The sequence below is a fragment of the Pan troglodytes genome, chromosome 6 (genome assembly GCF_028858775.2).
Source record: "Pan troglodytes isolate AG18354 chromosome 6, NHGRI_mPanTro3-v2.0_pri, whole genome shotgun sequence".
NCBI classification, from domain to species: domain Eukaryota; kingdom Metazoa; phylum Chordata; class Mammalia; order Primates; family Hominidae; genus Pan; species Pan troglodytes.
This window is the reverse complement of record NC_072404.2, coordinates 134,149,691-134,221,779: the sequence shown is the minus strand read 5'-3', so window position 1 is coordinate 134,221,779 and position 72,089 is coordinate 134,149,691.

Sequence of the window (72,089 nt, the reverse complement as noted above, 5' to 3'; positions counted from 1 at the left end):
GACCTTCTGGCTGACCCTCCATCTTCCAATTGCCTCATTTGACTGATAACTAATTAATATGCCAGGAACTAGTCTTACTGATTTTATAATCTTAGACATGGAAGGGATCTTAGCATGCATTAATTTCATGGTTTTCAACCTGGACTCTGAGGGGCTCTGAGAAGTCCTCTCTGAGGCTATTGGCCACTGGGGAGGATGGCTAAGCAGACAGTGCTCTGGGTCCCATTCCTAATTCATCAAGACTGCTCAGCTCTTGGGGTTCCATGGACTACTCTAGTTGAGCAAAGAAGTTCATACCTTGTATTCTAGTTCATGTCCCTAATTTTACATCGAGGCCTAGAAACTTAAAATAGTATTTTCCATCTGGCTTTATTACTAAGTGACAGAAGTAGAATTCATATTTTAAGAGTCCAAGAATAGCTTTCTTTCCAAGAACTGGTGATTTCTACATTTAATTCCCTATCTGACTCACCTGGGGAATCCATCGAAACTCAGATTTATGACTCTTACTTCAGACCTACTGAGTCAGGATTCTTGGGTGTCATTCCAAAGAGTCTGCACTTTAAAAAAATCTTTCTTGAAGATTCGGATTAATTGTAAGTTTGGCCACGCACGGTGGCTCACACCTGTAATCCCAGCACTTTGGGAGGCCAAGGTGGGCGGATCACAAGGTCAAGAGTTCGAGACCAGCCTGGCCAACATGGTGAAACCCCATCTCTACTAAGAATACAAAAATTAGCTGGGCGTGGTGGTGCGTGCCTGTAATCCCAGCTACTCAGGAGGCTGAGGCAGGAGAATTACTTGAACCCAGGAAGTGGAGATTGCAGTGAGCCGAGATCGCACCACTGCACTCCAGCCTGGGTGAAAGAGTAAGACTCCATCTCGGGAAAAAAACAAACAATTGTACATTTGTAAGTACTAGCTAAAATCCTGTTTTCAGCCAGGCATGGTGGCTCATGCCTGTAATTTTAGCAGTTTGGGATGCTGAGGCGGGAGGATTGTTTGAGCTCAAGAGATTGAGATCAGCTTGGGTAAAATAGTGAGATCCTGTCTCTAAATAATATTAATGAATAAAATAAAATCCTGGTTTTGTCTCACCTCCTTCTCTGCATGATATTTCTCTATTATCTATATTGTCAATTTTGTTTCATCAAATAATTTTCAGTTTCTTTACAACCTTATTCCTCTATATTGATTATTACAGTGTCTTATGAAGCCTGAAACATCTTAAATCAGCCATATCATCTCTGTGTTTGATAGGAAGTTTATACCCATTTTCAGGGATTCCTTAAATAAATAAATATGGGTGTTTGAGTTCCATCTAAATATGCTCGTTTCTTTCTAGTCCCCACCACTTCTGATATGTTTGCTTCCAAAGGGTCTTTGTACCTCCTACCTCAGGCATCTTTGAAATACAACCTGCAGCAGTCCCAGCATCTTACTGATTTCTGTGTTTCCAGCTGAAATTGTCTCAGGAAACTTTACTTTGTACTCTCTCTTTTATTTTTTTTTTGTCACTATACTTATGTATCACATTTGGTAGTATGCCATGTCATCCAAGAAATCAAGTTCAGTGGCCTCTGATGTGAATGTAAGATAGGCAGCCTCTCTAGTAAAGGGACTAACAGTGACATCTAAAGGGGCTAAGAGTGACATGTGAGGCATTTTGAACTAAAAAGGCCTGGATTCAAATCACTTGCTGTAAGCAACAAATCTCACTTCCTCCACTGAAGAAATGAAGGTCAATAATCTCCTAAATTGTGTCAAAACAACAACAGTTACTTAATCTACTTTTATCTAGTCACTAAGCTAAAATCAACCCTCTTCTTTCTATGCATGTTTTTCAACTTTTTATTTTTATTTTTAGCTAAAGGACTTTTTTATTGGCACAGTTCATTTCTACACTTTTTCTATTCTAGTATATCACATGTGTCAAATGCTCAAAAATTCTCAAGAGTTTTTGTGAGAAATCATTAAAAAGCAGCTAGCAGTGATCTAAATGTGGCCTTAAGTCAATATTATTAAGAGATTCTTTATAAGGACTATACAAGTGCACCAGCAATAAATATTAACGAAAGGACTTTCTCTTCGCTATGACCATCTCCACACGCCCACGTATACACGAATACTTTAGATAGATGTGGGAACTGCTCTCAAGCCTGGCTGATCACTTGCCACTGTGGAGCTTTTAAATACATAACTTGTTGAATACTCTATCCTAGAGATTCTGATTTAGTGGACTGGGACTAGGATCTAGGAATATCAGTGCTTTTAAAACTCTACATGTAATTCTGAAATTTGGTCAGGTTTTGTAATAGATGACAGTAACGACGCGCAGGACATGAATACATAGATTCTAAAAGTTACTATTCTACTGCTGATACAATTTTTTTGTTGGGAGGATTATCTGGAAAAGAAAATATTGTTATTGTTATATGACTATGACTATTATGACATTTTCTTTTGCTAGAGCAACCAAATTTGACAAGAAAGTTCAAGGCTTATTAAATATAAAACACAAAATAATTGACTCAGAGATTACTGTTGGGATCTATCACTCTTAGTAATTTTTAAAAGTAAATTTTTTATTCTTTCCCAATAGAGACATAAATTTAAATATAAAATTTTGTTTGCTTACACTTCACAATTGAATTTATGAGTAAAAGACTAAACATTCATAAAAAAATTAAATATATTGAATAGGTCATCATAATTCAAATTATTTTCTTTTGTATTCTTTGAATGTAAAATGAAATGGCACATTTAAATTAAAGGATTTTCAGAGAAAATAACTATACTATTATAAAACCCTTTACTATTTTAAAATACAAAATAAGAATATTTATTGAAAGGGTGACAGAAACATACATGATTTGTAAGTTGATTAAATAAAGCATTGCAAATTGAACAGCATTTGTAACTTCTCTCACTAACATAACAGCCAAATGAATCTGTATTAGTCTGTTCTCACACTGCTAATAAAAACATACCCAAGACTGGGTAATTTATAAAGAAAAAGAGGGTTAATGAACTCATAGTTTCACATGGGCATGGAGGCCTCATCATCGTGGCAGAAAGCTAAGGAGGAGCAAAGGCACATCTTACATGGTAGCAGGCAAAGAGAGAATGAGAAACAAGCAAAAAGGGTTTTCTAAAACTATCAGTTCTGCTGAGACTTATTCACTACCACAAGAACAATATGGGGGAAACCACCCCCATGATTCGGTTATCTCCCACCAGGTCCCTCCCACAACATGTGGGAATTATGGGAGCTACAGTTCAAGATGAGATTTGGGTGGAGACACAGCCAAAGCATACCAGAGTCCATACTCATATTCAGAAAATTCTAATTTTAAGGTAAATCCTTCATGAAATACATTTCCTTTATTTTAATCCATACTGAATAAGAAAAACAGGGCTGTAATGTATTCAATATAACTTTTTGAATTAGTGAAAACTGCTATTTAACTCTCTTGTTAAGGTAAACCATCAGATATTGGGCATAATCCTCTATAATGGATCACACTGATTTTGAGTACATTGTAGCATTACAAGGTAAACTACTAAACCAGGCATACTTCCCATCTCTCCTCTTTTAACCATGGAAAACATGAATAATTAAATATTAAACTTTCCTACTGAATCTGAACTCGACCTCAAAATCCTTCTAGAGGCAGCAGCACTCTGGCCACTGCCAATGATCAGTGATCATCCTGTTTTAAAACCTTTGTTTGTATGTGTTATTTAAATATCAGGGATAATATTCACACTTAAAAATTTTTTTTTGCAATGTGCAACGTGTAGCTCACATTTTCCAGATATATCCAAATTAGGATGTGTGCAGTTTGCACTAATAAGCAGAAACCAACAAGAGTACACAAATTTTTAAAATCCTAGTACAACTCTGTAATATATGGAACACTAATACTACAAGATTATAATACATCTCAAATTATTTGCTTTGTTGCTTCTGTTATTATGGCATTCACCTGTAGTATTTTAGGCATGTTCATGGAATTAATTAATACCCTTTTGTGTCATTCTTTCCACAGTATTTAAACATCTTTATTTTTATCTGTTTGGGGGCTTCCATCAGATCCCTATTTGTTCTTCCCTTAATTTTTCTACAATCTTCATATTCTTCAACTACTTTAGTTTTATTAAAATGTGTTTTTATTCATTCACTCTTCATTTAATATAGTTTTACCTCAGCTTTCCTTCTCTCATATATTTCAAATAGCATTTCTATCTCAGTGGGTTTTACACCCTTAATAAACTTGCTCCCCACACATCAGCTAGACCACAGGTACCCAGTTCAAGAAATCTACCCTGGCTCAGTTTCTTTCCTGCTGTTTTGATCTCTCTTCATTGGAATCTATGTCTTCTCAGACACACATTCTTGCCTCACATTAGAATTTAGTCTCTCTGCTTGGCTCCTTCCATACCAAAGTCTCAATGATACTTTGTGCCTGACCATTTTGCCTTTGACTCTCTTTTAGTCTATCCAGTACAACTCTGATAATAGTTTGGTTCCATCCATGTCGAACTGAAGCACTGATGAGTTCAGACTAAATTTAGTATCTGACATTCCCATTTGTTCAGAATGAGAAGTAAGAAAGTGAATGTTGATAGTTCTTATGTCAGCAAGATGATAAACTGATTTCCAACTTCATGTCCTACTCATCGGTATCTGATTTTCTAATTTTCCATTATCGTTATCTCAGTTCACTTAAAGTATGCATTACATAATTTTTCATAATATTAAAAAACTTGACTTTTGTCTAATATTTCTTGATATAACCACAAATATGCTGAAGCATTTTTTTCAAGATTTTGAAAATCTAGTAAGGACACATTATTCTAGTGGTCCTTAATATATTAAGGCAACCAAATATTTTCTGTTTTCAAGCTTAAGAAAACAAATTCTTCATCATATCACATAGTTAGCCTAGTTCTACTTTTTAAATAAAGCATCTCACATTAATGTTTATGCCACTAAAAGAGAGCATGCAGATGGTGTTAACATTTAGTTCTTTTGAAGAATGTGTGATAAATAGAAAAACAGAGCCAAAATCATTAAAAAATATATTAACATCTTAATTAGGCTGGTTTAACCTTGAAGTCTCCACAAATGAGCCAAGCTATATCGAGTTAGTTTTTGTGTTTTCATCATGACTCTTGATAAAAATTTAAGTGCAAAATCTGAGATCCAAAGGGATGGATGATTTAGGTGAGCTTGAACTTCTGAAGAAATTATGACCTCATTAATTATGAGAAAGTTATATAAATAATATAGGGAAATTTCTGTCTTGCTTCCTGGAGAAATTTGTGAACAGCTTTATTAAAGGTACTTTTCATTGCTGTATAACAAATTATCACAAACTTAGCAGCTTAAAACAACACATTTATTATCCATAGTTTCAGTGGGTCATAAATCTGGTCACGGCATAGTTGGGTGCTCTGTTTAGGGTCTCCTAAGGCTGCAATTAAAATGCCATCCAGAACTGGGTTCTCATCAGATGCTTGATTGGGAAATGATCCACATTTACACTCTCTTCGTTGTCAGCAGCTTCCAGTTCCTTGTGGCTATAGGATTCGTGGAACTGTGCTTCTTTCACTTAACACAGTATTTTGAAGTCAGTCTATGTTGTAATATGTATCCATATTACATTTCTTTATATTGTAAGATAGTATTAAATTGTATGAATACACTACCACATCTTGTTTAACAATTCGCATTGGCATTTGGGTTTATTCCCTGCTTTCTGGCTACTGCAAATAGTGTTTCTGTGAATATGCACATACAAGTCTCTGTGGACATGTTTTCATTTCTCTTGTGCAGATATTTTCTAGAGAAACTTAACACAGATTCGTTTGGACTTTTTTTTTTTTGGCTTAGTAGTTCTAACATTGCATGCTAGATACCTGATGTAACCAAAAGTTAAGCCCTCATTAGAGGAAACATTCACCATGGGACTATGCTGCTTTGCATTTGATTTCCATGGTTGATTTTCTCTGATTAAAAGTGAGTCATATGTCAAATTTGAATGGAAATGGGAACCTGTAGTGAGAGAGTAATTTTCAGAAAAATGTGAAAATTTCTCTTCTTTGAAAGTTACCGCTGTTCAGCAGCATCAGAAACATGCCGATTTATGGCAACTTCCACAAAGATGCTAGAAATGTTATGACATGCAAACTTAATCATATGATGTTAAGTGTTTCTGCGTCTGTGCTTACAAAAGAAATGAAAAATCACATTAAGAAGAAATATTAAAGTACATTCTATTTGGAATTGTGTTAAAATGACACCATACTTACATAAAGCATTTAAGAATTGCCTTATTTATTTTATTTATTTAAGAATTACCGATGAGGAAGCTTTCTCAATCTTTATGAATTAAGTAATAGAGATTAGAGCAAAATCTAATTAATTCAGACTTCAGTGATCAGAACTTATAACAATCTACGTAAAGGTTAGAATAAGAATTATACTTGTAATGCTTATAAAGAAAAGCTTTGAAATATAAATACATTTCTTAATAATGATTAAACTACTAGTTGTATACTGCATGTCTGTATCCCCCAGAAATTTATATAAAATTTATACCCCCAAATATGATGGTATTTGCAGGTAGAGGCTTTGGGAAATAGTTAGGTTTAGATGAGATCTTGAAGGTGGGGCTCCCATAAAAGGATTAGTGGCCTTTTAAGAAGCAGAAGAGAGATCAGAGCTCATTCTTTGTCCACCATGTTAGGCCATAGTGAGTAGATCACCTCCTGCAACCCAAAGGGAGAGCCCTTGCCTGACATGGACACTTCTGTCACTTTGATCTGAACTTCCTAGCCTCTGAAACTGTGAGAAACAAATGTCTGTTTAAACCACATAGTCTATGGTAATTTGCTATAGTAGACTTAGAAGAATAAAGCACCACCTCAGGAGGAAAATATTTTTAGTCTCCCCACGGATTTCAGAAACTTGCATTTAGTTAAAGGTAATCTCTTTGCTAATTATAGATTATTTTAGTTTATACATTGGAGAGAATCATTAATATAGTACATAGGTTATAATCTTATGATTTTAGGGGCCATTGGTAATATATTTTGATCAAGTGCATTTACATTATCATATTCTATAATGTCAACTCTCCATAATACTAACTTGTCATTCTCCAAATTCTTCTGAACAACTGAAGTTTGTTATAGTTGTTTCTTTCATTAAAATATAAGATGTTTTGTAGGGAAACAACTTTTTTCCTCTTGATAGATGAGATCAGCATATTTTTATATGCTCATGATAAGACACACTTTTTATAATCTTTCAGAATATCTTCTGATATGGTTTCCTTCCAAGTTGCTTTTGCAGTTATTTTATAAGTACTTCAGTGAGTGCAATTCTGTATCAAACAACTATATACAAACATTGTTTTTTATATACAATATTATACTCTTATTGATTCATAGTGACTTATCTTTGTACATTTCAATTTATTTAATACAAACCAAAACTTAATTAAACAAGGTTATGAGTAGGAAGATTGTATGGAATTGTATTTATTTTATAAAAGAGCAAGGGGGAATCACTTTTCTAGATTTATTCTTATGGTCCCATTTGTCATCAATTACATGTAATTACTTCCTAGGATAATTTCACACATTAGTTCTATGAATACAGGGTTCCAAGTTTGAAGACAAATAGTATTGTAAGCAGTGCATTGTAATAATTGAAATGAAATGTGTGTTTTATTAATCTACATCCAAAATTCTCAACTTTGATACTATTGACATTTTGAACTAGATAATTGCATTAGTTCGTTCTCACATTGCTATAAGGAATTACCTGAGGCAGACTAATTACTAAAGAAAAGAGGTTTAATTGCTTCACAGTTCTGCAGGGTGTACAGGTAAATGGCTAGGGAGGCCTCAGGAAACTTACAATTATAGCGAATGTCAGAGAGGAAGCAAGCACCATCCTCACATGGCAGAGCAGGAGAGAGAGAGAGCCAAGGGGAAGTGCTACACACTTTCAAAAAAACAGATCTCATTAGAACTCACTTACTATCAGAAGAACAGCAAGGGGGAAATCTGCCCCCATGATCCAGTCACCTCCCATCAAGTCCCTCCCCCTACATTTGTGATTACAATTCAACATGAGATTTGGCTGGGGACACAGAGTCAACCACGTCAATGATTCTTTGTTCTGGAGCCATTTTCTGTGGATTGGAGAAAGTTTAACAGTATCCTTGGCATCTATCTATAGAATAGATAACTGTATCATTCCTCCCACCTCCTGTGACAACCCAAAATAACTCCAGACATTGCCAAATGTCCCCTGGGGATGGGGTAAATCACCACTGGTTGAGAACCACTGATATAAATGGAATGTTTTCTATTTTTAATAGTTGAATAATAGATATTCAATTTTGTTCATATCTACCTTTACTTTGGGAGAAGTATGTTTACAATTTCCTAACTTTTATGAGGCTCAGTTTTCTTATTTGTAAAGCACATGTACAGTAATACATTGGATTATGTAGAATAATGAGATTAAATATATAAATCAGCTAGAGTAATAATTTATACATGCTAGAAACTTCATTTCTTTTATTCCTTCTTACCTGACTTTCATAAGGAAAATTTTGAAATTCAGGTGTTAGAGATCAGTTAGAGTTTTCTTAGTAGAGGTATTAAAAATTTCAACAAAGTTTATAAAACCCTGGAGTTGTATTAAAAGAAAATCAAACCTTAAAAAGTGAAGAATCTAAACCTCAGGTCAAAACAGATAACAAGGAATTGGATAAACTGCTAGCATAACTAAAGGCTTTTAGCCCTGGAAGTACATCAGTGAAGAACCAAGAGTTAAATTGGGTCTGGTTCCTGAGAGGTGAACTGTTGTACTGATATTTTATACCTTTGACTTAGGATCGTTGGCTCTGTTAGTCTTAGTAATCATGAAAACTGAAATGCTGCCTGGCTGAATCTTAGGGCAAATACTGACACCTGTACCTAGCGAGGAAATTACTAAACAGTTGACAGGGATATAAAATAGGAAAAATCTATCTGATTAAGAATTAGAATATAGAAGAGTGGTTAACATCAGAGTTAGAAGGCTGGTATTCCAAACTGCAGTCTTGATCCCATGACTTGACATAACTTTTCAGCTAGCATTGGAAACTTTACCAGTGACATTTTGATTCCAATTTAAGGAATGTGAATAATATATCAGATAGATGTTGGACTTCTTTAAATTCAAGCTACATTTGGCATATGTTTCATAAATTCTGGTTATGTTGTTAGCATAAGCACTCTCAGTGTTGCAAGTAAGTTGCATTTCAAATTCTTTCATTTTAGTTTAGGTGGACCGCTGCCCTCAAAGGAGAACCTTGTGGAGAAATTCAGTTGCTGAGAGGTTGTAGTCATCTAGCCACTGGCTACCAACTCCAGAAATGATATTCAAATGTGCTGGCCTTCCTTTTAAAGTTGACAGTTTCCAGGGGCAGTCTTTGCACTGTGTTGCTATGAAACTAAAAATATAAGCAAATTTTTACCACCTGAAGGCATTATTTGATCTATTCTCAAGTAGAGAATAATGTCTGTGGCTATCTTACATAAGAATCTAAGAGTAGAAGCATCACATACATGGTATTCAAAGTAAGTTTGCAAGCTAAACTCTCTAGGGTCTTTTGGTTAATAATAAACATAAAACCATGTATAGTAAGTGAGCCTGTATATCATGAATCTCTACATTAATCCTGCTTTAGCAGTTGGTACAGGAATCCTTTGCTTTTTCTCATCTAGCATTGAGTTCAGATATTAGTCACAATTTTCTTTCTTCTATTTGTATAACAACGTGCAGCAACCTTTCCATAGGCAACATACTGAAGTGTATATTATGGTCTAGGGAATTTCTATAAAACCATAGCTTAATATTGGCATGGCATTTAAAAATATGACAATATTATTCCAGTAAACTTTAGGTTTTGATGATTTTAATATAGATAGAAATGCTAAATAAAAGAGTGATGAATTTAAATTTGAGCACTCACTACAGCTTCATTATTTTTCTATTTTTCCTTTAAAAATAATTGAGGTATGTTTATGTGAAATACCTTTATACTTTTTACAAAATATTCTTTTTGGATGGGTTTGGATTGCATCATTGCTATAAAAACTTAGTTTTCTTGTATTTTTAAAATCTTACAACACAGGATTTATTCAACCAACTTTACTATTTGGCTTTTCTTGTATCCTTTTTCTTTTAATTCAGTAAAACGTTATAAAACCAAAACCAAATTAGCATTACAAATGGTAAAACGCTTTGTAAACTCTATCTTGTTTATTTCCCCAGCGGCTGTTGATAGGGCCCCTGCCCTGGAACAAGAAGACCAGGCCCATCATAAAATATTTTACATTATCTCCCAGAAACCTGAGCGTGTTTGACTTTTTAAATGCTGATATATGTTAAATATTCGGTATATCAGAAAGATATGACTTGCCTTCAGACATTTAGATGTTCTAGCTATCATTGCTGTGCGTCAGCTTACTCTCAACTCTGGGGACTAAAAAACACCTACCATATTGTTATACACTATCTTTTGGTGCATCAAGAAAGTGGTGATTTGTTACACTGTAATAGATATCTAATATGTCACTTAAAAATAGTTCTTCATTGAGCTATATAATATCATCTGCAAGGAGTCTTGTCAATGAAGTTTGAATCTAGAATATTGATCTTCATTTAGAGAATGCTTCTACTTTTATTTACTGTTTCGGATCTGTCTAGATTTCTGACATTATTAACCCCCAGAGATTAGAGCTATGTGTATGATTTCTGCAGAGTGCCACAAATGTGAGAAGATAGCCAAAACATATGATTTGGTATAAATGATACTTGAAAATGAATATAACATCTCAAATCACTTAAAGTTTGTACAAATTGAGTAAGTTTAAACATGCAAAATGTAATGACTATAAAAATATTGTGACAATGGAGTAATTCTTGAATAATGTGTTTGCATGAATTCCCAGAGTTATTTTAAACTAAATGCTAAATTTATATTATGACATATATTTACAAATTTGAAAGTGTTATTATTCATATGAAAACATTTTTTTTTACCCAAAGAATCCTCGGAAGCCAATAAGAAAACGTGACATCTTCACAAGACATAGAGTTCTCACTGACTTATATTTGTAAAAATTCATCTGTGAAATGCATATTTAATATGTGATCTTGCATCTGGCTTTCCAAATGAAAATTATAAAGTTTCTATTAGTTATTTTCAAATATATTAAACACACTAATGGCATCTTTCAGAAAATTATTTTACATTATTTCGAGAAAGGACTTGCCTGAATACTGACCAGGTTTAACTAGAAAATTGACGTGAAACAAACAGTAACATAAATTCCCTTCTACTATTTAAATGGAGTTAAAAAAAAAGATATACAAAGTTTTAAGTTTTACAATAGAAGTGCCATAAATGTTTAAACCATATAAATGAATGTCTAATTAATTTTGCCTCAGGAAGAGGTATATCTCAGTCTCATGAGGTACTTATGAGAGGAGATAAAATTGAGGTGAGTTTATAAGAGTCAGTAGAACTGCTTTGATAGAAAAAAAGGGAGACTAGGATGTTGTAGGTAATCAGACATGTGCATGATGTGAAAATTTATAACTTGTTAGGGGATATGAAGGAGAACTGTTCAAAGTCAAGAACTGATGTAGGAAAATAGTAGAAGATAAAGAGGGACAAGTTGGAGGATGACTTTTTAGATAATTCAGCTCAGTTCTACAAAAATGTATTACATCTAACTACGTTCCAGGTATTATAAATCTGGCAAGAGAAGAGGCTGTTACTGAAGTCCGGTAGGAAGATATTGAGGATGTGGATTGAGATGATAGTGTCTCAGTGCTCTTTACTTTTTATCTTAGTTTATTATCAATGTTATTGTAAGCTATGGATTGTGACAAGGAGCAAAAAGCTGAACAAACAAATGCTAATCTTTGGACTAACAATTTCTTAGATAGGAATTTTGTCAAAATGCAAGCCAATAGCATCTGTTAATGACTAGATATAGGCAGAGAAAATTGGGACATACTAGTCTCCCATGTTTCTAGTTTTTGAAAACAGAAAAATAATGGGATCGATTGGAAGAATGATACATCTATGGAATCAGAAAAAGGAAGTTAGAAGTTCCAGGTGTGGAATAAATAATGAGATCAGTTTGGGAGTTTTCTGAGTTCTAAGTAACAATAGGCTACATTACTGGATACATACAAATACATGGTTTTACCTTGATATTAAATCCAAACACAGACATTACAAGAAAAGAAAATTTTATGACAATAGCCCTCAGAGATGCAACTGTCTTTCACAAATATTAACAATCAAATCCAGCATTATATAAAAATAATATATGACATAGTCAATGTAGTTTATCTCAGAATACCAAGTGAGTTTAACATTTGAAAATCAATTAATGTACTATAACACATTAATAAAATATCAGGACAAAAAACATGATCTCCTGAATAGATGCAAACAAGGCATTTGATAAAATTCAATATCTTTCAAACAAACTTGGAATAGATAATAGTATGCACAATTTGATAAAAAGATACCCACAAGAAATCTGTGGCTAATGTCATTTTTAGTAGCGAAAGGCTGAATGCTTGCATCAAGCAGTATTATAACTTCTGGCAGCTGCACCGTTGGATTTTACCACTTGTTTGCCCCTGAGATTGCAACTGTCTTCTACAATGTCCTGGACATGAGGATTTACCCTACTCTACTCAAATCAAATCAGATCTCTCTGGCTGCAGAACAGCTACTAATTGCAGCTAACCCTGTCAGGGAGAACTACCAAACTAGAGAAATGTATACACATACAAATTCCAAAAGAGTAATATGAACCTCAAGAATCAAAGGATTATGTGGTAGCCAGGAATTGAGCTTTGAGTTCTGGACAGAGTTTACCTAAAGTCAATAGTATTTCTGCTAGCTCCAGAGCCCCTGTCAGGGACTTTCCTTGCCTAAAGAAACATTGGGAAATATAACATCTGGGACTTTCAATCAAGAATACAGTAACATAAAAATTGTCTATCATCATTTTTAAGAAGTTATCTAAAATTAACAAGAACACTACAAAACAGGTAATTCTGACTTTATAGAAACCAGGATATCACTATACCACCAAATTAACAAATAAATACTATAATGGTCTCCCAAATCTATGGAAAAAAAACAAGGATGGCTGTGAGAGAAAGCTGAGAGTTACCATGGTAACTAATATCAGGAAAAGACAAAGAAATAAATTTCTCTGAGATGATCGGCATAAGACATGAAACCTAAATTCATGTTCACAAAAGTAAGAATGGTCTGCATGTGCCACAGCCAGGATGTATCTTAGGCCGTATTAATATATGATAAGCAGGAAAAAGAGAATTTGACCAGGCGGCATATGCGATTTGATTTAACTCAGGTTACATGCAATTACATACTCACAAAAATTGTTTTTTTCCATGTCTTGGCTATTGATAATAATGCTACAAGAGACATGGAAGTGTAGATATCTCTTCTAGCTACCGATTGTATTTCCTTTAGACTACATACCTAGTAGTGGGATTACTGAATCAGGCGGTAGTTTTATTTTTAATGTTTTCAAGTACCTCCCATACTCTATTCTATGACGGCTGTACCAATTTACATTCCCACCAACAGTGTATAGGGTTTCCTTTCCTCCACATCTCACCAACACTTGTTGTTTTTCATCTTTAGTATTATAGCCATGCTAACAGGCTGGGGTGATATATCATTGAGGTTTAAATTTACATTTCTCTGATTATTAGTGATACAGATCACTTTTTCTTATACCCATTAGCCATGTGTATGTCTTCTTTGGAGAAATGTCTATTCAGATTGTTTACTAGTTTTTTAACTGAAGTATTTGTTTTTTGTTTTGTTTGTTGATTTTTGCTATTGAGTTGAATTAGTTCCTTATATATTTTGGATGTTAAATCTTTATGAGATACATGGTTTTAAAATGTTTTCTCCTGTTCTATAGATTATCTTTTCATTTTCTTGTTTTGTTTGCTGTACAGAAGCTTTTTAGTTTGATGCAGCCCCACTTATTTATTTTTGCTGTTGTTACTTGTGCTCTTGATGCTATGTTCAAAAAGAAAATTACTGTCAAGACCAAAGTCAAGGAGCATTTTCCTTATGTTTTCTTCTAGTTTTATGAATTCAGATCTTACATGTAAGTGTTTAATCCATTTTGAGTTAATTTTTGTGAGTGGCATAAGTAACCAATATCTTTTTATTTTTTTGCATGTAGATACTCAGTTTTCCCAACACCATTTATGAAGGAGATTGTCCTTTCCCCATTGTTTATTCTTGACAATTTTGTCAAATGTTGGCTGGCAGTAAACATATGCATTTATTTCTGTGCTTTCTATTATGTTTTGTAAATCTGTGTGTCTGTTTTATGCTAGTCCCATGTGTTTTGGTTATTATAGCTTATTATAGCTTTGTAGTATACTTTAAAGTCATGTAATGTGATGGCTTCAGCTTTGTTCTTTTTGCTCAAGACTGTTTTGGCTCTTTGGGGTCTTTTGTGGTCCCATTAGAAATTCAAATTTTTTTCTATTTTATGAAAAAATAATGAGTATTTTGATAGGGGTTACATTAAATCTGTAGATCACTTTGGGTAGCATGGACATTTTAACAAACACCAGCTGCCAGTCTTTTTGTTGTAAAAAAAAAAAAAAAAAAAAAGTCCAGATGAATGCAAACCCTTTTACTGGATTACTTTCATCAATGCTTTGTCCCTGAAATCAGGAAGCACCTTGTCTGTAAGAGACTGCCTTTTAAAGTTCTTTTGATATTGGACCAGGCCCCTGACCACCAGAACACCATGAGTTTCACACTGAAGGTGTTAAAGTGGTCTGCTTGCCCCCAAACAGAGAGTTTCTAATTCAACGTCTAGATAATTGTGTCATATGGACCTTTAGGTTCATTACACACAGAACTATACAGAAAAGATTGTCAACACTATGAAACAGAGCCCTGATAAAATATTATTAAACTCTGGAAGGTTTACACCATTGAAAATGCCATTGTTGTTACAGAAAAAGCCACCAAGCCCCAAACAGTAAATTCCTGCCAGAGAAGTTCAAAATATAGATCTTAATGGAATTCAGGAGATTACTTAATAGAGGTGAGTGCTTCTGAACCAGTGCTCGATGATGAAGAAGAAGATGTAGAATAAGCAGTGCCAGGAAACAAATTGACATTAAACAATCTGGGAAAAGGGTTCAGATTATTAGAGACTTCTTCTGACTTCTTTTACAACATGATCCCTTCTATGATACAAGCACTAAAACTAAAGCAAACAGTGGAAGAAGCATCGGTACTGTATAGAAACATTTTGTGAGAAAAAAAATGTCAGATGGAAACTATATTTCCATAAAATTATCCCGAGTGTGCCTGCCTCTCCTCTCTCCCCTTCCACCTCCTCCGTCTCTTTAGTCTCTGCCACCAGAGACAGCAAGACCAATCTCTCCTCTTCCTCCTCGGCCTACTCAATGTGAAGATGACTAGGATGAAGACCTTTGTGATGATCCACTTCCACTTAATGAATAGTAAATGTATTTTCTCCTTCTTATAATTTTCCTAAGAACACTTCTTTTCTCTGGCTTACTTTATTGGAAAAAATATAGTATATAATACATATAACACACAAAATATGTGTTAATCGACTGTTCATGTTATCAGCAGGGGTTCCAGTCAACATTAAGTTATTAGTAGTTTATGGGAGATCTAAAGTTATATGTGGATTTTTGATTGCACAGTGGGTCAGCGCCCCTAACTTCACAATTGTTCAAGGGTCAAATATATAAATAAATAAATATATATATATTTATATATGTAATATAAATAAATAAATATATATATTTATATATGTAATATAAATAAATAAATAAATATATATTTATATATGTAATATAAATAACACACAGAGATAAATGTGGTGTGTTATTCATATACATTTATTTATAAGTCCACATGTAAGTTTATAACATTTATATATGGACTTAATGTAGAAAACATGAAACAAGAAATTACTGATAGTATTTAAAGTGTTATTCAGCCTCAGGTTTTTATTTATCTTCTGTATTTTATTTGTATTGTTAATGATGATAAATTCATAAACATCAAAAATGAGAAGATATAAATGTTTAAAGTTTTCTAGATGAAATAGAAGTAGCTGATGTTTTGTTTGCATGTCGGGATGCACATAATTGCATTTCTTTGACGTTCACAATTCTTATTTATCTTTTCTCCTTTTGGTGTCTGGGATTTATCAGGCAAGAGTAATGTATCAGTTTTCCTATTACCAAATGAGACATTTTAAAAAGTCACAGACACTTCAATATATGTATCAATTATGTACTCCAAGTTTCAAAAAAGGCACTTACATTTCACTTTACATGATAAATTCACTTTCAATTTATATATTTTGGCTTTAAGCAAGGTGGTATTGTGATTCTGTTTTGAAAATCAAATTTATTCAACTTATTAAAAACATCTGTAGCTTATTCTAGTTGTCGCAGCTATGATATATTTAAGAAATATTTTGCTATTGAAATGTTTAAATAAAAAAATAATTTATTTATTTTGAAAAACACCAGCACCCTGCTTCTGCAAGTTTAACCTCTTAACTTTCCTATGAAAAAAATAAATTCTTGAATTCATTGCAAGTAAACAATAATTCTGAAATATCTGCAAAAAAATGGCCTTAAGCCCGACATAGCCACAAATATATAGAGAATTATATTCATTTGTCTTAAAATATACTGCAATGTTTTAATCAATTTGTGTTCCTTCACATAACAATTATTTGAACATAATTTAGCAAAACCCTTTATAATATCTACTAATCCTGCAATTTTCCTCATCATTGTATTTTGACCATTGCTAAAGAAATCACTACATTTTCCCCAAATCTTGTACTAGTATGTTAAAATTAATCTAAACTCTTAATTTACTCTATTTGGTTCCCAGAATTTACTTGAAAAAAAATATTTTTTCTTATCTTTTCATGATGAGATCTAAACTGCCCCTGCTTTTGCCCAGTCAATTTTTAAACATTTAATATAATTTTAGCTTTCAAATACAAAACAAATTGTCAAATATTCTTGAAAGATATATATACATAACTTTACATATAAAATGATAATATATAAAGATATATATACATCTTTAGATATATAAAATAATAATCCTTATTTTTTCATGATCTTGTCCATATTTCATACTCATTTCTGTGTCTATAGTAGAAGATATATGACTTGTTTTCCTCCAATAACAAATGCCTCTCTCAAGTTCATTATAGCTTTTTCTCTTAATATTACTTTAAACATATAACCTACATCAACAAATCAATCATAAGTAGTCATTTGTTTCCCTTAAAGTTTATCCAGCCTCTAGCTCCTTTCTTCTGCATTCTCAATTAAGAAATAGGAATATTTGACTCTCAAATTTTTAGATCCAGTTACCTACTCACACCTAAACTCCAGACTTTTATGAAACTGTTTACTGAAGATCTTCACTTAAATGTCAAATGAACCATTCAACTTAATCTGTTCTGAACCACATCATTCCCCTATTCCTAAAACACCTTTTTTTTTTTTTTTTTGAGACGGAGTCTCACTCTGCTGCCCAGGCTGGTGTGCAGTGGCGTGATCTCGGCTCACTGCAAGATCTGCCTCCCAGGTTCAGGCCATTCTCCTGCCTCAGCCTCCCAAGTAGCTGTGACTGCAGGCGCCCCCCCACCCACCACACCTGGCTAATTTTTTGTGTTTTTAGTAGAGATGGGGTTTCACAGTGTTAGCCAGGATGGTCTCGATCTCCTGACCTCGTGATCCGCCCGCCTCAGCCTCCCGAAGTGCTGGGATTACAGGCGTGAGCCACCATGCCCGGCCCATAACATCATTTTTTGTGTTCATTTCAAAGTTACACTTCTAGTCATCAAGGTTGTTCAACCCCCAAACCAGAACTCCATCTTTGACTCTCTCCTATGACATGCCACATCCAAAACCTCCAGCCAATACTTCCTATTTTAGTTTCCGTAAAATCCCAGATGTGAGCATGCCTTACAACACCCACTGCTAATACCGTTTTCTCCTTACAATAACTACTCTCTGATGTCCTTCCTGCCTCCCATCTCCAACAGTATCTTATCATAGAGCAGACCTTCCTCAAACCAATTAAATTGTTCCCTACCGCATTCCAATGAAAGGCAATGTTTACTTACTGACTTCGGCAATCTACATGATCTGTTCCATTTAATTTTCTATCACTGTTACTCATTGAGCTCAAGCCATGTGACGCTTATCAAACACTTTAGGGATTTTTTGCATCTGACCCCATCTATTAGCTATTCCTGGTTTCTGAAATACCATTCCTTGTGTTGCAGACAGTGTTTTGGAATGCCATATTCCCACATTACATTCAGATCTCAGCTTAAATGTCACCTCCTCAGAGAAGGCTTCCTGCAATTCTTTTTCTAAGGTACAAATGTTATTCCATATTTTCTTTCCCTGCTTCTCCTTCCTTAATATATATATGTTTAACTGATCTTTTATATAGGGTTATTTCTTTATCATTTATTGTTGTCTCCTACACTGGAAGGAAGCCCCAGAATAGCAGGATGTCTGTTTTGTTTCTTGATTTTCTGCAAACACCTAGAACAGTGCCTGGCATAGAGAAAGTGCTCCAAATAAATTTGTGGCATAATGAATGTATGAGAGAGACAAATTGATTAACCAAACTCTTATTTTCCCCACAGCTGGACCAGTGCTCTTTCTCTGCTTATGCATATTTCGTTTCTCAAGTAGCCAACATTCTCTCAGAATTGATTTCAGTTTATTGTGCATGCCTGAAAAGATAGTAACAACATTTATCACAAATCATTTATCATTTAGATTGTTTCACTAATTTGCCTTGACATTGTGCCCTGCATTGTCTGAAACCACTCTGGTTATAGATTTCTCCCTGTTTCTTTTCTTAAAATAAAACAAATGGTAAGCTGACATCCTGCAAAATAAAATCTAAGAAATAGGTGACCTTAAAATGTATTTTTATTGTATTCACAACCAGATTCTACCAGGTGTAAAAAGAAGAGCTGGTAACAATCTTATGAAAACTATCCCAAATAATCAAGGAAGTGGGATTCCTGCCTAATTCCTTCTACTAAACCAGCATCATCTTGATATCAAAATCTCATCAGGATACAACAATAAAAAAAGAAAAGTACAGGTCAATATCCCTAATGAAAATAGATGCAAAAATCCTCAACAAATTTCTAGCAAACCAAATCCAACAGCACATCAGGAAGATAATTCATTATAATCAAATGGGTTTTATTCCAGGGATACAAGAATGGTTCAACATTTGCAAGTCAATAAATGTGATTCACTGTATAAGCAGAACTAAAACAAAAACCATATGATCATCTCACTAGATGCAGAAAAATAATTAATCAAAATCTAACATCCCTTCATGATAAAACCCCTCCATAAACTAGCCATCAAAGAACATACCTCAAAATAATAGGAGCCATATATGACAAACCCACTTCCAATATCATACTGAATGAAGAAATGTTGAAAGCATTCCTCTGAGAATTGGAATATATCAAGGATGGCCACTTTTATCATTCTTATCCAACATATTTCTGGAAGTCTTAGCCAGAGCAATCAGGTAAGAGAAAGAAATAAAAGCCATCCAAACTGGAAAAGAGAGAGCCATCAAACTATCTCTGTTCACTGATGACATGATTTTTTTTTTTTTTTTTGAGATGGAGTTTTGCTCTTGTTGCCCAGGCTGGAGTGCAATGCCATGATCTTGGCTCACTGCAACCTCCCGGCTCCAGGTTCAAGTGATTCTCCTGCCTCAGCCTACTGAGTAGCTGGGATTACAGGCATGGACCATCATGCCCAGCTAATTTTGTATTTTTTAGTAGAGACGGGATTTGTCCATGTTGGTCAGGCTGGTCTTGAACTCCTGATCTCAGGTGATCCACCTGCATCGGCCTGTCAAAGTGCTGTGTTTACAGGCATCAGCCACCACACCCGGCCTGACATAATCTTACACCTAGAAAATCCAACAGACTCCTCCAAAAAATGACTCCTAGATTTGATAAATGACTTTAATAGTTTCAGGATACAAAATCAATGTACACAAATCAGCAGCATTTCTACATAAAATAACATTCAAGTTGAGAACCAAATCAATTACTCAATCCCATTCACAATAGCCACACACACACAAACACAAACACACACACACACACAAAGGCTAAAAATACGTTTAACCAAGAAATAAAAGATCTCCACAAGGAGAACTACAAAACACTGATGAAAGAAATCATAGATAACACAAACAAATGGAAAAACATCCCATGCTCATGTATTAGAAGGATCAATGTCACTAAAATGACGATACTGCCCAAAGCAATCTACAGATTCAACACAATTTTTATCAAACTACTAACATTTTTCACAGAATTAGCAAGATATAATTCTAACATTCTTATGAAGAACGAACAAAGAGCCCAAATAGCCAAAGCAATGCTAAGTAAAAAAGACAAAGCCAGAGGCATCACATTATTGACTTCAAATTATACTACAAGGCTACGGTAAGTAAAACAGCATTTTACTGAAACAAAAATACCTCATAGATGAATGGAATAGATTAGATAACCCAGAAATAAAGCCATACATCTATAACCAAATGTTATTCAACAAATTTTTTAAAAATGGGAGAAGGATACCCTATTTAATAAATGGTGCTGGGAAAATTGGCTAGCCACAGGTAGAAAAAAAAAAACTGGACACCTATCTCTCATCATATACAATTTTCTAGATTTTTTTATTTGAGACAGAGTTTCACTTTGTCACTCAGGCTGGAGTGAAGTGGTGCAATCTCAGCTCACTGCAACCTCCGCCTTCTGGGCTCAAGTGATTCTCATTCCTCAGCTTCCCAAGTAGTTGGAATTATAGGCATGGGCCATCACTTCTGGCTATTTTTTTTTTTTTTGCATTTTTTAGTAGAGACAAGGTTTAACCATGTTTCCCAAGCTTGTCTTGAACTCCTGGCCTCAAGTGATCCTCTGGCCTTATAATCCCAAAGTGCTGGGATTACTGGTGTGAGTCACCGTGCCTGGTAAAATTTTTATTTTTTTAATATTTTTATTTATTTATTTATTTTTGAGCCAAGGTCTTGTTGTGTCACCTAGGCTGTGGTGCAATGGTATGAACATGGCTCACTACAGCCTTGACCCACTGGACTCAAGGGATTCTCCTGCCTGAGCATTCTGTGTAGCAGGGATTACAGGTGCACATCACTGCCAAGCGAATTTTTTTATTGTTTTAGAGATGGGTTCTCACTTTGTTGCCCAAGCTGGTCTCAAACTCCTGGACTCAAGCAATCCTCCCACCTTGGTCTTCCAAAGAGTTGGGACTTTAGTTGTGAGCTACCTACCACACCCAACCTCTTATACAAAAATTAACTCAAGATGAATTAAAGACATAAATGTAAGACCTGAAAGTATAAAAGTCCTAGAAAAAAAAAAAAAAAACTAGGAAAACCTCTTCTGGGCACTGGCCTACAAAAAGAATTTACAACTTAGACCCCCTAAAACAAACAAAGCAAAAGCAAAGTATACAAATGGGACTTGAACTAAAAAGCTTCTGCACAGCAAAAGAAATAATCAACAGAGTAAACAGACAACATAAAGAATGAGAGAACATATTTGCAAATTATGCCTCCAGCAGAGGACTAATATCCAGAATCTACCAGGAATTGAAAGAATCCAACAACAACAAAAAAATTAAACCCATTGAAAAGTGGACAAAGGACAGATATTTCTCAAAAGATGACATACAAGCAGCCAAAAAATACATGAAAAAATCTTCAACATTGCTAATCATCAGATAAATGAAAATTAAAACCACAATGAGATATCATCTTATACCTCTAAGAGTGGTAATTATTAAAAAGTCAGAAAATAACAGATGTTGGCATGGATATGGAGAAAAGGGTACACTTATACATTGTTGGTGGGAATGTGAATTAGTACAACCTCTATGGAAAACAATGTGAAGATTTCTCAAATAACTAAAAATAGAACTACCATTTGACCCAATAATCCGGCTACCATCTACCCAAAAGAAAATAAATAATCATATAATGAAGACATCTGCATTAATATGTTGATCACAGCACTATTCACAATAGCAAAGTCATGGCATCAACCTAAGTGTCCATCAACAGTTGATGGGATAAAGAAAATGTGGTATGTGTATGCTGCAGAATACTATACAGCCATAAAAAAGAGCAAAATCATGTCCCTTGTAGCAACATAGATGAAGCTGGAGGCCATTATCCTAAGTAAACTAACTCAAACAAAAAATCAAATACTGCAGGTCCTTAACTTATAAGTGGGGGCTAAACAATGAGTTCACACGGACATAAAGATGGAAACAATAGATATGGGGACTCTAAAAGGGGGCAGCTTGGGATGGTGGTGAGGGTTTAAAAATTGCCTATTGGGTACAGTAGTCACTATTTGGGTGAGGGGTACACTAGGAGCCCAAACCCCACGATTATGAAATACATTCATATAACAAACCTGCACATGTATCTCCTGAATCTAAAATTTAGAATTTTAAAAAAAGATTTAAAACTTTATAAGAAGTAAAAAAATATATATTTTTATTTTTTGGTTAACTATCCCATTATGAAGTGATAATAGAAAATTATTTACACATAAAAATAATTAGATCATTAGATTCTAATATTGTAAAATACAAATAATAAAATGAAAGAACATTTTACTTAAATGTGAGGCACTAAAATAAAAGAATGTATTTGGTCCACATGGGTACTTGAGGAAATGTGGTAAACACTAGTTAGAAAGTGAGCTCTCTGAAATCAGAAGTCAGGCCTCATTTTCCTTATATTCCCAGCATAATGTTGCGCTTGGCACTAAGAACAAACTCAGAAAATGGAAGAATGTTGAAATTATACAAGATAATGTATTTATAATGCTAAAATAATAGTAATGACATTTTCACAAATTTAATGCTGAGTGTTATTGTCTTTATCCAATTGCTTTGTAAAGTCTTTCTAAAAGACTATTTGTTTTGTTTTGTTTTTCTTTTTTTTCCCCCTGTAGGTCTTCCTAATTTCTGGTTTCCAAACATTTGGAATCAAATTAAAAATTGTTAGGCAGAGGCCAGGCGCGGTGGCTCACGCCTGTAATCCCAGCACTTTGGGAGGCTGAGGTGGGTGGATTACGAGGTCAAGAGATCGAGACCATCTTGGCCAACACGGTGAAACCGCACCTCTACTAAAAATACAAAAAAAAAAAAAATTAGCTGGGCGTTGTGGCATGCACCTGTAGTCGCAGCTACTCGGGAGGCTGAGGCAGGAGAATAACTTGAACCTGGGAGACGGAGGTTGCAGTGAGCAGAGATCGTGCCACTGCACTCCAGCCTGGTGACAGACCGAGACTCCGTTAAAAAAAAAAAAAGAAATTACTAGGCAGAAAAATAACACGTAAAAGTAGAAGTATAAAATTCCAAAATGTCAAATATGTTAGTTTCTTACCTTTTTGTGTCTCCTACCAATGGCATTTTTAGTTTTTATAATACACTTTCAATCCTTTTATGACACCCACAATACTCAGGACTGGTATGTCATCTAGTGCTGTATGAAAGCTTCACCCAGTAATTTCTTAAGAGGGGGCCACAGGGCTTTAGTTACATCAAAATGTCTCCCCCATCAACCTGTTAAGAACTAAGTTTTTCTGTTCATTACAAACTAATTTATTTGGTTTTATTATATTTTCTTTTAACTGTATCACAAATGCCACTCACTTTCCTTCAAATGGCACCCTGGCTAATGTGTTTAATATAAAGAAATACCCAGGAAAATGTATGTATCCTTAAAATATTAGATATGGAGTTATGTATGATAATTTAATTCACATAAATTGCATTATGTCATTGATCATGCTGTATAATTACAGATATACAGAATTAGCTAAAGTTATATTTAAAATGTTCTCTTCTTTGTATATTTGTTATTTGGGTCTTATTTTATACACTATTTTTATCAAAGTTATGCCAGCCAGATTATCTTAGATGGACAGATATTCCTCACTCTTTTTTTTTGTTCTTTTTTTTCCTTCATATAAACTCATGTAAGAATGATTGTTTACTTGACCATAACAGCATCTTAATCTGGGTACATTAAGATTACCATTTAAATTCTTTCAATATTTATTTTTTTTCTCATTTCAATTCATTCGCGTGCCAGTTTTGGTATTCTCTATTTTTTTGTTAATTAGCTCTTCTGTATGTTTATGCAGTTGTTGCTATTTTTATTTTATTTGTTAAATGCTTGCTTCTATTTTTCACATTTTCATTTTTTATATTGTTCATTTGTATCTTCTTTCTTTTTTCTCATTATAAGTCTTGCCAGAGATTTGTTGACCTTTGTTTTCTTTAGTGGCTCTGTTCTTAATTTCAACTTGTATTCTGCCTTTAACTTTATTGTTTCGTTCATTGTTGCTTGTGTTTTTCTTTGTTGCTTCTCTATTGCCTTTGCTTTCTATGCCTTTGCTGTTTTGTATTTCTTATTTCTGGGGAGCATTAAATGATGTTGCAAAATATACTCAAGATTAGATCTTTAGGGCTTTTGAGAATTATTTCTACTCTAGGCTAAAAAAATGTCTTTTGAAAGTATCAGTTTTATATTAGACAATATTTTTAGCCTGCAGAAAGGCTAGTCTTTTAAACTGAAAGACAACTGGTTTCTTATAATGGACTAAATATATGTTATTCAATATTAGAGAATGGAAACATTAACTGAGTTCTTTTAGAACTTAGCACAGTAGTGTTAATCTACAGATCCTGATGAGTTAACATGCTTTTCTCTAGAGCAGGTACTCCTTAGGAGTAATTAAACTAATACCATATTCTCTTCTATCAGTTTGTTTCAATGTATAAGCTTGAGAATTTTCTATCATGAAATGCAATGTCTCAATGGAAAATCATTAAATTATTACTATAAACTGTATAATTTTATGTGAGCCTAAATATGCAAACAAACAATGGACAGACCATATATGACAACAGAATTTGGCAGTAGCCAGCCCAGGAAGCCAAACCAAAACTCTGCAGCAATTGGCCCAAAACAATTAGGGCTTGACCAATAACTACCAGGTTCCTCCGTCACTTCATCCTCTCCTCCTCCTCTTCCTCCTCTCCCTTTTTTCTCCTTCCCCTTCTCCTTCTCCTCCTTCTTCTTCTTTCTTCTTCTTCTTCTTTTTCTTCTTCATCATTATTATTAGCCCTGATTCTAACTCAGGACCAAAGAAAGTAAATATCTCTCCTAAACCAATCATACAATATGCTCTATTTTTAGTTAACCCACTTGCAGCTTCCCCATGCTTACAACATCCCTTCAGAGAATACGTCAAGCTTTTGCATTTTTCATTTTCCATTATGAAGCTTTTCCACTGCTCTGTCTGCATTTAAAACTCTATCAGCCTTTAAAACTCTGTCAAATATGAATTATGGTGGCTAATTGTCCTGATATAGCAAATTCTGAATAAATAGCCTGTGTTCTCATTTAATAGTATGTGTTCATTTTCACATTTGCATGAGTCACTTCAAGTTAAAAGAATACATTTCAGTTAATTCATTTTTGTACATTTATAAAGTGATTTTAGATCATTTGTTTTGCAGTCCTCACATGTATGGAATTGATTACAGAGTAGTTTTACTAACAGAAATTGTAACATGATTGCCCCATAATACAGTTTCCCAATGAACCGATGGGTTATTCATGAACTTCATATTCAAAGTACATTAGAAATGCTGATTACAAATGACTTATAAACTTTACTTCATTGCAAAAATATGGGTTCACTAGTGTTTCATTATCACTAACCATTGTTTATTTGAATATCAGGCTGCCACATGTGCTGAGACACGACAATTGTGTGAGATAAACACAGAGTTCTACCTCCTGCAGACATGCAGTAGGTGAATAGAAAATCGAATTCTTGCCTCTGGGCATGTTCATATGGGTCTTTAAGATAGCCAAAAATCAATACTGATCTGAAAGAAGAAAAGAAGATTCTTTCTCCGTTAGAGCTGAATATACTTGAAAAAATATCCAAGCTTCTTTGTCAGACAGTCAGATAGTGGAACACAGATTAGTGAATCCACTTTTTCTAGTACAGAAAGTATCATAATGAAATTTTCAGGTGGCTCTTTATATTCTGCTGCAGGGAACTGCCACAAATCTATTCATAAAAAGATATTTGAGAAAGACAGAGTATTGCTTTCAATAAAGAGAAAAATTTCAGTAACTTGTGAAAATGTTGAATTTTACCTGAGCCCTAGGATCCTAGAAAACAAGGAAGGACAGTGATAAGAAACCCACCCCCTCTTTTTTGTTTCAAGAAAAGACAGCAAAGAAGCAGCCTTCCCCACATGCTTACATAAGACTTCTGGATAACCACTTGGTTTATCTATGGCAAATCCAGACACAAACGTGGACCCTCCAAATTCCCATGCTATGCCTCAAAAATAATTAGCTGAATTGTTTCTCTCCACTAACCAAATACCTCTGTTAAAAGAAAAACCTTAGACAAATTAAATTAAACAGAGTTTAATTGAGTAAAGAATGACAGGCAAATTGGGCAGCCCCCAAACCAGAATAGGTTTGCAGATTCTCTAGCACTAATACATGGTCAAAGAAGATTTATGATCAGAAAAAGGAAAGTGACATACAGAAAAATGGAAATGAGGTACAGAAACAGCTGGGTTGGTTACAGTTGGGAACTTACCTTATTTGAACAGGGTGTGAATGGTTGGCCATCTTTGATTGACTGAAACTCAGTGATTGGCATAAGAGTAGGTTACTATCTGTTTACACAACCAGCTAGGTTATATGGCTCACTACATAAATAGAACTAAAGACAAAAACCATATGATCATCTCAATATATACAGAAAGGCTTCTGATAAAATTCAACATCCCTTCATGTTAAAAACTCAATAAACTAGGTATTGAAGGAATGTAACTCAAAATAATAAAAGCCCTCTATGACAAACCCAATGCCAACATCATATTGATCGGGAAAAATCTGGAAACATTATCCTTGAAAACCCAAACAAGACAAGAATACCCTCTCTCACCACTCCTATTCAACATAGTATTGGAAGTTTAGCCAAGAGAAAGAAATTAAGGTCCCAAATAGGAAGAGAGGAAGTCAAACTATCCCTGTTTGTAGATGACATGATTCTATATCGAGAACTCTATAGAGTGTCATCCCAAAACTCCTTCAGCTGATAAACTTCAGCAGTTTCAGGGTATAAAATAAACATACAAAAATCACTAGCATTCCTATATACCAACAACAGCCAAGCCAAGAGCCAAATCAGGAAGGCAATTGCATTCACAATTGCCACACGTAAAAGAAGGAAATACCTATGAATATGCAATACACCTAGGAATACAGCATATCAGAGAGGTGAAAGATCTCTACACCAAGGATTACTAAACACTTCTCAAAGAAATCAGATGACACAAACAAATGGAAGAATCAATATCATTAAAATGGGTATACTACCCAAAGTAATTTTCAGATTAAATACTATTCCTATCAAATCACCAATGACATTCTTCACAGAACTGGAAAAAAGAAAATTTTAAAATTCATATGGAACCAAAAGCGAGCCCAAATAGCCAGGGCAATCCTAAGCAAAAGAAACAAAGCTGAAGACATCATGTTACCCAACTTCAAACTATATTACAGGGCTATAGTAACCAAAACAGCATAATGCTAGTACAAAAACAAACACATAGAACAAAGGAACAGAATTGAGAGCCCAGAAATAAGGCCACAGACCTATGACCATCTGATCTTCAACAAAGCTGACAAAAAAGCAACAGGGAAAGGATTCTGTATTTAGTAAATTGTGCTGAGATAACTGACTAGCCATATGCAGATTGAAATTGGACCCCTTCCTTACACGATATACAAAAATCAGCTCAAGATGGATGAAAGATGGTTTAAAATGTAAAACCCAGAGCTATAAAAAGCCTGGAAGATAACCTATGCACTAATATTCTGGTCATAGGAACTGGTAAAGATTTTATGACAAAGATGCCAAAAGTAATCACACCAAAAACCAAATTTTAAATAAGCTTCTCTTCTCCCAGGCCCCTGAGCTTTGGCCCCTGCTCACCCTGAGCTAGCACACAGCCACTCCTCATTGTCTTCTGAGAATAGGATGACCTCAGGGCAAATAATTAAATGATCAACTGTCTAATCACACCACCCACTCCACACTTATTTTTTTCTAGACTTATTTATTCCATAAGAGTTCTTTTCTGCCTGACTTTTGATATACTTACAGTTCTTATGATTAAAGATTTCTCCCTTTTGCAATAGTCTCCCTCCAGCTATTGCAAATAGTTCCTTCCCTGTGCTGCAATAATCCTTTGAATAAAGTTTTTTTCTTAGCTATGTCCAGATGTAGTTTTATTTGATAGTTAAATTTTTGAATTATTTCTCTAACCTGAACCAGCACAGTATGATTTATTTGCTCAATAATACATCATTAAATCTCTAGAATTGTTTCTTGGTTCTTTACAAAAGGAATACCACGATGTTGCATGGTATGTGGAGCAGAGTAGTTTACCTAATCTTTGTTCAGCATATGAGGGTACCCCTATGTGGGCTTGCTGCATCAAAGCTTACTTGATTTGTAGCCATGATAATTTTTTAAAATTAGCTTATTTATAATAGTTCAACTCAAGAATGATTCAAATATGCTTAAAGGATATTTTCCTTTAACAGAATATATTTATAATTGGCCATAATTAGAAATTTTCAACATGTTCCAAATAATTTTATTCATTCTCCCTATGAGTGACACATCCTTCCGTGTTGCAGATTATTTTTTTTCACAATTAAGCCTAATGGATGGTTTGGGGCTTGAGGTAATCACCAGTAAGTGTTGGTTGCAGCAGGCTTGAACTCAGAAATAGAAGGGCCAGGAGGTATAGGATCACATTTTCTGGGCTGGGATTCAACTGGAAGCACCCTAGAGCATGGTCCAGTGGAAGGACTTTGACTCCTGAGTCTCTCCCTTTCTATATATTAAAATATTGTTATTATAACCAGAGGAATTATTCTATTTCTTTCTAAAATTCTATGATATTTTAATAGAATAAAGCATATGTATGCAAAATAAGTAATTGATTTCCAAGAAATTCTATTTCCATCTTTCTTTAGTCAGATTCAGATACTGTTTTATATGGCAAGTATAATAATGGTGAAATGAACATTTGTTTTGAGGTCCCAATTAGTTTCAAATTTGGTGCAACATGTTTCAGAGTGCTGAAAGATACAGCTGCCCAAAGCTTTCAGCCCCTAGTTTCATGGGAAAATGACATTGGATATAGCTCCCCTTGCTGGAGAGAGGAAAAAGCACTGACCTAGTCTAACTTCTAGGAGAGTTGTAAGCCTTCAAAACTTGTTATCCATGCTCCTTCTTGTTCATGACCTTCATCCTGAACTCTTCTGCCTCATCATTCTTAATAAATCTCAATTGCCCTACCAGTAACTGCCAAATCACACAAAAAATTCTTAGCATTCCAAGAAGTATTTTTGATGAAATAGTTTTGAAACTGTCAGAACGTGGGCTGATTCCTGTTAAAGTTCTATGAAATTTCTCCCCTTCTTTCCCAAGAAATGACTGAGGTGTTTTGAATAAAGGCTTATGCTGAAGCTTCTTTTTGCTTGATTTCCTTTTACAATATTCCCCAAATGCACACCCAAGTAATGGAATGCCATTGCCTTTTGTTTATAATTCCAGAGCCCAGTAAAAATGGGTGATATGGTTTGAATCTCTGTCCCTGCCCAAATCTCATGTGAAATTGTAACCCCCAATGTTGGAGGTGAAGCCTGATGGGAGGTGGTGTGATCATGGAGTTAGATCCTTCATAAATGGTTTAGCACTATCCCTGTGGTGCTGTTCTCATGAGATCTGTTTATTTAAAGGTGTGTGGCACAACCCCCTTCCTCCTGCTCCAGCAATGTAAGACATGCTTGCTCCGCCTTTGCCTTCTGCCATGATTGTAAGTTCCCTGAGGACTCCCCAAAAGCTGTTATCAGCATGCTTCCTGTACAGCCTGCAGAACCATGAGCCAATTAGACCTATTTTCTTTGTAAATTACCCAGTCTCTTGTATTGCTTTACAGCAGTGCAAGAATGAACTAATACAGAAAATTGGTACCAAGGAGTGAGGCATTGCTCTAAAGATACATGAAAATTAGGAAGTTACTTTGGAACTGGGTCATAGGCACATGTTGAAACAGTTTAGAGGGCTTAAAAGAAGATAGGAAGAGGAAGAAAAGTTTGGAACTTCCTAAACACTTGTTAAATGGTTATGCCTCAAATGAGGCATATAGACAATGAAGTCGAGGCTGATGAGGTCTCAGATAAAAATGAGGAACTTCTTGGGAACTGGAGTAAAGGTCACTTTTATTATGTGTTAACAAAGGAGTTGGCTATATTTTGCCCCTGCCCTAAGATCTATGGAACTTTGAACTTGAGAATGAAGTTGGCTGCATTTTGCCCTTGCCCTAGAGATCTATGGAATTTTGAACTTGAGAATGATGATTTAGGGTATCTTGCAGAAGAAATTTCTAAGCAGCAAAGCATTCAAGATGTAATCTGACTGCTTCTAACAACCTATGCTTATATAAGTGAGCAAAGAAATAACTTAAACTGGAACTTATATTAAAATGGGAAACACAGCATAAAAGTTAGGGAATTTTTTTTTTTTTTTTTGAGACAGAGTCTCGTTCTTTCGCCCAGGCTGGAGTGCAGTAGCACGATCTTGGCTCACTGCAAGCTCCGCCTCCCAGGTTCACACCATTCTCCTGCCTCGGCCTCCCAAGTAGCTGGGACCACAGGCACCCACCACCACGCCTGGCTAATTTTTTGTATTTTTAGTACAGACGGGGTTTCATCATGTTAGCCAGGATGTTCTCGATCTCCTGACCTTGTGATCCATCCACCTCGGCCTTCTAAAGTGTTGGGATCACAGGCATGAGCCACTGCGCCCGGCCAAGTTTGGGAAATTTGAAGCCTGACCATGTGGTAGAAAAGAAAAGCCCATTTTCTGGGGAGGAATCCAAACAGGCTGCATAAATTGCATAACTAAAAGGAAGATAAATGCTAATATCCAAGACAATAGGGAGAAAGCCTCAAAGACATTTTAAAGACCTTCCCTGTAACCCCTCCCATCACAGGCCCAGAGGTTTAGGAAAATTAAACGGTTTCCTGGGCCAGGCCCAGGGCCCAGCTGCCATGCCTTGGGACACTGCTTCCCATATCCCAGTCACTCCAGCTACAGCTGGGACTCAAAGGAGCCCCAGTACAGCTTAGGCTGCTGCTTCAGAGGGTGTAAACCATAAGCCTTGGTGGCTTTCATCTGGTGTTACGCCTGCTGGTGCACAGAATGAAAGAGTTGAGGCTTGAAAACCTCCACCTAGGTTTCAGAGGATGCATGGAATAGCCTGGATGCCCAGACAGAAACTTGCTGCTTTTCATGGAGATCCTTTACTACAGTGCAGAGAGAAAATGTGAGGTTAGAACCCCCACACAGAGTCCCCACTGGGGCACTACCTAGTGGAGCTTCAGATGAGTACCATCATCCTCCAGACCCCAGATTGGTAGATCCACCAATAGCTTGCACCCTCAGTCTAGAAGAGCCATAGACACACAACACCAGACCTTGAGAGCAACTCTGGAGCCTGAAACCTGCAAAGCCACAGGGGTGGAGCTGCCCAAGGCCTTGGGAGCCTACCTTTTGCACCAGTATGCCCTGGATGTGAGAAATGGAGTCAAAGGAGGTAATTTTTTGGAGCTTTAAGATTTAATGACTGCACTGCTGGGTTTTGGACTTGCATGGGGCCCTTAGCCCCTATTTTTGGCCAATTTCTCCCTTTTGGAATGGGAGTATTTACCTAATGCCTATAGCCCCATTGTCTCTTGGAAGTAAATAGACTGTTTTTGATTTTACAGGCTCACAGGCAGAAGGGACTAGCCTTTTATCAGATGAGATTTGGACTTTTGAGTTAATGCTAGAATAAGTTAAGAATTTGGGGGACTCTTGAGAAGTCATGATTTTATTTTTAAGTATGATAAGAACATGAGATTTTGGAGGGGGCAGGGGAGGAATGATATGGTTTGAATTTGTGTCCCCAACCAAATCTCATGTTGAAATGTCATCCCCAATGTTGGAAGTGGGGCGTGCTGGAAGATGATTTGATCATGGGGGTAGATCCTTTATAAATGGTTTAGCACCATCACCTTGGTGCCATTCTCATGACAGAGTTCTCAGGAGATCTGGCTTTTTAAGAGTATGTGGAACCTCTCCCCTCTCTCTTCCTCCTACTCTGGCCAGGTAAGACATGCCTGCTCCTGCTTTGCCTTCCACCATGATTATAAGTTCCCTGAGGCCTCCCTGTAAGCTGATGTCACCGTGCTTCCTATGTAGCCTGCAAAACTGTGAGCTAATTAAACCTCTATTTTTTAAAATAAATTACCCAGTCTCAGGTATTTCTTTATAGCAGTGCAAGAATGTACTAATACAGTGGGGAAAATTAAAATCAATCAGGGTTGATGTATTAGTAGGCTCACTTGTATTTACTTTAAGAACCAAGTAGTAACGCATGCTCTATCAATTGCTTTGGGTCAGAGAGTAGAGCCTATTTGGTGCTGATAAACCATGAAGTTAATATTATGACTCTTACAGTTGTATCTGGTTTGTTAAATGCTGTTAGTCATCATTTTAAATAATTGTTAAGTGAACCCAATGTCTATCTGCATGGACTTAATAATCATATTTTCTAAGATCTTTTTTGGACTCAATATGTCACACTCTCCCTATTTTGTACTTTAGAAATATTTATTGACACTATATTGTTTAGTTGCTTCTGTCCTTCCCTTTCAGACTATGATCATTTTAAAGGAAGAGATCTGTTTTGTTTATCTTTGTAAACCAATACCTAATAAGGCACCATCACAGATAAACGACTAAACTAATGAATAAATGAATTAGGCTAGATAAACCAAACACAAGAGAAAGGTAGGAAATTCACATAAAAGTGGACATAAGAGTAATAGGACTTTATGAAGCCTCCTGTAGGAATAATTGTAATGAATGGTGGAGTGGGAGTGATAAGAAAATAAAGAATAAACATTAGGGATTATTTTTCTATGTTGAACTCTTGCAGAAAGGATGTGATTTTTCTTTTTGCCCTATTCTATTCTGAAGATATTTTAAAAAATCATTTAACAGCAGCCTACTGATTGCTCATTAACATATCTGGTTTCTAAATGTGTAATTCTCCATCCAATGATAAAACAAAGTTGTTTAAGTGTTGGGAAATAATGGCTAAAAGGAAGACAAAAGTGCCATTTTCTACCTTCAACTGCATCATTAACTCACCTTGTGAGTTGCACACATTATTTAATTCTCTTGCCTCAGTCAGCTCAGGTGTAAAACTGGGTGAAAACTATCACTGATGGTCCACATGAGTGGTTTGATTAAAGATGTCCAAGCAAATTAAGTGAGATTAAATTTAAAGTGCCTTCTGAGACTGAAATGAACTCAAACTAAACACTTCATAAAGTTGTTGAAGTCTATCTATAGTTATCAGAAAATTACTCTATTTCTTTTGAAAGTTCCATGATACTTTAATAGGATAAAGCAAATTTATAGCAGGTAATTTGTTTACAAAAAGATGCTCTGCCTCCATTTTTCTCTAGGAAAATTTAGATCCTATGGACTTAAATATCATTGCAAATCTATTCAGACTTGCAAGCCCTTATTGGGTTCCCCTGTGATCTGAGTTTCTTCCTATCCTCCTCCTCCTCCTACCCCTCTTCCTCCTCCTATTCCTCTCCCTCCTCCACCTCTTTCTTCTTCTTCTCCTTATCCTCTTATCCTTCTCTTTCTTCCTCTCCTTCTTCTTCTCCTCCTTCACCTTCTTCTGCTCCTCCTTCACCTTCGTCTGCTCCTCCTCCTTCACTTCCTTCTACACCTCACTCTCCTACTCCATTTGCTACCACTGTATTTTTAACTGGAATGTTTTAATGGATATAGGTTGCCCATAAAAAGTTTCATTTGAATACTCTTATTTTACTGATGTGGACATTGAGGCAAAACTGAGTGAAAATTATTAGAATATTACTGTGAATTAGTAGGTAGAAGAGAGAACAAATTAAACAGTGTAAGTTTTGTATTACTTCTAAAAACTTAAAAAGAAAATGGTCGTCTAGATTTTTAAGAAGGAGGAATTATAAAACTAGAATTTTTGTATGAAGCATATTGTCTGCAATATAACTTACATTAAAGGGATAACATGAATACAAATTCTGGGTATCAAAGTGATTTAAAAGCACAAAATAACATAAAATTAGATAAATGACCCAGAAGACAGATTTAAAAAGCTCATTTCATAAGTTTAAAAAGTAGAGACTAATTTAATGTCACATATGTCTATTTTATTGAAAAACTAAGAATGGGTTTAAATTCAGCAAGTATATGTTTAGATAAACTTTCACACTTAGACACATCTTTTGAGGTAGAAATATGAATCTATTTTCATTTCATCAGTTACTAGAAACAAATACCACTAGAGAGTTGTAGTTATAAACAACTTTCCTATATTGACTAAAGTGAGTTCAAAAAAATGATTGTATGTTTAGATTTAACTTTCGACATCTTAGTATTTGAAGAGCTTACTTGAACTTTACTGGGTCTTTCTGCTGAACACAGTGAAGCACACAAGCTATTAAAATAACAATTTTAAATGAGATTTTTTTAATTGACATTTTTTATCATGCAGGCTAATTTTTTTTTTTTTTTGCTTGTATTTCTACGCCTCATGCATCATTGTGTTTTCTGACACTGATTGATAGCCAACTTTGCAAATTTAATCTCACATACAAGTTTCAATGAAGTTTCATGTCTGGACTGATATAAATGCATTGGAAGTACAGCATATGTTGTGGCCCCAGGCCCCACAGATGCATCATGCAAGTCTTTTGTCCTTTAAAAATACTCTAATAAGTGTAATTTATGAAATATCAATCAGTACCATGATGGCTTCTGGAATGCCTGACACACCAGAAGTATGACTCTAGGCTCTACTCTCAGACTTAGAACAAATGTAGTCAAAATTAATAATAAGATATGAAGCAAAAAGTCAGCTTAGGGAAAATGTTCGGTTTATTTTATAACTTTACACTTGACTAACAAACATTTTACATCTTTTACATATGCTTGTTTATTTTTATTAGAAAATATTTTAGAAATTTATTTTTTTCTAACGTCTAAGTGAATCTTAGTACATCACTTAGTAACCCTTCTGATTCTCAGCAGCTGTCTGCAGATTCTGTGTTTGTCTTATAAACACTCATAGCAGTCTACACAGCTGACCATACCTTCCATTTTGCAGCCCTCCCTATCTCCCCGCCAACAGCTTTTAGCTTAAGGTGAAAATACACTGAGAGTTTTTTTTTTCCCCCTGTTTCTTTAATCAATTATTCTTATTCTCCTTTCTCAGATATTCCCCTTCTAACCTCCCTTTAATTACGGGTATTTGCAAAGTCTTTTGTCCTCTCCCATCTCCCTGTTTGTGACTATCAGTACTATGGTTCTTACCTGAAATATATATTCAAATGTATATTTTAAATCCAGCTGTTCCCTTACCATTTCAAATTTCCTGCTTGCTTTTCACTGTTGCATAGCCTACAAACATCCCAATCTTTTGATTTTTCTCTCTTTCTGAGGACAGCCAAATTCAGAGAGCTCTGGAGACTCATTTTCTCTCCTGTTTTAGGAGTTTAGCAAGTTTTGTTCAGCATATCTGAGCTATCACAAAGGAAGTCCAGACAACTGAGCTCCAGAGGTACCCATTATGAAGCCTTTTTCTTTATCAGCGAACTTACACTATTCAGTGGTCAAGAAAATATTTCTTCAACCTCAATTACCTACGAATATGTAAAACAATGGGTAAGAGGGCCCCTTTGTTGGAAAATGCTGTTTAGTGAAGCAAGCTATACCTGATCCAAGCATGCAACTTAGAGGATAGTGAGAAGACAGGGACCCATGAAGTGTGTTTCTACTCTACTAGTAAATTTCTCCAGAAAACCTTATCTTACCCTTATATTACGGGTCCCCTGAACATGTAATCCTTCTTCTCAAATAAGCTTATTTGTTAGTAAATGGCACCCATTAATTACTAAATGTTTTAAGCTGTGGGTAAGGAGTCTCTCTTTTTTTTTTTTAATTATACTTTAAGTTTTAGGGTACATGTGCACAACATGCAGGTTTCTTACATATGTATACATGTGCCATGTTGGTGTGCTGCACCCATTAACTCGTCATTTACATTAGGTATATCTCCTAATGCTATCCCTCCCCCCTCTTTATTTCTTCTTCTCCTTCACTTCCACATTCTATCAATTATCTTGTTTAATTAGCTTCCAAAATATATTTTAAATTTGTCCCCACATCTCCATCTCCAATGACCTTCCTCTAGCCACATTCACTATCAACTCTACTTTAATTGCTGCAAGAGTCTCCTAACTGGTTGTTTGGGACTTGCACTTACCACTCCAATCTATTCCCCAAAAGCAGCAAGCAGCAAAAGTGGTCAGTCCAAACATAAACTGGATTATTTCACTTCCCAGCTTAAAACCAGTGGCTTCCAGTGACTTAAGCTAGCATTCAGATTTCTTACCGAGGCATGTTGGACTTCAATACGGATCCTACTTTTCTCTTTAACCTCATTTCACATCCTTCTGGCCACCATTGAGCTTCAGTAACTTCTAGCTTTATTCTTTTCTTAGATCAGGTGATAGTCGTTTCTGCTCCACTACCTTTATGCATGCCATCTCCAATAATGGAGACTGCTTGCAAAAAGCACCTGCTCCTGGCCACCTTCCTGCCACTTATCTACTTCACACGCAAAATTATTTTTAATATTGTAGGTTTCAGAATAGATATTTCTTTCTCCAAAAAGCCATTTTAAATAACGCTATGTAAATTAGCACCCCTACTACTTTATTTCAACAGTTTTATAGTTTTGTTATTTTTTGTCATGTTGGTACTTAACATTAATTTAGAATATTCATGTTTAACATTTATGGGAGTAATATGGTTATATAATCTGAGTAGTATAGTGTACTTTATATGTATTGTATAGAGACAGTTAATCAATTCTCAAATTAACCTATCATTTCTTGATTTAAACAAAAATCCAGACATACTTGTTTGCAGATATCTGGGTTTTGTGGATTGTTGTTGAGATTTGGTGTCCATAATTAATAAAGCATAAGTCTAATCTTGTATTAACTGTTACCTTACCCAAACTGATTTCATTTTGATAACATGTATCTTACATGAAGCCATGTACAAGGGGATGGTTATCTTAATCACCTTTAGGAGAAAATATATCTTATAGTATGTTTTGATATGAACTAAAATTGAAAACAATATTAAAATGTGAGGTTTTGAATAAAAGTTTATTTCAAGTTATAGTTAAGTTCTTCTGGACTTTATTTTATTAGTCTTTATATTTCCTCCAAAAGCTGTCTTTGAATCAGAAATGTTTGAATACTAGAGTTTCTTTTGCTTTAAGAAAATTTCATGGCTTCTTTCATTATTTTTACTGAAGTAGACATCAGAAGACCTTATAGTTTGAATTTTTAAAGCCATCTTTGGCTTTTTGAGATTTCTTGGTAAAGAACAGAGCTTATTCTGTGCTGTGAAAATAGGCCGTGAAATGTTCTCATCTCTACTAAAAGTGTTCCTTTTGGAGAATGCCTCAGGAGTGATTCTGATGTTAATTCTGTACCCATCATCTCTCCACATAGGCTGCAGCTTCTGTAAGGGGAGCTATACAGGTTTAAACTCGAGAAAACTCTGAACTCAGGGAACCTGAGGGGGAGTGTGTCTTGGATGCTCTGGAGAACAGTGTAAGCAGAGACACAGCTGAGCACTGTTGTCGCAGTCTGAAAACTAAGGGAAAGCAGGTACAGGAGGAAAGGTGCTCATAGGAGCAATCTAATAAATTTGACTGGTTATTGACTTTGATTGGGTTCATTTTAAAAGGACTTTTTGTGATATTTGCTTTACAGTGTTTTAAAGACATTTAATATACTTGTTTTCTGTTGAATAGCATCATCTCTGGCATAGCTACCACATCTGAATGATTTAAAAATAAATTCTGAGGGCTCATATTCACAAAGAATATAGTTAGTAATATATTCCCTAGGGAACCTAGAAAACAGAAGTGGTTTATTAACCTGCATCTGTTGTGTGGGTGAGTGTATATACAAAAACACACAGAGTGAATATAAAGTACGTATAGAATACATTTTAATACCAATGGCAGACATGACGAACTTGAACATACACTACAATTATTGTTCACATAGGGATACATACATATATGAGAGACACAGACATATATTTATATATGTATGTATATATACATATATGAGAGATACATGTCTATGCATATACATGTGTATATACATACATATATGCATGTGTCTCGATGTGTATTTATATACGTGTATATATGTATCATATATGTAATATATGTATAGCTATAATATATACATATTAAGCTTATATATCTGTGTATAATATGTATACACATATGTGCATAATATATATGTGTATCTATATAAACTTAACCTGAGAGAAGCTACTCGAGGGAAGAAAAAGTGAGTTATCTTTGTATGCCAAAAACCTGAATCTCTTTTTTATGATTAAAAATGAAACAAACAACTCTTCACTATAGCTATATTTAAATATTCTCTTACACTGAAGAGAATATAGCTTTAGCTATATTTAAATATTTTCTTACACCGAAGATGTCTCCAGTGATTCAAGGAGGCATAACAGCTACTTCATGTGTCCATAAGGTATAAAGTCCAATTCATTTTGAGATGCTTAAATTTCTACAGCAAACTTATGTTTTTCATTTGAAGTTCATATTGTCATTACGCTATAGTCTCTAGTACTGATTATAGTGGCCTTTTAATGTTCTTTTTATTATTTCTTATTCTCTGTCTCCAAAAAATGACACTCTATTGCTATTTTTTTGCCATCTCATTTTTCCTTAACCAGATCATTTCAACCAGCCTGTTCTAAAAAGGCTTGTTAATAGAAGAAATTTTAAAAAACACATTAGTAAACAAAACCACAAGGAGAAAACCCCTCACACTCATTAGAATGGCTACTATATCAAAACAAATTATTCACAATGGTCAAATGATGGGAGAAACTCAAGTTTCCATGGGTGTGGATGAATTAACAAACAACATGTGTTGTATACATACAATGGAATATTATTCATCCCTAAAATGAAAGAAAATTCTGACATACTACAACACGGATGAACCTGCAGGACATCAAGCTAAAAGACATAAGTCAACCACAAAGGTACTCTATTTGTATGTGGTATTTAGGATAATCAAATTCATGGAGATAGAAAATAGAATGATGGTTACCAGGAGCCAGGGGTAGAATGTGGAGTTGTTTTTTAGTGGGTGTAGAGTTTCAGTTTTGCAAGATGCAAAGAGTTCAGGATATTGGTTTCACAACAATGTGAGTGTCCTTAGCATTACTGGACTATACACTTAAGAATGGTTAAAATGGTAAATTTTGTGTTTTGTGTATTTCACCATAATTGAAAATCTAAAAAGAAATGAACATTAGTGAAATCAAGCAATGGACTTAATTCAGAAGCTCTTGCATACATTCTATCAGGATGCTAAATTTTGTTTGCTTTTTCTTATGTAATTGTTTTCACTGTGACTAGCACTATGCTTTTATATTAGTATTTGGTGACTAGTTTGCAATAAGCTAAGTTAAAAGTTTCATTTGAAAATGTTTTTCATATCTTAGTATTATAATTATTTATTCCATGTAGAGGATAGACATTTTATACATTTGTTTTGTCATTTATGTCTAAATAAAATACATATAAATGCAAACTCTTTGTATTTAGTAGCATATAACATGGTGGTTGCAACTGGACTTTAAAGACTGGTAATAAGGAACATATGGATAGGCATGCATATATAGTTTATTGTCAGAATATTTTTGGAAAGACAAGGATTTACCAATGTAAATTTACTGGCTAATTATGATTTCACAAATAGGGCCTTTGTATACAATTTTTCAGTCATATCCTTTGTGTAATGTCTATACACTGCAGTGTAGTGTCTACAAGGGGCGTGCATGATGTTCTCTTTATGAGTTTTTCAAGAATCAGGAGTAGAAAGCAGAATCCCAAATTCTGAAATAAATTATTTAAACCTCAAAGGAAATTATGCTGACCAAGTATATAGCCATTCAGAGGCACTAAGGAGGGTTGAGTTCTCTGAAAATTGAGCTTTATTATTGAATAAAGCTTATTGAAACAGAGAAATCATTTTAGATAGTACACTTGCCAGGGGTATTTTGAAGAAAATGACTTTGTTCATATGAAGCAATACTTTTCAGGGGTCGTTTGATAAATACTATTCTTAACTCATTTTCTCCTCTCTGCCTTATTCTGAACCACATTATTCTTCAGAGACATATATATGTCTACTAACACAATACAGCATATTACAAAGGAAGAAGAAAAGATTTATCCTTTAAAAGGTATAAATTTTTCTATAAACATTAGCATTTAATTAATAATAAATATGTGGTCACACTGGGTTGTAGTATTATTTACAAATAAAGGCCTCATTCTATACCAATTCTTTCAAAAGGCTTAACCAGAATAAGTTAAATATATCTTACCCCTACTGTGAAAAGGATTTCACTTTTTTTATTTAAAACATCAGCAATGAAAAAGGCTGTAATTTTCAAAGCTAATTGTGAAAAATATGTGTGGTTATTGGAACTTGATTGTGGAAAATAAAAATCTTAGCTAAAGAATTACACTGACTTACGCTGACTGTATTTCCAACTAATATCTGTAGAGTCAGAGTTGCTCCCTATAAAGAAGTGAACAAAATGCTGACTTTTTTTTTTTCTGGAAAATGATCTAATTGGCATAGGTGTCAATAATTAATCTAGTACTTTTGTTATATTACAGAAAAAAAGAACTTCCAAGGATAAAATGTTGATAAAACTAGAGAGGCCTTACTCCCTACTTCCTAACTGCACTTTCATTCTTCTTTTAGCAAATGGTTACTGAGTGTTCCTGGTGTGTTATGCACTGCTTTAAGTTCTGGGAATATAAACGTGAGTAAGAAAAACAGACTGAATGCAGTGAGAAGAACTATGTGTCAAGTGACTGGAGATAGGATGTGAGGGGCTACTTGAACAGACTTACGTCAAATAAGTGAGTTAGTGAGCCATTTGGACACTTGTAGGAGGTGCTCTAGACAGAAAGAATAACTTGTGCAAAAACTCTGAGTGAAAGCGTGTGTGTCATATTTGAGAAATAGCAATGGGACCAGTAGGACTGGAGCAGGATGGACAATTAACAGATTATACATATGGCGGTGACCATGGAAAAGTCTTTGGAATTTACCCTGAGAGGGGAAATCTGAAATGTTTTGAGAAGAGCAGTGAAATAATAATCTTAATTACGTTTTAACAAGGTTATTCTGGTTTGTGTCTTAATAGCAGACTGCTAAGGACAGAATAAGAGAAACAAGGTAGGAGATTATTGTAATAGTTTCCTGTGTGCCATAGTGACTTAGATCAGTCTGTTAGCAGTGAAGGGGGTGAGAAGGGTGGAGTTAAAGAGTTTACGGAAGGTAAAATCAACAGGGTTTACAGATAGATTAGCATGATAATAAGAGAAGAGACAAGGATGACAGCAAAATTTTGGCCTGAGCAAATGGAAATATTGAGTTCCCAAATATTAAGAAGAGAAAGATGAGAGAAAAGCAGATTTGGGAGGAAAATCAGGAAATTGGCTGTTGGCATAATGTATTTGTGATATAGTGTTAGGTCTACCAATCAAGATGTCAAGTAGGCAGTGGCTGATACAATTCTAGATTTCAGGGAAAATAGTGGTCCAACTGGGAGATATGCAGTGTAGCTATCAATAGATGCATAGTATTTAAGTTAGGAGTCTGGATGAGAACATACATAGTATTTAAGTTAGGAGACTGGATGAGAACATTTAGTGAATTAGTCTTAATAGAAAAGAGTAAAAGTCCTAAACTTGAGCCCGGGGATCATTTTGACACTTAGAGGTTAAGAAAGCAAGATGGCAGCAGGCAGTAAGGAAGAAGGAGAACTAAGAGAGACTGTTGTCTTTGGGGCTGCCTGGCACATTAGGCAGGTCAAATCTAATAAAAGCATGCCTGCTTAGGGGGCAAGTGGAGGCTGAATTCTAACAAGTGTCCTACCAACCAAGTCATAAGTTTTTACTCAGAGCTACATCTGCCTGAGGGAAGTGTATCTTTTACTAATTTAAACAGTTGTCTTATAAGCTAGCTGCCACTAAAGCAAAGTGAAGAGAGTATTTCAAGACAGATTCAGCATCACCATCAGATGTTGTATATTGCCAACAAGGTAATGTTTATCAACTGACCATTGCTCCACAACTTATGATGGGGTTCCATGCCAATAAAGCCATCATACGTCATAAATATTATAAGACGAAAATGCATTTAATACTGACAACACAGCAGATAGACCCAAGTTATGATTGTCTGACTTAGGATTTATTGATTTGTATTTGGATACATGTAGGCCAATTGTGGCAGCCTGATTTGGTAAAATCAAAAGAAAAATTGCTTTTAATTTTAAAAAGGAGATAGTGGAAAGACAAATACATGAAAATATTTGGGAAAAATTTTGCTTTAAAAGGAAGCAAAGAAAATGATGGGATGCCTGGAGGCAGATATAGGGGTTAATGAAGAACAGAAATAATTTTGTTTATTAATGGGCAAGAAAAACATGATATAAAGTAGGGGACAATTACTATTCATCACTGCTCAACAGGTGATAGGTCTTGTACAATATTGGAGCGGTTGACTTCAGAAACAAAGATGAACATATCATCAAGAATAACATGAGCAAGATTAAATAAAGTATGGCTGCAACTGTAGGAGGATAATGGATGTAGTTTGGGGAGCCTATGAAAAATATCTTTTGAATACTTTTATTTCTCAGAGAACTAGAAATCCAAAGCTTAATAATCTAAATAAGAAGGATTATGCATTTATGGAGGTTTTCTTAGAGATGAAATGTAAAAATATGTTCCTAGGAAAGTGGAAAGTAAATACAGTAGGTATATTTATGGGAGAAAGAAATTACTGGCTGTAGATTTAAAATGATTCCCCTATTGGCTTGGTTCTTCTCTAAAGACATATTCATCTGATTTGGTCCAGACAAAGTAGGTAGATCAGATTTAGCCAGGGAAATATAACAAAGGATATTTGTAATGGAATGAGTGTAAGAATGGGTTGTTGAATCTAAACAGCTATGTGAAGGGAGAAGTGGATGTGCAATGGAGGAGGCACAACGAGAAGACTGAAGGTCTCAATGAGGTCAAAGACTTTTGGGAGTTAAAGAATTAGAATGAGTGACACTTAAAATTTAGGGGGTAGTGGACAGAGACCTGGATGCTGGGAACTGAGGTTACCTTGGGAGTAGAGTTCTTGGTAGTTTTAGTTCTGGGCTCATTCGATTTACACTGGCCATGGAATGCACCTGTGGAGACAGAAAAGCAATCCGGAAGCAATCTGGAAGCAATCCGGAAAAAGATAGGAATCATCAGTATTTAAATGGGCAATGGATTTATACAGATAAATGAGATCGGGATTGTATTAGGGAACACAACTCCAAAGAATATCCTTATTTTGAGATTGCCTTGGAGGAGAATACTGATCAGACCTAGAAGGTATATTTACTATTTAAGAAAGCAGTACAGAGTATAGAAACCAAATTTTGTAAAACGCTTTTACATGAAAAATCAGGGCACACGGTTGTCTATTAGATTAAGGTATGAGGAGGATTTGAAGAATCAGCGAAGTAGTTGGGGCAAAATTAGTTTTTTAGCAGTTGGGGGAGTGGAAGAGAGGTAGGGAAGAAGAGGTCATGAATGCAACAACTGAATGCAAAACACTCGAGAAGTTTGGCTGTGAAGGGGTGAAGACATAGAACAAGGGAGTTGGCATGAGTTGTAGTTGGGAGAAGCATTTCTTTCCAGATTAATAAACTCGAACAGTTAATGAAATAATGTAATTAGCAAGAAAAGATTACAAAAAAAGAATGCAACTAGTAAGAAAAGTCCCAAGGAAAAAGAAGAGCCGCACACGTATCACAGTGGTTGACTTGCAATTTGTGTGCTCTCGAGTCTAACTCCTGAGTCTGTGCTCTCAACCACATACCATAAAATCTAAACTGGAAATAAATACCATTAAACTATTAGAATGCAAAGAAATCACGTTACTTTAAAAATACCCCTTAAGTAGATGTGAATTCAGAATCAAGTTTCTCTGAGAAACTTTCCAAGAAACTACAGAAAACCAAACCAAAACAACAAAACATACACACAAATTGTTTTGTGGTTGTTATATTAATTTACAAAATGCATACCAACAAATATTAACAGACATTGCTCAAGGCAATATACTTGTGTCTTATGTCTCCAACTAGCAATAATTTGTATTACTTCATTAAGGGAAAATCATAAATCATATATGCTGGAGCTTTTGTTAGAATGATATATGCATTATCCCTGTCTTCCTAAATATTACACAAGTCTTATTCTAGCATGCACAGCTGCTAAATCATTATTCTCTGCATGAGTAATTGTTGCAGATGTTCATAGTGATTAATAGGGAACAGCTATATTTATGGTGATTTTAGCTTTGTGACTACACAATTATGATTGTTCTTAGCACAAAGTGCAACCAGATTGTGATGTTAGGATATGGGCTCCTGGTTGACTACCATTGTTCACTGCTTTAGACCTGCAGTGTTCTTCTCCAATCCTTATCTCTCCCAACCACTGACATGATCTTACCCTATCTATACACTTTAAGAGATATTTTATAGCAGAGATATTTTTGAATTACCTTTAAGCATACCAAATGTCATAAATTTTGCTCCCTCTTATTTTGAATGCAAATACAGCACCCAAAAAGAAGATCACCAAATGATTCTTTGGGGGTGTATTTCTTTATGTTTTCATTTGATAACTTTCATGTTTAGTTGTTGTATTTATGTTTTTTTAAGTGATTACTAGAAAATAAACCTTTAGTGAAAGATTGACCAGGTAAATAAACTGGGTCAAAGAGGCAGCATAAAATGCGCAACAGAGCAGACCTTTTTTTTTGTATTTTGTCTGCCAGTTTTTAAATTTGATTCCTCTTCTGACTTTACCAGTTACAAGATGATTAACTTCCCAGCTTATCTGGAATAAAGGACTTTAAGATTTAAAACTGGGGCATTCCTGGGCATACAGGACAAGCTGATCACCCTATAGCTGGGTGAATTTGCCTTGTTGCTTAACCTTTTATGCTTCATACATTTTCTCACGTGTAAAATGAATTAACTTGGCAAATCACTGATTACAATAATGGTCAAATGGCACATGCGTATGTGATAGTTCCTTCTCTATTCCTCTTGTCGATTTCAAACTACCTTTAACAATAAAGAGTGCAGAGCAGGTATTTTTCTTTTTGAATCATTCTTCATTGTACACAGCATGCTGACACATAGGCCAGAATAATACTTGGCACCCAGACACTTAGTGGGTGCTTGACAAACACCTGCTGAATGAATGAAATCCTATGATTGATTTGGAGATATCTAACAATCAAAGCATTGTTATATTATTATTAGAAAAGGAAGAACTAAAGAACCCCTCTTCACTGTTTATTTTTTCACCAATATTGTAGCTTCCTCTAGGTCAGGGTTCAATGTTTTCATTGTCACACATCTAAGGAGAAAAATTAAATTAAATAAAATGCTTCCTAATAAGAAAAATTAAATACTAAGGAATACGATTTTAACAGATAGTGTTGAGCCACAAATCATTGTAGTACATACAATTTATTGTCTTCTTCCCCAAGAATTAATTTTACTTCACTGGAGACAATATGGCTCCTGTGGAGGAAAGTCACATGGGCCACTTTAACTAAATGTTATGCTTATTGATTTGCAGGGGTTACTTCAACTGTATAATAGTATTTTAAGAATGGTAATTCATATACTCCACTGAGGATTATTGATCACATACTATCTATATCCTGCTGAATTAAGTACCAGAGTGAGATAGAGAGGCCTGTAACATATTCTGGAAGTGGAAACTAGTTCATTGGTGCAAACACCAGCCTAGAGGCCACAAATGGCTCTTCTACTATTAACTGTGTGTCCGTGAGCAAGTCTATTAACCTTTTGAGCCTCCTTTCTTCGTCTGTACAGTGAGAATGACAAGTAATTTACAGTATATTTAAATTAAAAGCAGACTTTAAAGCATAACTGAAACAAAAAGGTGGTATCACTTTGAAAAATTCCAAGAACTGTGGAGGTTTATGCTATGTACAAGCCAGACATACAGTCCTGTTTTAGAGCACTATGGATGGTCAGAACAGTAGAACTTGGAGAAGAAAAACAGGGCATAGGCTGCAATGTCCCTGTTCTTCCAGAAGGTCTCCCTGGAGAGCTGGGAGCAAAAGGGCTTGTGGCAGGAATCTGGAGAACAGCCCAGGTAACTGCCTGAAATACTTTTGGAAGAAGGTAGCCTGGAAGGAAATCGATTCATTTCTACCACATATGGTAGAGAGATGGAGGCTAGTGAGAGCATCATATTGAGAAAATATTGAGAATATTTAGGATGACATTTATAAACAAAGAAGAAATAATTTAGTTCAACTATATTTTTATAGAAACTGGATTAGAAAAGCATAATGTGTTTCATAGTGTTAATTAGGAAGCTAAGGAAATAGAAGTGAATTCAGCCTGTTTGTTGTTGTTGACAAGGTTTGTTGCAGAAGTAGCAGCTGCTTCAGTCTGTGGGGATTCCTTTAGGGCACAGAGGTTTAGCTGGAATCCCAGTGAGCACTTCCAACCCAGCAGTTTAATCATTTAATCCAAACCTGATCCTGAGAGCCTGGCCCATTGCCTTTGATCAAGCAACTATTGCTTGGCAGCCATCACTTGACCTTGCTGCCTGTTGGGCACCATCCCGTGTGTTATTTACTCTCTATGTTGTGGGCTTTGTTTGCTGACGTATTCACTGCTCAACATAATCTATGGATTTGATGCCCTTTCCTCAAATAAGGACATCTAAAAAATTGGCTGACAATACTTCCCATTTGGAGATTAAGAATTTGAAAAGGGGGAGACAGGTAATTGTCATCACTGGGTAGCAAATGGCCACTTTTTGGCAAAGCTAACAGTTCCTTTGGCATCATGTAAAAGTTCTAGAAAAGCTGGCCAGGTAATAATGCAAGTCACTGCACCTGAGTAATTAAAATTTTGATGTCTTGTGAAATGCTTTATATTTCAATTTTTCCCAAAAATATTAGTTTGTGTTTATAGTCCTTGCTTAAAATTTTATTTTACTTTATCTTTTGTAAAGTAAAAAAAAAAAAAGCAGAAGAAAATGTTTAAGTCTTATAAAACCAAGGTTAAAAGCAGAAGAACTGAAAAGAAGGAAACACTTTGAGCATAATAGCATAAGCCCTTCCTAAAAGTGGGGAAATGCCGAACAGCATAGCTATCAGATAATTGACTCTGGAGATAGTTTCCTTAGGTTTGATCTCCAGCTGGCAACTTACTAGTTGTGTGAGCTTGCTCAATTACTCAACTTCTGTGTACTTTCTTTTCTTCATCCATAAAATGGTGATAATATTACTACCTACGTCATCATCATAAGGTTGCTGTATTATATCAATTTAATAAGGTTGTCATGAGGATTAAATTGGCTCATCTACATGAAGCTCTCATAAGAGTGCCTGGTACAGAATACCAGATTGATTATTCCTAATATTAACAAATTATCTATAATGTTAGGGTGGATGCATTTTCCGATATTCCTACTACACCAAATATAGTCAAGAAATGTCATTTTAAGGATAAGCAAGAATATCCCTTTAGTAAAATCCTGGGAATATTTTTAACTTATGTTATACTATTATATGCCATTAATATTACATTTTTATTGAGGTATAAAGACTTCCCTCTTATTTTGGATCAACACATTTTTGTGAAAGACTGAATTGTTACCATAATATCAGTGCAGATTTTGTAAGTTTAATTTTTAAGATACACCAGCATCTGTTCTGATTAGCAGTTAGACAATTCGCCTCAGTTGTTAAACAGGTTAAATATCACCCTGTATTAGTTAGCATTCTCAAGGACTGAATTTTAATCATTTAAATAGAAAATAAAACATGTGCTCTTTAAATTGATATGAAATGAATTCTTCAAAGATTAGCTCGCAGCACAAACTATCCCAGCTATCTAGGGACACATTCAATTTTAGGGAGAAATACCAAAGCAATTGACATCTAAAGGATTCAAATTATTCTCCCTTTTCTTCTAAACTTCTCCACAAAATCAGTCCACATCAGTCATTACTGATTAATGTAATCTGTGCCTGAGAATCAGAAATATTCAAAGTGTAAGGAAAATAGCTTTGACCATATGGAAAAAGTGCCGTTCAAAACCATTATTTTACCAATATAATACCCATTCTGGAAAAAAAACAGTATACTTCACTAATTATTCTAAAGCTTTCAAACTTTAAATTGAGTTTATAATTGTAAAACAAATCATCTAACACCCTCTACTGATGGGGCTTGTTTCAACTCTTTAAGACTCTTGTTTAAGACTGGATGAATAATCTCAAACAAAAACACTTGGATACAGTGCACCTACTCTACTACAACTGTGCTTATCTATTATTTCATGAAGAAAGTTTTACAAATGGGCACAATTATATTCTGTCTCACTACCTGTGCTGATTCTGTACTTAGACCATTTATCTTCCTTTTGTTTTATTTATTTATTTTTCTTTAAAATTTTGTCTATATGGATGGATAAAAAGTTAGGTTTTCTAAGATATTTTCACATATTCTTACTTACACTATGATTTATTTTCTCTGGTAGCCCTGTGCTTAATGTTTAAGAGGTACATCAGCAACATTTGGTTAGTATGAAAAGTTCTTATTTTGAACTGAAATAACAGTCATCTCATTACATTAATGTACACATGGCTGAAAAATAGTGTTTTGAGAAACTGTGGTTCCAGCTAGGCAATTTGCATCTAAACAAATACCTGAAAAATCCAGTTTATCTCCTGGCATGTGAACTTCTAGCACAGTTTGTGGTAAATACATGCTTTAAAAATAGACATAGCTTTTCAACTCCCAAATAAGCATTTAGAAGCAATGTTTCATTTGAATTGTGCATGTTTTTGGGCTGCTAGAGAGAATAAAAGAGCATAAGGGTGAGTAAAGATGAAGAGCATTGGAATTTGACCTTATTTTACAAAAGTCGAAATAAAGAAATTGCTCAGCATGAGAAAAATTAGGAAGATGTGTAGTAAAAAAAAAATCAACTTTATGTAAAAAGAGATCTGGTCTTCACCCTTGGCTCCTAGGAGGTGATCTTTAAGCCCTTGGAATGTCATGCCTGATAAAACCAATTTTGTTTACCTGGGACCATTGGGCCACATTAGATAGTTTAACAATGTGATTCAAAGTGGGGTATGGGAACTATGGTTAACCATATGAGTGATTAACCAGGCTTAGGGGACCCACACCCAATAAAACTCTCAACACGAAGGCTGTAGTGTGCTTCCCTGGATGGCAACATTCTGCATGCATTGTCATACAGCATTGCCAGGAAGTCACCACTATTCATGACCCACTGGGACAGAGCAGCTGGAAATTCATGTGGAACTTTTCTGGGCTCTGTCCCATCCATCTCTTCCATTGGCCTATTTTAATGTGTATCTTTTCACTGTAATAAACTGTAACCAGGAGTATAATCACTTTCCATAATCATCTGGAGTTCTCCTAGCAAATTATCAGACATGAGCATGAGGTTAGGGACCTTCTCCTGACTTGCAGTTAGTGTTAAAATTGAGGATGGCCTGGGTGACTGTTTTTTAGCTTTACAGATTTTTACAATGGTTGACAGCCTTTATTTACTAAAATCTTCAGGGCAGCACTGAAGTACAAAGCATTGTTTGCTTTTCTATTTTCTACTATTATGCCCATTGGAGATATTGATAGTAATTGATGGACTATGTCATAGTGAGTTACATTTTGTGTCTCTTAATATATAATCAAATGTAATAAATATTGAGGGTTTTTGGTTTTGTTTTACTTTTCCCTTATAAAGGAAATTTAAAAGTGTAGTCTTAGTTTGAATTAATTGAATTGGATTTATGAAATTTCAACAGTAAATAAGAGTTAAAAGTCCTCTTTCTAATAATTTTTATTGATGATTACTAGTTTATCAAAATATTATTTTCTATGTCTTTGTTTTAAGAATTTTTTACTGGCCGGGCGCAGTGGCTCACGCCCGTAATCCCAGCATTTTGGGAGGCCGAGGCAGGCGGATCACGAGGTCAGGAGATCGAGACCATCCTGGCTAACACGGTGAAACTCCGTCTGTACTAAAAATACAAAAAATTAGCCAGGTGTGGTGGCAGGCACCTGTAGTCTCAGCTACTCGGGAGGCTGAGGCAGGAGAATGGCATGAACCCAGAAGGCGGAGGTTGCAGTGAGCCAAGATCGTGTCACTGCACTCCAGCCTGGGTGACAGAGCAAGACTCCATCTCAAAAAAGAAAAAAGAAAAAAAAAAGAATTTTTTATTTAGCCTTCTGTATTGGCTATTTTTATGTTTGCAAGTACTTAGAAAGAAAATCCCATTGTTTTCTTCCTATAATCCAAATTTTCCTTTCATAGGCACATAACATGGCTTAAAAATAAAAGCTATTTGTTGTAAAAAGGACCAACTTCATGCTAAGTAGATTTTATTTCTTCACATTAGGCTTTTGGCAACAAAAACAAACACTTCATTGATTTTATGTCATCATCTCCCAGACAAGAAAACAATGAGCAAATAACAATGAAAGTAGCCTTAAAAGTGAGTTTTCTAAACAAGAAAGATAGTAATAAAACAATGAGATTTATTTTTTCTGAAGTAATGTATTTCAAGGCTTTTGTAGTTTTCTTGAATAATTAAAAAACTGATCTTTTAAAAATGACCTGTGCATAAAAAATTATAGAGTTTTTGATATTATGCTTCTCTGAATCTAGTATCTTAAATATAGCAGTGATTTATACCTCACTTGTGTATGTACGCATGTGTATTAATTTTCCTGTGGCTGCTGTAACAAATTACCACAAATTTTATGGCTTAAAAAAACAGAAATTTATTACCTCACAGTTCAGATGCCAGCAGTCTGAAGTCACTCTTATTGTGCTAAGAGTTATTATCAGGGCTGCATTCGCTCTGGCGGTTCTAGGATGGAATCTATTCCTTGCCTCTTCTAGCTTCTAGTGGCTGTGGCACTCCAATTCTGGCTTCTTTGAGTGTATTACCATATTTGGCTTTGTTTATGTAAAATCCCCTTCTGCTTCACTATTACAAGAACACATGTGATTGCATTTAGGGCTCACCCATATACTCTAGGACAATTTACACATCTCAAGATTCTTACTTTAATCACATCTGTAAAGATTACTTTTATCCATAGAAGGTAACATTTATAGGTTGCCAGGATTAGGACATGATATATTTTAGAAGGACATTTTTCAGCCTACCACAGTGTATATCCTTATAACTCTGTGTGCTGCCAGGAATCCCAAATCTAGATTAAAATGACTGTATTAATTATTAACTTCTGTCTATTTAGGACTTGTAGTGATTTTGTTTGTTTTTATAAATCATGGCTCATCTTTGTGCTTAGGGATGCAGGAAGGGTTCTATATGTCCAGAAATATTTCACATATCTAAAGTAAGTAAAATATAAATATCAAGAATTTTTTGAGATAGATCTGAGTCCCCAAATAATTCTTAATGAAAGTTATGTTTTACCTATGTAATCTAACGGTAGATAGATAGATAGATAGATCTCCATTAATTCAAAGGGGAAAATAATGGGAAACAAAAACCTTTTCAACATTTCCTGTAAGGGTGTTTAGTTAAGTTTTGAAAACATAATAGCTTTTCATCATAAGAGATGATATGGATATTTACCATTTTTTTTTCTGATTAGGCTTTAGCAACTTGGAGATGGAACCACAGAGGCAGGAAGTCAAAGCTGCAGGGAACTTTCCCAAACTAGCCAGCAGCTGGAGAATGGGGGTTGCCCTTTGGTTGGATTCCTTCTTAGTAGGCAAAACTTTGGATGAAAATACATGTGGGGAAGCTAAATGTTTTATTTATTACCTAATCTGTAATTCTCAAGGATACCAAAATGGTCTTAGGTTGGGGGTACCCTCAAGCTACTAACAGAATTTTTTTAAGTTCTTATTTTAAATTATTCCTGCAAGACTCCCATATAATAAAACTGAGCAATAAACTCATCAACACAGATTACCAAATACGCTATAAAGCATACCACAATGATAAGAGTTAATTAAAGCCAAAAGCAACAAGTTAAGCTCCAAGAAACTACAGAAGTTTCAGTAATCAGATAAAAAATAGAGTATCTACATATGCAATTAAGAAAAATACATCCTCATTAAAACATACACATGTATCAAGAAACTATCAAAATAAAGAGAAAAATTATTTACTTCCTGAAATAAAAAGTATAATTGTGAAATAAGAAATTCACTAGACATATTAATCCCCAACTTAAACATAGTTAAAGAAGAATTAGTGAATGGAAAGATGTATAGAAGAGAATACTAAGTGATAGGGAGGGTAGAATGAGACTTTCTAAATGCATTTCAACAGAGTAGAAGGAAAATAAAATAGAGCTAATGGCTGATAACTTTTTAGACCTGATGAGAGGAATGATTCTATAATCATTGGAAGTACAACATTTATCAGTCAGATAAATATGATAAATACACACTCTAATGATACTTCAGAACTGTAAAGACAAAATATCTTGAAGACAACTAGAGAAAACAATACATTTAAACTGTAATGGTAATTAGGCAAATAGAATAACATAGTTTAAAATCACCATCATATTGCTTGATATTTAATTATTTTGATTATAATTACGATATTTGCTATGGGCATACATGAAGCTTTTAAGTTTATCTCACTCATTAAAACAATTTTAAGATTTTTAAATAACATATATTCTTCACAGGTAATCACATTGTTTTAGAGAGCTAGACTCATATTGTAAAATGTAGATGAATAGCCTATAAGAATAAAACAGCCATTATCTTGAATTTAACTCATGTTTTGTTGAGTTATTACATAAATTGATTAATTTATACATTCAAAAAATGTTGCTTGCACAATTATTTTGTGCCAGGATTATGCTATGAATTGAAAATAAAAGCTGTAGTTCTTGCCCTTAATAATAATATAAAAATGAGTGTGTAAGTTATCATAGATTAAAATACAGTAAATCCAAATATAAATTTTATATTTCTACACATTATGGTTTATAAATTTCATATTTCTTAGATGACTTTGAATCTTGAACTTTTTGACTATGTGCCTGAAAAATTATTGCATTATGTGTGTTTTAAAGTGCTACCTAGTACATATCGGAATTTCAAACTAGATATTTTAGTGTATTAATCCTTTTTAAAAGAATCTTATTCTGGAAAAAATTTTTGCACTAAGATGATTTCAGTTAGTAGAAATTGAGTTTAAATCAGAATTTTCTGCTTGATTCTTACACTCAAAATATAGACACATTTAAAATATTTGACATAGGGAAATTTGTTTTAAATTCATTTAACCTTTTACTTTTTAAAAATATGCTCAATATTTCTCCTTAGATGAACTGAATTTATCAAAATGAAATAGATCAAAATATCCCAAAATTATAGTAACATCAAGGTAATCTTTATCTATAGGTGTTTATAATTTGAAATATCTACCAACCACCACACAAGTATTTACTGAGCACCTAATATGCGAAAGGATGTAAAGTGTAACAACTGCTTTATATGCATTACCTCAAGCAAAGTTCACAACAAACCTCTGAGACAAGTATTATCAAAGAACGTTGTTTCACATTTGAGGAAACTGAGGTTTGGGAGGCTGAGTAACTTGCTCTGAATCACTCATCTGGTGACAGTCAGGATTGGAATTTCACCGTCTCTGACCAAAGTTAATTCTTTTAAATATTATAATGTGGTATTATACCACAGTTATAATGTGGCAGTTTCTAGAATATATTTATTTTTATTTTCTAAGTAAGTCTTTAAAGGCGGTAAAGCCACCACATGCAACAACCAGAATTTTACAGAATGTTTCCAAACAGTATGTAACAAAGTATTACCATTTCTTCTTTTCAATTTATTTCAACATCACAACCTGTAAAATTATATCTGTGCTGAATTTTATTGTAGGTAGAACAATTTTACTTTAAATACCTTGAGGCCAGGGATTGTGTTTATATTCACATATTTGCCTTAGTAGCTTTCACATTTTTGTGATGACAATAGATGCTCAGTAACTCTATTCTTAACTATCTTCAATGTATGATAGCAACTGATTACATGTATGCTGTGTACAAGGCTAAAGGCTGGTGACAGCTCTAAGGTATACAATTGTCCATTTAAAACTGGTTCTGTTATAAGACAAGTTCCATTCAACGGTTCTGCTTTTAAGTAGCTCACTGCAATTTTCAATTGCAATTGTGAACAGAAAAAGCATGTCTGCAAAATGAATTCGTGTCTTTTCTTATAAGCATCAGAACGATTTAAAGCAGAATTCTATGGTTGTTTATTGACAATACTTTCCACTGGCAATACATTTTTCTGGGCAGAGGATCAGAAAATCAAACATTCTAACTAACAAATAGCTTGAAGTGAGAGAAGCGAAGGAACCTAAAGCACCTTGCCTATCTCGCTCAAATTTGAAAGATTTGAACATATGTTGAAACTATGAGATGCCTATTTTTATTTTTCTTTGAATTTGCACTAAAAGTTTTCTTATTTGGCATTTGAACTGAATGCTTAATTTTTTGCAAAGTTTTCAAAATTCAGAACTGCAGAACCGAAAAAAAGAAAAGAATATTTTCTGTCTTTCAAACTGCTAAAGAGAGAAAAATCATAGCTGGATGCCTTTGTCTGTCCTTATATTGCATTGTTCTCTGTATTCCTTTCCATATTTCCAATATACATTTATTTGTTTATTATGACTTCCTTTCTGTAATACATTATAGCTTCTTTTGTGGAATGTGCATACATGCGAGTTCCCTGTGCTCATCTGGTCTTTATGTTACTCTTTTTATTTGTTCTTTTCTCCTTTTTAGATTTTTTTGATGTGTCCATTTCTTATTATTGATGTAACAAATTACCAGGAACTTTGTTCTAAAAACAACACAAATTTGTTATCTTAGGGTCCCGGAAGTCAGAAGTCCAAAATCAGTCTCACGGAGTGACAATCAAGTTGATGACAAGGCTGCTTTTCTTTCTGCAGACACTCGGAGAGAATCCATTTACTTGCCTTTTCCAGCTTCTAGAGGTCACTCACATTTCTTGTCTCTTGACCCTCTTACATCTTCAAAGCCAGCAATGGCCAGTTAAATCCTTCTCATGATGCTGTCCCTCTGGTTCTGGCACTTCTGCTTCCCTCTTCCTTGTTTAAGGGCCCTTGCAGTTACATTGGGCCCACAGGTAAATCAGGCATAATATTCTTACCTTAAAGTCAGTTAATTAGGAACCTTAATTTCATATGTAACTTTTCTTCCATTGGCCATTTAACATAACATATTCACAAGTCCAGGAGTCAAAATGTGAATATTCTGGGGGGATCATTGTTCTGCTTACCAACACTTGGAAATCAGAATTGCTTATTTAAGTCCAAGGTATTGTCTTTCCTTTATCTCAAAAAGGCTCCAACCCAAGACTGTTGGTCCCACAGCTGGTCCTCAGCTGCCTAATGGCAGCACCTTCACAGAACAAAAAGGTTGCCTTTGACTTCTGTATGCTTAAACCTTTATGCCCTTGAGGGATTCAGCTATATTCAGAGTTTTGCAAGTAGGACATTTCTTCTGTTTACTTATGAAATGCCAGTGCAGGGTGCTTTCTGAGTAAGGCCTGGGAAGAAATAAGAAAAACAATGAATTACAATCAAAAGGAAAAAAAGATAACACCCACACATTTGTCTTTAAAGTTATAGCTTGTGGGGCAGGAATAGCTGTAATCCCAGGAAAAATTGTATTGAATACATTAGGTTTCTGTTCTGGGAATAGTGTGCTTTTAAGTTCATTTTCACCAGAAATCAGTTCCCATTGCAGAATATCTTCTATCCCAGTATTTCCGTTTTATTTATGATAATTTTCTTCTCCATTTTCATCTTTCCTCTTTCCTTTTTCCTTTTTTCTTCCACACTGACATGGTTTGGCTGTGTTCCCACCCTAATCTCACCTTAAATTTTAATAATCCCCAAGTGTCAAGGGAGAGACCAGGTGGAGATAATTGAATCACCAAGGTGGTTTCTCCCAAGCTCCTCTTATGATGGTTTTATAAGGGGCTTCTCCCTTCCCTCAACTTCTCTCACCTGTCACCATGTAAGATGTGCCTGTTTCATCTTCCACCATGATTATAAGTTTCCTGAGGATTCCTAGCCATGCAGAACTGTGAACCAATTAAACCTCTTTTCTTTATAAATTACCCAGTCTCAGGTATGTCTTCATAGCAGCATGAAAATGGACTAATACACACACTTACCCCATTATTACATTTTTTGGGCAAGTCAATAAACTGAATCTTCTAAGAAAGGTGAAATCACCTATTATACTGAATTAAGTGTGGTTATGGGAATAAGAATGTTGATGTTTTCAGTTGCTGGTTAGAAATAGTCCTCCCAAGGTCTCCTTTCTCTAGGTGCTCAGGTGCACAAGTGGAACATGTAATCAGAAATATCTTTTTTAAAAAGCTACTATGAGAATAGATTTTGTGAAATACTTCAGTTTTCATATTGAGCACAGTGCTTAGAAGTTTTTAGAATGGCAGCAAATATTTGGTAAGCAGATGTTTAACGTTGTTCAACAAAAGAATAATATGCTAGATAAGTCCAAGGTCAATTTCTGAGATGAAGATGCCTCTTATATGTCCAAAGTACATTAGAAAAAACAGCTCAATTCATATTCTTATGCTGTATCTTTGTTATTCTTGTCTCTTTGCTCTTTCTTCATTCTCCATTTGTTTGTTTCTTGATCACATCCATTGTTTGTTCTCCCCGTTTGTAAAATACACACTCAATGAAAAAGTGTGATAAGCATTTTGCAAATTTCACAACACAGAGATGGCCAGCTCTCTGTCCTCATATTTTGCAGGGTATAAATCCAGCACATAAATCTAGTATTAGCTATATGACTAAGAAACATTGATAAATTGCTAGTCACATAGCTTAATTGGACATTACACAAGACTACCATTATCTGCATATGTAGAATGGCTTCTATATGTTAGACACAGTATTATCAATTTTTATCTTTTTCTTTAGTGAACTAGCCTCATTTATTTAAGAATGAGAACTTTCTCTGGTATGAGGCTTGATAATTATAAGAAATTAAATCAATATAGTTAAGTGAGAAAAAAAGTAGAAGTCATTCAGAATGCAACAACTCAGAATAACTCTTATTAACACCATGGCAATATTGTTTGAGATGTATATTAATAAAATATGTAGATATGATAGAAATGAATAGAATATTAAATATAGTACTCTTTAATATTTTTAAGTAACAAATTTATATTAATAGAATTAAATAGGATAAAATTAAAGAGAAGAAATGCTGAATTTCAGAGAAATGTTTATTTCAAAAGATATTGCTTCCTAACAGATTCCTTGAATGTAATGAAAAACTTTATGGGGTTTAATTAGTACCATTTTTTAACCATGTGTTTCACTTTTTCATACAATGAGAAGATATAAATTGTGCTCAAAATTGTCTTATCTACTTATGTGTCTGCCTCATGTGTTTGCACTTGTATTTATCTTTCTACCAGTTTGTCTCTATTTCAGCTCCATATAGATTATCTTCTCTCTGACTCCTTTAGTTTGCTGTTTTTCTTTGCATTCACTCGATTATTTCAAGTTTTTCTTTTTAGCTGGCAATTCAATTTCCAATTGGGTCTGTTTGTATACAGAGAGCATACATATTTTTTCTTGTATTATTTTGGTTCTCCATATTCTAACTTATCCAGTTTTCAAAAGTTGTAGATGTTACATATTTTATAGCAGTGGAAATAGTCACAATGTAAGTAAACTCCCTAAGACCACAATGATATTGTAAAAGAAATGGGATTCAGACTCCGATTTTCCTAGTAACAGCCTTCCTTCTCTAATTTTTGACAACCTATATCTAGCAACTTGAATTGTATAAATTTAATCTGTATAATATTTTTGAAGCTTTGAATCCATGCCAATATAAAGCTTTATTTTAGTTCATCTACTAGTTGTAACATGTGATTTCCTCAGCTATGTTTATAGAAAATAAGTAACTTAAATATTGACATGTAAGAAGAAAAACATACTCATTCAGTCTCATATTGTGATTTGTGCCTGAAATGCTAAAGCAAAAGTTTATCAAGAGATAATATTTCATGAACTGTTTTCTATCATTTTTCTCATTTCAAATGAGTTAAAGTCCCAAGAATTGAAGGTTCTGTACTGCAAAGATCAGTGAGGAGACACTCACACATGGTTAAGCATCACTTTGGGAACCCCTGTCTAAAATGGGCAAACTCTATCAAATGGCATCTTCAACTTCTTTTAGAATTAATAAGCACACCTTTTTGCTTTTCTGCAAAGATGAATTTCACAAAGAGGAACATTTCTGTTCAAATGCTGATACATGTTTGTTTTCAAACAATGAAAGGAATTAAAGCAAAGTAAAAATATTTCTAAGTACCTCAGAGTTGCTAGCAGAGTTGAGAAGAGACACAAACTTCTAGGGGAAGATCTGGAGCATCCATTCAAAAATCTCCAGTTCTGATAAGGAGACTAATGGAGAAGTCAGAGAATGAGTGACTTCAGCAGAAATTAATATGATGTCCCAAATTTTAACCTCTACATTTGGAGTTACTAAAACCCCTGGTAGGAGCCCAAGAGGCTCTAGAGTCCATAGCTCCCAGCACCGAAGTGAGGAGCAGGCAGCCAAACCAAGAGATACTTGTGTTGCAACCTGGGAGCAAGATGATGTCCTCCTGGACCTCAGGCTCCCCCTACTGCTCAGCCTCTGTGCCCTCCTTGGTCTTCCGGCTTCTTGGAATCCTGCCCTCACAGCTCTCTGTGGGTATACTCTCATCTGGAATTTGAAATATCATGCTGCTTCACGGTTTTTTTTTTTCAGAGATCTTTTAAAGCTGTTTACACTTGGTTCAAAATATAATCCCACCATCATCAATTACATAACAATTCGTCATCTATTTGCACCAAAATTCACAGTGTATTTTTTCATTTGCTACAGTTTCTCCTGAGACATATTTCTTAAATTCAAGAAGACAGAAGTTCACAGCTTCTATGAATGTGGAAGTGGGTCCTCACCAGACACTATATCTGCTGGCATCTTGATCTTGGACTTCCCAGCCTGCAGAATGACTTGTTCAGTCTGTTAGGAATCGACTATATGTAATATGTGAGAAACAGCTTGCAGAAACACTAGATTCACAGATGGAGGAGAAATGCCAACTCACTAACAAGTTTAGTGCTGCCAAAAAGGAGTTAGATGCTTACAAAAAGGTGAAGATAGAGCCCAACGCGAAGCTGATGGAGGCGTTCCCTGCCCTGGTTCAAGAATTGAAAGAAGAGAGGTTCAAACTGTCCCAACAACAAGGGAGGCTAGCAGAGATGCTAACAATGCTGTAGTCCTTAGAAGAGGCCATGAGAGTCACACCTGCACAAAGAGCTTTGCCAAACCTGCCAGGAAGACAAGATCCAAGCCCTCTGCTCACTTCCCCAGGAGTGGGCCTGGGTCTTAAAGCAGTACTGTTCCCTCCCCTCCATTCAAGCCTCCCAAGCTGCCCAGCTGCATTCTCCCACCTGGATTCCATCAGAGGGTCGTTGAGGCAAGTGGATCCAGGGAAGCCTCTCTCTGAGCTGGAGTTCCTCTGCCTTCACATGCTGACACCGTGGCCAACTACTTCATGGTTGATTCCTCCAAATGTAAAGAATACAGGAGATCCTGGAACACACTAGGAAATGTGAGACTTTCTCTCTCTTCATAGAAAGATTAGATTCTCTCTCATTAGCAGTGAAAGTAATGCTGTAATTGAGAGCCTCATCTTTTATCATCACACTGCATTTCTTAAGACAATGGTCTATAAATATTTTTATATATTAATAAGTGGACAGTTTATCCTTTATTTTCTAAAAATTATTGTATTATACTTTGAAAATACATGATTTTCTCAATAACGCTTTGAGTACTCAATAGCAATGTTGTTTCTAGACTTATATTCCCAAGAACTATGAGTTAAAACATCATGTTTTGACTTCAGTACATAGTCATTGAAAATTATTTTGTTAAAAAGATTAATAGGTTTATTGTAGGATAAAGTGGAAAGTATGCTTAGAAAGAAAGTTTTATTATTGACTATTTATATTCTTCTATAACAATAGATATTTTTAATAAACAAATTTGATAAATTAAAAATAAATAAATAAATGCCATAGGAAACGTCATAGAAATCTGTGAAATAGTTTGAGTGGCCAACTTCTTCCTCTAAATATTGGAATGTCAGTAGTTAGAAAATATGTTTTTTAACCAGATTTAAGAGTATAAATCTTCTAACTCTGGGATTATGAATGGAACATTGTATCTAATTTTCCCTGAACATTATGTCTTGCACATTTACGAATTCAATAAAAGTTTGTGGAAGGAATGAAAGGAAGAGTTTTCTTAAGAGCAAACACTGGCCTGTATCCAAATGATACCCAGGAAACCAGGTTTGTGTGCATGTGCATACATGCGTATTTTTAAACAAGGAGAATAAAAATTATCTGAGCTCCTGCAGGTGGGCTCCACCATCCCTCGGTACCCTGTGGACCTTTTCACGTTTTTCGTTGGCCCAGCCACACAAACAGGCAGACCTTCAATTTCCTTTCTCTCACTCTGCCAAGTCTAATTTTAATCAAATGTATAAAGTAAAAATGTTAAAGTATAAATGCTTGGTCTTTAAAGAAGTTGGAAAACTTTATTCTTTCTAAGTGCTATTTTCTTCATATTATAATGCAATAATGCAGTAATGCAGTATTACAGAATGGATCATTTGGCTTGCTGAGAGTTTACAATAATATTTGAAACTAATATTTCACTGGAGCATATGTTCTGTTGATTTAAACCTTCTGTCTCCATGGGCAGGTGTCCTATTCTCTTTCCATATCTGTGTCTTACACCCCAGTAGCTTCTGTGGAATATTTACTACCTGTTAATTATATTTTAGCTCATTTACACTGAGCTCAGAAACAGGCTCGATTTGGGCTATGACCAGTAAGTGCCTTGTTTCCCTATCTTCAGTATGGGAAATAAATATTTAAGACTTCATATTCATCCCAGTTCTTTGGGGAGGACCACAACTGGTTTAATAAGCAGTTTTTCATTATGTTAAGTAGGATTGTCAAGCCTTTGAGCACAATTCATTTTGTCTAAAGAACCGATTTTATTTTGCAGTAATGAATGGATGTAATATCCCCAAACAAGTTTAAAAGCTCTTTGTCTATGCCAAATTGAGGATCAGGGGATTTTCCTTTGGTTTGTATTTTTTTTCTATATCTTTTTGTCTTTTTTTTTTTGTCCCCTTAGTAAATGCGTCAATTTTTAAATGTAGAAATAGCAGTGTGTCTTGAAGATGTGTATTATATTGCTTTCATTTTTTTAGAGCAAAGCAAACATGTTTTTAATAGAATTGATTCATCTAGAGCTTTGTGTAAACTTTGTCTGCATAAACATGAACAGCCTGATAAATTCTGAAAGAGGACTAGTGCCTCAATATTTTTATTTAGATGTTTCCATTGAAGTTCTATAATTCTTTTGTATCACTTTTAAATTAAAGCATTTCTCATGCAAAATAGAAAAGGATGGGCTAAAATTAAATTCAATGTTTTAAACATTCTAGCAATTAATAAAAATGATTAATATTTAATGGAGACAAAAATCTGGGAAAATATTCTCTCTCAATAATTCCCAAACTCTTTTTTTTTTTTTTTTTTTAAGATTACAGTTCGAAGCTCTCATATTCCTCCGGAAGCAAGATGACTTTCATCACCCCCGATCTTTATAGAAAATGGTGAATCAAATTGCCAGAATGCTCTCTGAATTAAATTAGAAAAGTTATGCCCTTTGATAATTCCTGGGTTGCACAAACAAAAGCTTGAGAACAAGATATGATTGTATCAGCACAATACCACATGATATGGATTTGGGAATGTCCCATGTGCTAACTTGCAATAGTTAGTTCTGAAAATGTTTCAGTGCATCCTCAGCTATCAAATAACTTTTTGATATTTCAGACAGTTTGGGGAACATTTTGAACGTTCAAGCCAGACAAATTTAAAATCTATTTCAAACACTGCCACTTAATTGCTGTGTAAAAGCCAAGGGTCTTCAATGTTTCTCAGCTAATAAAATGTTGATAATTCATAGTGCTAAATACTGGCAACTCTCAACCTCTGCTAAGATATCTGTAAGGAGATGGCTGCACTGCAGTCAAGTATAGACCAACGTACACATCTGGCATAGCATGGCACAGAGGGTTTGGAGCACAGACGCACAATCCCATGCATGACATAATCACAGCTATGTAGCCATAACATGGGAGGGCTCATTACCTAGCTCTTGGCCACTATTGTTTGTAAGGTGCGTAAATGAAGCACCAAGTATGAGTGAGCTGCTGCTGAATAAAGCCACTGCCCACCTACCTGTGGTCTCTTGAGTGTTCTTTCAGCTGCCTGCCCCTCACTCACTGACTCCCCTGGAACCTAACCTATCATATAGCAATTCTCTTCTCAGTTGTTCTTCAAAGGTAGTGGAGAAAGAATTGGCAGGGTAAGCAAATCCTATGAGTGTTAGAAATGTTTCATTTTCCATTGGTGATATATCTGTATTTGTTTCTGATTTCACCACTGGAAGTGTCATGGATTTACACTGGAACCCCACAATATAGTAAGTTATGCTTATTAGAAAGTACTTAGAAAAAGATTTTCTAGATTATTGATAACATCTCTTTTCCATCTTTTGATTGTAACTTGATTATTATTAAAATCTCTAGGAGTTATTTGTGTAACCCACTTGGCGGACTTCCAAATAGTTTAAATGGTTTTATTTAGGCATTTTTTTTGCCCTAACATTTTCTAATACCTCAGTTACTTATGTATTTTTTAAAATACCTAAAACAGATAAATATATTTTTAAGTATATATTTTTCAGGTATTTTAAGAATTTGAAAAGACATCCTAAAGCTCTTGTGAAAAAAAGCATGTATTTTATTCCCAATAAAAAGTATTATATTCCTCAGAAACTAAAATCAGAACATCCCTGGAGTTAGCTGTTCAACTTTTCTCCCAAATGGCACTTAATTGGAGCTAGACATTATACTTTAGGCCAAAGGAGACAGTGGAAAAGATTTAGGCACTTGTGTTTTGTTTTGTTTTGTTTTGTTTTGTTTTAGAATGATAGCATGCTGGCTTAGTTTAGTACACTGAAGAAGATTTTCATTTACTAGAGTAGTTTCTAAAGACAACATCATTTTATTTCCTAGTAAAATATCTGCAGACCTTTTTTACCAAGTTACATATGTAAAATATTTTTAAAGGATTTCTGTTGATAGTTTTAAAAATTGTGTTCAGACTTATTTTGCTTCTTTGGCCAGAAAATGTAACTTTGGGAATTCTAAGCTACTCTGCCAAAAATGGATTTTCAATTTGAGCATTATGTTTAGAATGAGAGTAATGCAAAAGAAATAAAAACTGTCTGAAAAGTCAAATTTTCCTATACAGACAATGAAAATTACTTTTGAAAAATGCTTTTGAAATATGACAGTTCCATGTTTTTGTTATTGTTTATTTTGCTTTATATGCCTCAATTATTATTATTATTATTTTCTTGTCTTGAGATGGAGTCTCGCTTTGTCGCCCAGGCTGGAGTGCAGTGGCATGATTCCGGCTCACTGCAACTTCCGCGTCCTGGGTTTAAGTGATTCTCCTGCCTTAGCCTCCTGAGTAGCTTGGATTACAGGCGCCTGCCACCACGTCCAGCTAATTTTTGTATTTTTAGTAGAGAAGGGGTTTCACCATGTTGGCCAGGCTGGTCTTGAACTCCTGACCTCAAGTGATCTGCCCACCTCAGCCTCCCAAAGTGCTGGGATTACAGGCATAAGCCACCGCGCCCGGCCTATATGCCTCAAATTTTTAACAGCTATTTTAGTGTCTTAAGATACAAAACAAATAAAAATATTAATATGTATAATCAAGTATTGGTAAATCTCAAATATGCTCTTAAAAATACTTGTTAATAGAACTTTTTTCCTGCTTTTGCTTTTTAAATACATATTTTCCAAGATACAAATTCACAAATTCAGAAACTGATTTGAATTGATATTTAAAAAAAAATCTAAAAGCAATTTTGTGTAGTTAATTTAAAAATGTTAACATCTCCTTTTTTAAAACACTATATATATTAATAGAAGATTTTCAAAATTTTGGGTGGCAGATGTTTGTAATTATTTTGAGCAACTGACACACCACAAGTTCTTCTCTAGTTCACAATAAAAATAGTTTATACATCAATAATGGCTTCATGGTGAGCTTTCTGGAAATGCGTTGTGGAATTTCAGACTTGTTACCCAGTAGCAATAATGGAAACTATTAAACCAAAAATCATTAAAAGCATTGGAGGATGTTTAAATATTGAGGCTCAGTTTATGTTTATATGATACAGTCATATACCTAATAGAGTGATCTTTTAATGAGAATTGGTCTCATTTTCAATTTCTCTATTAATTCTTTATATTTAGGAATTGCGTTTGTTAGTTCCAGAGATGTTTTGAGAGTGTGGTCTTTAGCCCTTTAGAGTTCTTATACCTAAATTGACTTTTTAATGCTTTTTCTCCCATTAATTATTATGCCTCTATAATAGCCACCTGTTCTACCTCAGCTTAATTTCTATCTTGCCAGTAACTATGCCCACGTTAAATGGCTTATAATCTTCCTCTGCTTACTCACTTCCCCAGATAAAAGTTTCTCCACATCTGGCAGTTCAGGTTATTCAGGATTTATCTGGCAGTGGCAGCTCAACAATCATTGGAAGGCAGAAATCAAGTTGGCAAGCTGGGCCTCTCTTTTTATGGATTTTGGAGGGGATGAAATGATGGGGGTTAAAACATTTATGTTTTCAGGTGAAAATGGGAATGGTGATTGTTACTTTACCATACATCAGCATCACCTGGAGGGCTTGTTAAAAATAAAATACAGATTGTTGGGCCCCAAATCCTGATTGTTTGATTAAGTAGGTAGGGAGTAAATACCCAAAACTTGCATTTTAACAGGTTCCCAGGGGATGCTAATGCTGCTCTAAAGAACCACATGTTAAGAAACCTCACCTTAGCCCTACACTGCAAATCACCGTTGATGCTGCTGAGAGAATGTGAGTAGCTAGACTCTGTAACCTGCATGGACTCAGTGGCGCAAGTCTGTTCTCCCTATACTTAAAAGATAAGTCTGTTCTACCAGTTGACCCACTAACCAGTATATACACCCTTGAAAATATGTAACTGGTGGTATCCATCTCATAAATCACTCACCTAGATGTATGGTATATGCACCTGACAACAATGATTTAACTGAAGCAAACTCTGAGAATGACCCTATGGTCTAAGAGGAATGTGTATTTGGAACTCTGAACTAAGGAATTTGGAAATGGCCACCACAAGGTTTCATTCTTTATCTTTGAGGAACACTTAAATTCTCAGCCCGTCCCATGGAATGCAGGCTGTAGAATGGATGACGGCCCTGTTTCTGGGTTAAAAAGAGGTTGCTAGGGGGGAGAAGGCTAAGTGAAAATGGTATATAAACTGTATTTCTATAAGTGGTTGCAGTTCTCCTATCCAGCCTGCCACCACTGGACTGCCCTGTATTTAAGTCCCCTTAATAAACCCTCTGTTTTGTTTACTGTCTCCAGATCTCTTTTTTGGCCTCTTGAACATGGTACCATCCTTACTGAAGTCAGTAGTAGTCTAGCATGACACCAGCAACTGGATTTTAATTTGAAGCAAGCACCTTATATCTGAATCTTCAGAAGCTTTCAAAATAACAGTTTCATTCAGCTTTCTGATAGGTCACAAATTTAGCTCCAACTTGATAGATTGGTTTCCAGAGGAATATCTGCCAGAAGTCATGATAAAGAGAGAATCAGAAATGTTCACTCAGGTTGTTCAGATTTCCCTTTCTTCAGAATCTGGCTTTGCCTGTTTTCTATCACAACATGCTAATTTTCTTTAATACCTATTTCTTTCCAGAGTTTTGGCTTTCAACTGGGGGCAATTTTGCCCCTCAAGAGACATCTGGCAAAGTATGAGGACTTTCTGTTCATCACATTTGGGGGGATGCTTCTATAATCTAGTGGGTAGAGGTCAAGTATGTTGCTAAACTTGCTGCAATGTGCAGAACAGCTCCTCACAACAAAGAATTATCCATTCCAAGATGTCCATAATGCCGAGGTTGAGAAATCCTGCTCTAGAGCAGAGATTGGAAAACTATGGCTATGCGCCAAATCCAGCCTCATGAATATTTTTTCTAAGTAAACATTTATTGGAATATAGTCATGATCATATGTCTACATATTGTCTATGTCTGCTTTTGAGCTACAATGGCGGAGTTGAGAAAGTTGTGAAAAATTCCTCCTATGCGTCATAAGCCTAAAATGTTTGATATCTTCTTTATAGACAAAGTTTGTAGACTATAGTGTGGTTGCTAAACTGATAGCATTATTATTATCACTTGGGCATTTGTTAAAATGCAAACTCCAGAGCCCCACCCCAGAGCTACTGACTCGGTAATTTTGGGGGTAGGCCCAACAATTCTGTATATAGATAAGACCGCCATGTAAGTCTGATTTAGGCCAAAGTTTGAGAATACTGCTGTAGAGTACTGTATTCTTATCACACAGACTAGCATATAGACCAGAATACAGTTCATCGTGTGATCATTATTCCTTTTATTTTCTTTTGAGACAGGGTCTCACCCTGTCACCCAGACTGGAGAGCAGTGGTGTGAACATGCCTCACTGCAGATTCAATCTCCCAGACTCAAGCAATCCTCCTTCCTCAGCCTTCTATGCAGCTGGGACCACAAGCACATGCTAGCATGCTTGGCTAATTTTTTGTAGAGATGGAGTCTCACTTTGTTGCCCAGACTTCTCCTGAACTTCTGGGCTACAGTGATCCTCCCACGTCAACCTCCCAAAGTGCTGGGATTACAGGTTACTGTGCCTGGCCAATTGCTTCTTTTATTATAACATAATATGGTACACTTAAGTTTTCAATAAACATATATTATTAGTAGATTTTACAATAAAGCAGGACTCAGGTTAATATAGTCCACAATTTCTTATCCCAAATGCAAAAGTCCAACATGCTCTGAATACTTTTTATAAAATTATTTGGTGGAAAAATATGAATTGACCTGAGCTGATTTATGGTCTTTATCCCTTTTCATGTGCATATTTAGATGTTTCACTATAACAATAATATTGTGTTTCTTTATGCCCTGCTCTTACAGATACCACCTGAATCTGAGGTCCTACCACAAATGTGGTACTGCTTTATAATAGGCTGAAGTACCAACAAACTGTAGAACGTGAAACTATTTTTCTTCCCAGTCTTAATAGAATACAGATTTCTGATTCCCACCTTGAACCTAATGAATAAAAATCTCTATTTTTATGATCTAGGCTGCAGTACTAAGTGGCACTTCACATGATTTGACATGAACAAGGTCCAGAAAGAAAATAATTTCTAGTGTCAAAAGAAGAGAAGTGGAAATTAAAATATTTATTTTTGGCTTTTTAATGTAGGAATCTGAAATAATCACACATTGTAATTAGTCAACTATCCTAGTAAATGGAAAATTCAGAGTTTTTAAAGGATTCCACAACATATAATATCATTTAAGATGAAAACCCACTAACTTTCAGAGGATTTAGCATTCATATGCTCCAATGCTAACTATATTAGTACTAAAATAAATGACACATAAATCATAACACATTGAAAATCTTTACCTACTTAATATGTTTATCTGCCTCAATCAGAAAAATAAAGCCAAGCTATTGAAACCATGCCCCAAAGAGTTAAGAAAACCATTTACTAAATTCTTAGGCTTACAGGTTAGTAAATTTTAAAAAATAAACAATTCACTGAAAAACGGAAACTCAGGCTGTGCACCAAAGAATAAGAAACCAATAACTAACAAAAAGTCTTCAGTTGGCAGGATAACAGACAAGAAAAAACAACAACAATTTGCTGAGATGCTGAAACTCCCTTCCCTTGTGAGAGCAAGATAAAAGGACTGACATCAGTTGAAACCACTATGTTGCACTGGAGTTTGTGCAAAATGAGTTTGTTGATGTCACAGCCTGAATTCCACTGCATGTTTCATATTAACTCCCCCGTAAATTTGCACATGTGACCCATGAGTTTGCATGACTGTGCATGCCCCAAGGACTTCCAAACCTTCCACCAATCACCTGCCAATCCCAGTATCACCTGCTAAACCTTTACTAATAAAAATACTGCCTTAATGACAGTGCAGGAAGACAGGTTTGAGCTTGACACTCCTGCCTCCTTGTGACTCACCTTGCAGTATAAAGCTTTTTTTTTTCCCCCTAAAAAAAAAGAAGCTGTTGTCATAATACGGGCTTCTAGCACATCGGGCAGTGAGCCCTCATTGTCTCTGTGACACTAACATTGGAGAATCTCTCATCTTTATTGATTTTTTCTAATATTAAGCAATATATGATATGCCAGCACCGGCAGAAGTTTGCTTTTGCACTAAATCTTGAAGGGCTAATAGTTCCCTCATGGCCCACATCATCCCATTCTAACTTACCAGACAAGTTCATGGATAAGACATGGGAAACTGCCACACAATTATATTACTTCTCTGTTGCTACATAACACAATACCAAAACTTATCAACCTGAAACAACGCAAATGTATTATCTCATAGTTTCTGTAGGTTAGAAATTCATGCTTGGCATGATTGTTCAAGTTTTACCATGTGAAATCAAGGTGCTGGTCAGGTCTGAAGTTTTAATGAGATTCCTGGGGTTCTTTTCCTTGAAATTCACTGGTTGTGACAAACTTGAAATCCTGCAATTAGATGACAGAGGCCCACGTTTTCATGCTAGCTCTTGACCAGGTACTTCTCCCTTCTCCTAGATTCTTTCCACACTTTCTTGCCATGTGGCACCCATCAGCAGCTCAAAATCTGCGCATTTACTTTCTTTCAGGCCTACCTGAGTATATCTCTCTGATTTTCTATTCTTCTACTAGCTGGAGGAAACTCTCGGCTTTTAAGAAGTTTGTGGGATTAAATTGGGCCCATCCAGATTATATCCTTGTTTTAAAGGCAACTGGTTAGTAACCTGAATTATATGGGCAAAAACGCTTTTTATCATGTAAAGTCATTTAATTACAAGATTAATGCCCAGAAGCAAAAGCGGCTTTGAGAGCTGCTTTAGAATTCTGCTTACTACAACAATATATTAAAGCTACTTTATAATAGGCAAATATTAACAACGTCTTAAAATACATCTCTCTACCTCTTTTCCTAGAGTGATCCATTTTAACCATTCCTTATATTTTCTTGATGAAAATGTACCCATTCCTTATATTTTCTTGATTAAGATGTAGTCGGTTAATTTTTTTCTAAAAGAGTTCTACTAAATGCGGTGATAAAAGCAACAAGTGGAGGTTTTCCAATGGGCAAGAAGAAAGAATAGCTGGAGTGACTTCTAAAAACTGGGGGTCTTTTCTAGTTTTATAAACTTTGGCTCCTGATTATTAACACATACATTAGCTATTCTTTATAGGCATAGGTAATGTTTATTGGTCCAAGGCAGCAAAAATAGTGTATTTGACTACTATCAATATGTGTTCATAATTGGCTCTATACTGTGCTAATCAATGTCAAGCTAATTGATCTCTCTTTTCACATGTACATATTGCATTATTTTATTTACAGATTCTTTTAAGGCGTACAAACAGATGGCTTGATTTAGAAAGCTTTGCCTTATTCAGGAAAATTAGGATCTGTCCAGATGGAGTTGCAAGCTTCATTGCCAATATTATACCTTTACCATATGGACAGGAAGATTTATGGCAGGAGAAACTATGTTTCACTTCACACTTTAACACAGATAATGTTTGATTACTTGTTCATCCTCATTAATTCTTGTAGTTAGGGAACAAGGGAATGGGAATCCTATAAATAAAGTATTAAAATAGTTATTTCAAGATCCCTACACAGTTCATAATTAGGAATTGGCATATTAGCACTTTACCATTTTTTTCAAGCTTATAAAACTTGTAAAAAATTAAAACAAGTTAAAGATATAAAGATGGTTATCAACTTCTAAAAAACTGTACACAGAATTCTGATGCTTAACAATTTATAGAGTAGGAACACTCACCAATATGACCTAGAATTGATGATAACATAGTTAAGGCACAGTGTCAAATCACTTATAACCTGTAAAATCTCTTATAACCTGTAAATGAGTCCCTTGGGTAATTAAGTTATAAATTTGGTGTTACAAAGAGGAAAGAGCAAATTGTTTCTTGGTTACAATAATTGCTTTTTAAAAGAGAAATGGATTAAAAAATGCTTTCCTTAAATGTAACTCTCACCAATATTTTATATTTTAATAAATTTTTAAAAATTGTATTTGATTGAAATCAGAAGTGTCTCTAAGCAGCTCTTGTGGAGAGGAAAAGCCATTTTCTAGTTCATTGCAGATAATCTTTATTACATCATTATTGAAGGTCATCTGTGTCACAGATATGTCACACTGGTCATAAAAGAACAAAGCCTGTGCCATTTTTATAACTCATCCTCAAGTTAGGAAAAAAGTATTAAGACTTGAGTTCTTAGCAATTGGTCATAAGTATAATTTCAAGACAAATAAGCTTCAATGTGAAGTTCAATTTCGATTTGGGTTATTTGAACATATCACTTATTCAATTTATTATAAGGTTAAATTATTATTAAAGAGTTTGGAGAATCCAATATCAAGAACCACTTGTCTTCAAGAATAAAGCTAATACTAAAAAAATTATTTCAATAGTTTTGGGGGAACGGGTAGTTTTTGTTACGGGGATAAGTTCTTTAGTGGTAATTTCTGAGATTTTCGTGTACCCATCGCTAGAGCAGTGTACACTGGACCCAATGTATAGTCTTTTATACCTCATTCCTCTTCCTACATCCCCCCAGTTCTGAAGTCCATTATATTGCTCTTATGCCTCTGTGTCCTCATAGCTTAGGTCCCATTTAAAAGTGAGAGAATACAACATTTGGTTTTCCATTCCTGTGTTATTTCACTTAGAATAATGGTCTCCAGTTCCATCCACGTTGCTGCAAATGCCATTATTTCATTCCTTTCTATAGCTCAGTAGTATTCCATGGTGTATGTATACCACATTTTCTTTATCCACTTGTTGGTTGATGGGAATTTAGGCTTGTTCCGTATTTTTGCAGTTGCAAATTGTGCTGCTATAAATGTGTGTGTGCAAGTGTGTTTTTCATATAATGACTTCCTTTC